The sequence below is a fragment of the Pecten maximus genome, chromosome 7 (genome assembly GCF_902652985.1).
Source record: "Pecten maximus chromosome 7, xPecMax1.1, whole genome shotgun sequence".
Classification (NCBI taxonomy): domain Eukaryota; kingdom Metazoa; phylum Mollusca; class Bivalvia; order Pectinida; family Pectinidae; genus Pecten; species Pecten maximus.
The window spans coordinates 20,272,099-20,333,046 of record NC_047021.1 but is presented as its reverse complement, the minus strand read 5'-3'; the positions used below and the strand labels follow the sequence as shown (position 1 = coordinate 20,333,046).

Below are 60,948 nucleotides of genomic sequence, written 5' to 3'. Positions count from 1 at the left end.
CTTGAATACTATCAACATTTGCTTTTTCTACGTTGCTATTTTCAGTGCTGGTTTTGTCCCCTTTAGTATCTGCTTTGTTCCTTTCTTCTGTCACTTGCTTATTTGGGTTTTTCCCTCCATTGGCTGAGAATATAGTAGGGTCGTTGGTTCCTTGATGAATTCCGGGTCGAGATATTTCGGAGGAAACAATACCAGGGGATATTAATTTTTTTTCAATTACTTCTTCACAGGCTGAATTGACACCGGAGTATTCCAATACCCTCTGATGTTTGCATAGTTAGCTCCCGAGATGACGATGCTGAGGTGTGGTTTGATATCAGATCATCCTCTTTTTTCAATTTTAGAGCTGATAAAGATGAACTTGAATTGTTATTTGTCCTGTTTAGGTCTGATGATGAAGTATTCTCTTCTTTCGTTCCCAACTGGTGTGTGTTGATAAAACCTTGGACTTCCTCACTCATCAATTTGGACTTGTCCAGCTCCACTGACACACAAATTTCTTCTTTCGCATTAGATTGATTATCAGTCTTCATACTAGATTGAATATCAGTCTTACTGTTGGTACCAACAGTTTCCTCTGTCACCACAGCCTGGTCCAGCTCCTTTGCCCATGGAATCTTTCTGCCTTTTGTTCCTGATAGATAAATGACTGGTACAAATTGTGAAGCATCAGCAAACTGATGGTCATTGCCAATCTCAGAGATACTCATGTCAGAGTTTTCAATGATAGTTTTATCTCCATGATTGGTTTCCAATCCACTTTCCTCATTTGTATAAGTGCGAGTTTGGGAACACAGAGAATCAGTGACATAAAAATCTGAGCACTTCTCGCTCTCTGTTGGCAAGTCCTTTTCCTTGATTCCATCTGTTGATGGTACCCGTGTTAGACTTTTAGACACAGCATCATCTGTGTCTTCCACAGCACTATTTGTAACAGACTCTTTGTTCTTTAAGTTTTGAAGTTGATCATCAGAATAGGATTCATTTTCCTTTGTCCCAGTCGGTGGTGTCTCGTAATGACTTTGTGGAAGACATACAGATACATTTCTTTTCACATTTTTATCATTTTCAGCACTGTTTGTGATAGGTTTTTCAGCAAAATTTCTGATAGTTTTGTTTTCAGGGTCATCAGGTTTGTTTTCAAGATCACCATCATCATGGGAAACAAGTTCCTTGAGCACTGATACTTCCTGACAGTGAAACTCATCCATCACAATCCAGTCACTCATATCTTCATCCGAGATGTTCCCATCTTTATTGTTTCTTGATTCTCCATCTGTAACGTTTTCTTCATATGTTTTCTGTCCAACTGCAACAGAAAATTAAATTTTGTTATTAAGTCACATGTATACCATTCACTAAATAACTGCAGGATAACCAATTGCAATCAATGAGTGTGAATTTCACTGGGGGTAAAGCCATCAAAACACTTACATTAAAACTTCATGAATTTATTCAGGCTATAAAACCTCAGTGCCAAATTAATACATTTTGCTGACATTAGCTCATGGTTACTCATACTTAGTTTGGTTACTCATAATTAGTTAACGAAAATCTGTGACGTCTTCTCTTGACATCCGATTTGGCCCAGTTAGCAACAAACAGATATTGCATGTCTGGGTGGCCTTTCAGATCACTTAACACCTATGAGGCACTAGAATTTGGTCCTATTATGATTATCATTGATTACCAATAGTCCAATATATTTACTATGTAGTTTGCATTATGGTCATGACCTTTTATCATGTACCGCAGAACATTGTCCACGATTCCAATATGACTACATAATCTAAGTTATGATCATTAAAGAATATGAATGTTGACCTTGACCTTTGATAATCTCTTGCAAAACTGGATAGACAGTGTATACGTAAACAAGTGCAATCAATGATTGCGAAAGCTCACCGGCGGCAGCAATCATACTATGCATTCATTTCTTATGTCTGTATAAGCATGTCATTTTGAAATTGTACGTCACATAATATCCCTCCTAGACCTCAAATCAGGGCTTTTTTTCACTACTTTGGGAATGGGGCCTATGGCTTTGGGATTGGGAAAAAATGTGCGGCAACATGTAAATTGGGAAAAATGGACATAATGGTAAAAATAACAAGTAGACACAAATATGGATCTATACTATATTTTATTTAGAGCATTATCTCCTTTTATCAGGCCAGAATAACCAATAAAACATAGACGGGACGGCACCATCTGGATTTTAAAAGACATAATTTTTTTATAGATCAATCGATTGGGAATTTTAACTGGTGGGATTGGGAAAAATATCAAATTTTGTAGTGGGGAATTGGGCCGAAATTCGGCCCCAAAAAAAGCCCTGCAAATAGATTTATAAACCAAATAAGAAGGGTGTGGACTTAAAAACTTTCCAAAACTTACCCCCAAAACTTTTAAAGTGGGTTTTGGTGCCAAAAAAATGTAGTCCACTAAATGGTAAAATGCCCAAACAAATCACAAATTTTTTTTCTGCATGATTTGCCATAACATCACTCCTGGACCTCTAATGAATGTATAAACCAAATCAGAAGGGTGGGAGGTGTATACTTTTGGACTTATAGAAGCTTTCCAAAAACTGATCCCAAAAACTTTAAAGTGGGGTGGGACGCCGAGGGTACAGCATTAGCTCATGGTCACTCGTAACCGGTGAGCTAAAAAGAAACATATTAGTGATAAACATTGACTGTGAACCCTAAATATTATGAATAGTTTTTATAGAAAACAATTAGTTTTACTAGTATCCCTCTTGATGATATGGCCATGGTGTTCCATGCTTGAAATTTCTTGAAAAGTAGCGATACATATACTCACAATACTAACCGGTAATCCTTTCATTGTTTGGACAGCCTATTTCATTGCTTCCTTGAGCAGGTTTTTCACTCCTGCTTTCCTTGACCAACACTAATGTCTCTGAACAACACAATCCATTTGAGGCTTTCACAGAATCAGATTCAAATTTGTTTTCCTTTTCTTTTTCCAGCTGTTGAATGTTGTCTTTCAAATCATCTTTTTCATTGCCGTCTGTGGGTTTGTGTGTGGGGATGGGTCGGAACATATGAGGGTTATTGCAATCATCAGATCTCACTAAACCTGGGGAAGATGAGGAAACCCTCTCAGTGTTATTGTCCAGTCTTTTTATCTTGAATTTCCTTTTCTGTGTTTCCCCTACTTTAGGGACACAGATATCAAATTGTGACATTTTACTAATGTCTACATCCTGTGTGAAATCTGTTGGTGTGTTTTCCCTACTACTCTCCCCTTCACCAGTTCCACAGAAAAACTCCGATGGCGAATACTCCCTGCTTCCCTGTCTCAGTAAAGACGAGTCAAATGGGGTACTTTCTCTACTGCTCTTTAGTGAAGACTTTCCACCTTTGACATCAGAGGGTGTACTGTCCTTACTCCTACATCCAGAGGAAGTGTCTTCCTCTATTGGTTGAGAATGTGAAGTTTCACCAAGCCCGGTATTATGGCGACTTCTGCTCTGTCGCCAATCTCTTTTACGACTAGGACTGCATGTCTGACTAATTCTCCGTTTTCTGTTATTATTTGAGGAGTCACTTTCTGACTGTATATTTCCCAACATTGTTTTGTCCTTACTAGACCCCTTGGACATGGTCTCCTTGTCTACAGAAGACTTGTCCTTAGCCTGTGCTGCTGGAGATGTCATTTTGGATATCCGTAAGAGTCTTTCATGTATCTTCTCCTTCTCTTCTCCTTTCCCTTTGTCATCACCAGGTTTAGGTTTGGGAGCCTGCAACAGAATATACATTACTAAAATATATCCAATATCGACTATCAATATGAAAATAATTGCACATTATTATTTTGTGTTAAGCGATGTCTGAACAAGTCAGAAAATTTCTGGCCGTTCTGTACCTTTGAAAAACTCTTTCTTATTACTTTTAAAAATAATGTCAGCACCAAAATATCTTTCCTCTGGTCATTTTGGACAGGTGAGATTTGGTGGGACTACCCTAGCCCACAGTAAAATTGCCCTGTCCAAATATAGCACCTTGGAATCTGGAACTGAATGGTCACTGTATCATAGATATTATTTGAAAAATATACTGTTTACTATAAATCCTCCTGGGATCATAATTTCATTCCTTCATTAGGCTTATTTCTTCTCAAATATAAAGCATACACAATGTTCTATTATTATATACTATAAATACTCTGCTCAGAAGTGTAATTGGTATATGGTCAGACAGAGGTACGGACAAAAGCCCCCCCGGACATTAGCCCCTAGGACAAAAGCCCCCCCGGACATTAGCCCCTTCACACTAATCAAAAAGTGGACAAAAGCCCCTTCATAAAAAAAAAATTATATTTATTTTTTTTTTATTTTTTATGTTTTTATTTATTCATTTTTTTTAAAATTACAATATATGTTTTAGCAGTGGTTATATTAAGTGCTACATTTATATGTAAGTGACTTCAGTCACCAGTGGCTTCTGCAATGTAAACAACCAGTTCGAAAAACAACTACTTGAACTGTTACATAAACAATAAGCTGTTTCACAGGTGTTTGGTAGGTTTTTCATTGATATTGTATTCTCCTGGAAAGAAATATACCATTAATGGCTTCATTGTTTCTTTGATTTTAATTACATTGTATTCCTAAAATTAAACGTATTACAACACAGAGCAAACATGTTTGGTTAGGTACATTATGTACTTATTATATTATAATTTGAGACACTGCAAATAGGGATCAAATGTTTATTGCTTTTGTAGACATTTCTTTGATTATCAATATTTGCAGTATATTAGGAAGTCAAAAATTATGTGTAATCAGTAACAATTTGTTCATCATGGAGAACTCTCCTGAAATTTTTAGCTTACTTAATAATATAAAGTTTGAAAAAATAAATTATGATGTTTAACCACAGACATATAATGCTACACTGACATTGAACCAAGGACCTTCATTTTCCACACAATTATTCTCCAAATTTCAGAGATAAAAACAACAATATATATATATATAGTTTCTGTTTTTCAAAAGTACAGATTTATATAAAGTATACCAGCTAAATTTACTACTCTGCTCAGAAGTGTAATTGGTATATGGTCAGACATACTGATGTTGCCCCAGGACTATAACTACTCTGATTGGTATATGGTCAGACATACTAATGTTGCCCCTTGACTATAACTACTCTGATTGGTATATTGTCAGACATACCGATGTTGCCCCAGGACTATAACTACTCTGATTGGTATATTGTCAGACATACCGATGTTGCCCCAGGACTATAACTACTCTGATTGGTATATGGTCAGACATACTGATGTTGCACCAGGACTATAACTACTCTGATTGGTATATGGTCAGACATACCGATGTTGCTCCAGGACTATAACTACTCTGATTGGTATATGGTCAGACATACCGATGTTGCCCCAGGACTATAACTACTCTGATTGGTATATGGTCAGACATACCGATGTTGCCCCAGGACTATAACTACTCTGATTGGTATATGGTCAGACATACCGATGTTGCCCCAGGACTATAACTACTCTGATTGGTATATGGTCAGACATACCGATGTTGCCCCAGGACTATAACTACTCTGATTGGTATATGGTCAGACATACCGATCCTGCCCCAGGACTATAACTACTCTGATTGGTATATGGTCAGACATACCGATGTTGCCCCAGGACTATAACTACTCTGATTGGTATATGGTCAGACATACCGATGTTGCCCCAGGACTATAACTACTCTGATTGGTATATGGTCAGACATACCGATCCTGCCCCAGGACTATAACTACTCTGATTGGTATATGGTCAGACATACCAATGTTGCCCCTGGACTATAACTACTCAGATTGGTATATGGTCAGACATACCAATGTTGCCCCTGGACTATAACTACTCAGATTGGTATATGGTCAGACATACCGATGTTGCACCAGGACTATAACTACTCTGATTGGTATATGGTCAGACATACCAATGTTGCCCCTGGACTATAACTACTCTGATTGGTATATGGTCAGACATACCAATGTTGCCCCTGGACTATAACTACTCTGATTGGTATATGGTCAGACATACCAATGTTGCCCCTGGACTATAACTACTCTGATTGGTATATGGTCAGACATACCGATGTTGCACCAGGACTATAACTACACTGCTCAGCAGTGTAATCCTCCTGGTCCTCTTTCTTAGTGGCCTGCATACATTCTAGTATATCTGCCTTCCTCTTCCTCTCCTCAAAGTCGGGTATGGCTTCCGCAGTGAATTCATCTGAGTCATCAGGACTACAATCAGAAATTTTTATAATTTTGTAAGCATTAAAATCAAATTTACATATGTTATGTGATATAGTAATGTAATAAGTGAAATTGATGAATATATTATCTGCCTGACCCTTGAATTTAACCCATGTGTTTACCTGGCCAAAGCGTATTGATTAACTTATGTAATAACCAGTCCTTTGGATCCGTGTGACCCTTGTGTTACCTAGCAAACGTATATTGATTGATTTACTTATGTACCGGTAGTTATCTATTGACCTTCCTATGTACCTTTAATCCGTTGGCCAGCTATTTCGTATAAGACAATGTAATAGTTATATGTAATAGTTAAAGTTCAAGAATTGTGAACAACTGGCCTATTATTGTGTATATAAGGAACACCTTATACCTGTTAACTGCGTCAGATTACCTTGGAGTCAGAGTAACAACATCTATGCTCTGTCTCCGAATAAACTCCATTCATCTATACGGGTGTCCAGACCTTTCATTTTCAACACTACATCATTCATCTATAGTTACAGAAAATTCTGGAAATATATCCATGTAGCCGAGTGTAAATTCATTGGAAATTCTGAACTGTATAAAGTTTAATAAATGATTGTACGCATTCAATATTACAAACACTTACCTATCAGGCAGACAATCAGGAATCGAGGAACGCTTGAATCTGTAGTTGCGGAATCGCGGAATATGACCTTTGGATTTCTGTGGTTTTGAAACATTCACATTCTTTTGTTTAAATGTGTCTGTGGTTAAATCTCTCATCAGTTCTTGGAGATTTCTGAAACAAAGGCAGGATTGATGTAAATCAGAAATCCAAAGAAAAGTTTCATTGGAAATGTTTGTACGAAAAGAGATCCCAGAGGGATCTTGGCGCCCACCATTGAATGATCTTTATAAGTTCCATGTCAGATTGATCTTCTCTCTATTTTTCTCTTCCTCTTACTAATCTGTGTAAATTGAGAAACATCCCTCCAGTATTTTTCAAAAAGGGGAACCTATATATGAAATCTGAAATTTAGCGATAATGATTGTCTGTTGGCCATGTTGTTTTCAGATTGGTCCCAAAATGCAATATGAGGGACCAAGGGGAACCTACATATGAAATTTCAGAAAGATCCCTTCAGTACCTTCTGTAAAATAGCGCTGACAAACATCAATTGCCAAAATCCAAGATGGCTGCCTGTCGGCCATGTAGTTTTCTGATCAGTCCAAAAATGCAATATGCATAACTTGGGACCAAGAGGAACCTACATATGAAATTTGAGAAAGATCCATTTAGTACTTTCTCAGAAATGGTGATAACAAACTTCAATTGTCAAAATCCAAGATGGCTGCCTGTCGGCCATGTTGTTTTCCGATCGGTCCCAAAATGCAATATGCATAACTACAGACCAAGGGGAACCTGCATATGAAGTTTGAGAAAGATCCCTTCAGTACTTTGTCAGAAATAGTGATAACAAGAATTGTTTACGGACGGACGGACGGACCACGGACCTGTGCAAGGCGATTTGAATAGACCACCATCTGATGATGGTAGGCTAAAAAAACAAAATAAAACATTAGCATTATGGTAGATGTTAATTACCGGTAAGGAATATCAAATGACCACGAGTCCCGGCGATGCCTCCGAGTGTAGGGATGTGTTTGGGCTTTCCTCTCCTTCCTGGAGGTCTGGTTGTCTGATCTAATGGCTCCAACCTGCACATATTGATGCTTACATATAATTCGCTTCAGGTTAAGCTACTGTAATCATACTTATTTTAGCTGGTTTAATTTTAGCGCTTTTCCCACTGTTTCTGCAGCGCTAATTTATGTACAATGCCGTTCCCATTTGTTGATAAGCTTTAATTCAAACACGTTACTATAAGACCATAATGATTGTTTTGTGTCCATTCAATGCTGGAGTTTGGATATTAATAGCAATTAGCAACGGAATGACTACAACTAACAAGTCATTTTAATGAAAACTGCACTAATTGCATATTTGAAGTTATGCATTAAAAAAAACATTGAACATTTGAAAGCTTAATATTTAGTTTTTAAATTTAGAACATCTCATTTGTAATCCTCAAAAATCATTAAGGGTCAGAAAGACTTGAACTTGTAAAGTGTAAATAGGAACATTTTCAAGAACTACAAAATTTCATTTTGACACTACAAATTTGTGTTATGCAAGAATTTGTGTCATGTGAGCTTAAAATGAGATCATTTCAACAGCTAAGTGATAATGGTAAGATATCACATAATATCAGTTTTGAAATTAAGTTAAAGGGATATTGACAACACAAGTTGGAAAACTTATGGCTAATCTGTACCTTTTAAGAACTACTGTAAATCACTTATATATATTTCGCGCGTGGGATTTATTTTCACGTTAATTTGCGAGGAGAGTCAAACGCGAATTCAAATCCCTCGCGAATATTTATATAAGAATGACAAGAATAAGTGGCATCCATTTAGAATATACTGTAATCTTTAGATGGTGAACAGACATCGCCGTTAAAGTAATCATAGAATGATAAATTATATACTTATATCAGAGTGTAATTCTATATCACAAAACACTATAAATGAATGGACGTGATAGCTTTATTTACATTGAAAACAACTCGCTTCACTGTCCACATGGAAATATCGCCGACCTGTTAACGTCATTCGCGAATTTTAAGTCATTTTGAGATCATTTTGCAAAATTATGTATTCGCGAATAAGTCGAATGAGGTGAGTGCGCGAAATATAAGTGATCACCGACTTTAAAAACTATTATCAGCATCAAAATATCTCTGCTGTGGTAGGTATTGATGGTAATACCTGGTACCCCTGTCTAAATATTAGACTGCCTAAATCAAAGTGCATTGCATGAGGAATCTGGAACTGAAGGGTCATGATCACTGGATCATAGATTTTATGCAAAATACTTATTGCTAGGCTCATTTCTTGTCAATTCTAAAATGTACACCAACAGTTTTCACTGTTTATAAAACATAAACCTGTTGCGACATAAATGTAATATTAGATCCTTTTCAGCAATTTCTTTAAAAAAGTATTATATGAAATTCCAACTTGAGTGCAATATCCCTTTTACAACATGAAGAGTAAAAACAAACCTGGCTAGTTTTGGCTGATTCTGGTACCAATGTCTTACTAACAGTTTCAACTTTATTCCCATCAGGTAAACGGATTGGAGAAAAGATGACTGGTCCTCCTCCAGATGCTGTTACTGATGACTGGGTTTTATTTTCTGAAATTTTTGTAGATGAGAGTGAAGACGCACTTTCTTCCAATCTGGTAGATGAGCTTACTGATGATGCAGTTTCCGATGATTTAGTAGAAGAGAAAGCTGATGACACAGTCTCAGTTGATCTGGTAGATGCTAGCAATGATGATGCAGTTTCTGTTGATTTGGTAGCTGATTGTGATGATGACAATGTTGTTGGTGATCTCACAGATGATGACGTTTCTGACAATTTGGTAGACGATAATGGTGATGCACTTTCTGATGTTTTGGAAAGTGATGATGTTCTAGATTCAGGTGGTGGAGTAGCTGACACTTTTGAAGTTGAATTTTCATCAACATATTTTTTAACTTTGTTGTAATCTGGAGCTTTGTTTAATTCACTGCTACCTGTTTCAGTAAGGGAATTCCTAGAAGTGGAAGGAGGGGTTTTACTCTTTTTCTGAACTTTGTCAGTCACATCACTTCCAACTGTCCTTGGTGAATCCTTCCTTGGAACAAAGTTAACTGTACGAACAGTTGAGGAATCTGAAACGTCACTAGAATATCCTGAGGACAGTGCAGCAGTGGACTGTGGCGACACATCCCTGGCAAGATCTGAAACATCAGCACTTATGGTCTTTGTCTTGTCCAGGAATGTTTTACTTACCAACGATCCTTTCTTAGGGACGAAAGCTGAAGCAGGAACATGCTTAAGATTTGAAGAAGATGATGATGTGCTTGGTGAGGCGGGTTTTATTTCACCAATCTTTTCTGTGGAACTGACTTGGGTTTTTTTCTCCGAACAGTTTTTATCTGCCATTGTAGATGTAAAATTGTCAGGTTCTCTGTTACTTCCCCAACTTTCGTAGGACACCAAATCACTCATATGATCTGCAGGTTCAGCATCCATATCTGGGTCATGCTTCCTGGTGAAGTCTGCTACACTAGGCGACAGATGTTTTCTGGCAAACTCCACCAAACTTGGTGAGAGATTTCTTGTGAGTTCGGCCATTGTAGGAGTATTAGAGCTTTTCTTGGTCAAAACATTTCCTACCTTCTGTCCATTCAAGTCCTCCACATGGCGCTGATCCTTGTTTTCATATAACTTCTTGTGTATCACTCTATTGATGGTGGTCATGAGGATATTTTCACTGGTCGTCAATCGACTGAACTGTCTGTGACTGTACGATAAAGAGGACAGAGGGCAAAATGAAATGTTACATTTGGATAAATAAATATAACATTTAGATAATGATAAGTAATATTTGGATAAAATGCAAAGTTCTGATTTCGATTAAAGATACATTTTGAGATTTCAATAACAGCTTAATTGTAGCTAAATTAAAAATAACATGTTGGTTAGTCCAATGTTACATTTCGATAAATGAAAAGTCACATTTGGACAGAAAATTAATTTAACAAATGATAGTTATATTTCCTACTACTGGTAATATACCAGAAAAAATTACTATGAGTAGTATAACAAAGCAACTGATTTTAGTTTGATTAGAGGTATACATCATTAGCTTCAATTCATTAATCTAATCCAAAGAAGATGTAGATTGTAGCAGTAAACTACTTACCCATGAAGAGTCTGTCTAATAGTCTGATCCAATGTGACCAGTTTGACAGTAGCATCTCCACACAGATTATTAGGAACACTAATTCTCAGCTTCAGTTCTCTTCCTGCTCGCTCAACTACTCTCGTTCTATTTACCACTAGCTCTCCATCATCAGCATCATTGTCCTGTGCAGTGTCTCTTGAACTTGTGATGGCATGTTTGTCATCTTTAGCAATGGCAGTCGCAGAGGAAGCATCTCCAGATGGTTTGATAGGAACAATCACTGTTGACAGTTCATCTGAAGATCCTGCTAACCAACGATTGCTTCCTTCTGGAATTAAGTTATCCGAAGTAGTGATACATAACTCCTTATGTGATACTCCAGTACTGTCAGTTTCTGTAGATGTTTCTTTTGATTTTCTTCCCGCTGTCTTTGATGATTTCTGTCACATTGACAATGTTTGAGTAGTTATCAGGTAAGGGGAGATCACCCAACCCAGGAATCACTATTTCTGGTGTAAGCGACCTTTCTCTCTTGGCAAGGGTTTGGTGTTGCCTTTCTAGCATATCCAGTGATGGTGTATAATTTAAGAGGATCAAACACAATGGTCGATGGCTTAGAATCCCCACAAAGGTCCTTCAAAGGGAGATCACCCAACCCAGGAATCACAATTTCTGGTGTGACTGACCTTTCTCTCTTAGCAGATTGAGATGTCTTCCCACTAGAATACCCAGCTGTTTCCTTCAGTCTTAGAGGATCAAACACAGTATTTGAACTTTTACATTCAGGATTAACTTCAGACAAGGGCAGATCACCCAACCCTGGAATTATGATGTCTGGTGTGATTGATCGCTTGGAATATTGTGATTTCAAATCTTTCCCAGTGGCTTCTCCAGTTTCTGTTGGTTCAAGCGTCTTTGAAATTGAATGACCAGATTCAGTGCCTGGGTCCACAGAATGGAGATAATCCAAAGTAAGTGTTAACTGTTTTGTTGAAATTGACTGTTTAGGAGACTGTTCTACCATCTGTGTATCTTTTCCAGTGATTTCCATTTCCATACACAATCTATCAGAATCAATTTCAGGAAGAAGAGTTGAGTGTTCAAAGTTGATTAGTCTGGAATGATCTTTGTCATATTTTTTCTGTAATCTTTTCTCCATATCCACATTGGTCTTCACTTTAAAGTTGGTAATTTCTGAATCCGAGCTTAAACCTGGACTCTTACTTTGTTCATTGTCACTCCAACTTTGAGGCCTGCTTCCAAGTTTAGCAGCAGCAGATTTTTTTATGGATTTCATGATACTGTCCAGTGGACTTTCTCCCTTAGCTCTTTTTCGAAGATATTTTCGCCTTTTGTCGACTCCAGTGTTAGAATCCCTCTCCACAGAGGAGTTCCTTGAGGAACAGCAAGAAGAACCACGTGAAGAGTTCTGAGAACTTTGGTCAGGGAAACTGAGTTTTGGTACTTGGTTAATCATTACATTCTGCTCTAGTGAGGACAGAATAGTTGGTATGTCTTTCAATTCTTCCATCTGGTTTTTGTATTGGTCACTTTCATAGGGTTCAACATCATCAGCATGTCTACTTTCATCTTTTGATTCAGTTTGTCGTGAAATAAGGTTGGTGGAAATTTCATCCTTTGAACAAATTTTTGTTGATCTTGTATCTGTATTTTCAGGTCCTTCAACCTTTGTTTCTGACAATTTTATGGCATAGTTGTCTGTATTATCTACATGTTTGTCTGTTTGGAGTACTGCACTATCCATCAGAGTTTCCTTCACATCAGTTGACAGCTGAGTAAGAGCTAACTTATTTGAAGCATTATGGACAGATTCTGAAGTGGCAGATGTTGAAATAAGGACATCAGTTGATTGTTGCTTAGATGAGATGACACCGGGTGTTTGAATGGCAGATGAGATTTTGACATCAGATGATTGTAGGCCAGATGAGAGGTCAAGATTAGATGCTTGTAGGCCAGATGAGAGGTCGGATTTAGATGGCGACTGTAAGGCAGGTGACATTTCTACATCAGATGAGTTGATGATGTCAGATATATTGACATCAGCAGAAGATTGTATTTTATGAGTACAAAACGGAGAAGCAGAATCAGTTTTTGAAGATTTTTGTCCTTTTTTCGGTATCTTTGATAACTTGGGAATCCTTCCCAACTTGCATTTATCTGAGCTATACAACCCAGGCAGGACATCTGAAATGAAAAATGATATAGAGATAGTCATTATTTATATTGTTTATATATACACTTTATTAAAACAAATAATCATTGCATTTATTTTGAATAAAACCCTGTGATTCAACTCCAGTTAAAGAACACTAACCTCAATTCTGATTCTATAGTTTGTAGTATCTCGGGGCTTATTTTTGTTGTTGATCTTTTCCATATTTTATGTACAACAATTACAAATTGTAGCCTAAAGTGATTAATGCTGTAAAAGGTGCTCAATATCTACAGAAAATATCACAGGACCTCATCTTGGCATTCATTATTGTATGATTTTTTTTTTTTCCTTCCAATGCAAGTTTGTTTTTTCATTTCATTTCATTTTCTCATTTTTTTGTCTTCTCTTCCCCCCAACAGTTTTGATAAATTTATGGAAATGAATCTGTTCTGATAACACCAAATTCAACATGCATAACTACAAGAGGACCCATGGGTATGAAAGAACCACTCTCCTTTTATAAAGCTCTTGAATAGAAAAATTTACTTAACAATTGACTTATAAAGTTGAATTGCGTCATGGGTTTCAATCTCAAATTCAAACTTCTTATGACCTTGAATGTACCTTAGTGACCTTGATCGAACTTGGATATCCCTCCATCCCAGCATGCTATTGGTTAAATATAACAACCCTGTGCCTCTTGGTAATTGGGAAGTCATTCTAAGATGTTAGCACATTTGACCCCTGTGACAACTAAAGTAAGTTAAGGGGCGCCATCCGATTGAACAAACTTAAGTTAAGGGGCGCCATCCGATTGAACAAACTTGTTGACAAATTTGACTCATTTTACCATGCATCGATATCCTAGTAATGTCTGTATGCAAATTTTGTTGGGCTTTATCCAAGCCCCTATCACTTAAATAATGTAAAATGAATCCAGGCCTTTCAGTTTTATCAACCAAATTACCATTGTATTCTTGAATATGGCCATGATCTGGTAATTTTTGTTTTTCTTTTTGTTTGTTACATTTGTTTGACTCCGAGGGTTTGATGTAGCAATCTAATATGGTAGGTCTTAGCTTAGTTATTGAGAATAAGATATTTAAAACGATAACTTGACAATAGACAGATGCCGGAAACTGCATCATGGCATAACCTTACTTTACTGGTATTATTATTATTATAGATTTTCCTATATTTGATGAAATTATTGTGTAACATATTCAGTATTAAAATAAAAGACTAAGAAACTATGTAAAATACATTTGAAATTTCTAAAACATCGCTAATTCAATCATTCTCGAAAAACTCTCTTATTTTATGTTAAATTTCCTTAAAACCGCCACAAAATTCACTTATTATCTTCATAAAAGTATCACATATATGTGATTGGCCCACAGGAACTAGATTTTCAGAGAGAATCTTACTTAACCTTTAACCTGTGAAGCTGAAAAGCAATCCTAATACAAGAGGCCAAGGTGCCTGTATCGCTCACCTGGTTTATTTGATCAAACATCAAAATAATGTTTATGTTCCATTTGCTAATAGCTTTATTTGTTGGTGTATCATATTGTCAGCCCCATTATTTATATAAATTTGAATCCCAGCCTCCTTGGGATGTTACCACAGAAAAATCAATGCCATACATTGCTTAGTTCCAGAAAAGAAGTCATTAATATCAATATTGCCAAATGGACCCCTTTTGGCCCCACCTCTTATAGGCATTCAGGGGGTCAGCCCCACCATTTGTACAATTTTGAACCACTACCCAATAAGGATGATACCAGTCAAATATGATAGATATTCATGCATCGCTTACTTCCAGACAACTAATTGTTTATAGCAATTTAGACCAACTGACCACTTTTCTACCCCTCAGGCCCCCAGGGGGAGTCCCACCATTTTTACAATTTTGAATCCCCACCCCATAACGATGTTACCAGACAAACATTAGCGATGTCCATTGCTCAGTTGCAGAGAAGAAGCTGTTTATATTAATTAAGCAAAATTGACACCTTTTGGCCCCGCCCCTCAGCCCCCGGGGGGTCTGCCCTCATTATTTCTACAACTTTGAATCCCTACCCCATAAGGATGCTACCAGTCAAATATGAGTGATATCCATTACTTAGTTTCAGAGAAGAGGCCTTCCATATCAATTTAGCCAAATTGTCCCCTTTTGGCCCTGCCCCTCAAGGCCCTAAAGGTTTAATCTCACCATTTGTACAATTTTGAATCTCTACCCCATAATATGCTACCAGTCAAATATGAGCGATATCCATTGTTAAGTTTCAGAGAAGAAGTCGTTTACATCAATATAGCCTAAATTGACCCCTTTTGGCCCTGCCCCTCAGCCCCTGGGGGGTCAGTCCCACCATTTGTACAATTTTGGATCCCTACCTCATAAGGATGCTATCAATCAAATATGAGTGATATCCATTGCTTAGTTTCAGAGAAGTTGTTTACTGTATATGACCTAATAAGGGCTCAGGGTGCGGGTAATTGACATTAAAATTCGTTATTCTGAAGTTTTATGAAACAGATTATACCTTATAGCAGAATACCAAAGGCTGTTGAAACGGTAAAATATTCAGTCATAAAAATATTCCAGATGAAGATATCTATTCATTATCATATATTAAGCTTAAATATCACTTCAATATTCCTGTAAACTTGTAAACCATGCCAGTTGTTCTTTAGACCAGAGAACGTGTGTTCCACCATTTATGTTCAAATGAAACTATTTTGTGTTCTATTTATAGACACAGGTGATTTCCCAGATCATATCAGACATCGTTTTCTTTGACCTAATAATTGATTTACAATGTCTTTTACTAGCTTTCTGTTCTGGACAACAGTTAGTTAACAACATGAATTAAGTCTTTTACTTTATCTTCAAATAAAGATGGTAAGTTATATTCATTATTTGTATGTGTGTTTAGTTTCGGGTACACTTTGCACTGACATCTGTAGGAATACTTCAGCAGACAAAATGTGGCGAAAACTTTTGTTCCAATGATTTAATTTGCTTAAGAAAATTGAACACATAAAGTAGCCAAACATTCCACATGAACTATTTCTTTTGAACACCATTTTGACACTCAGTCAAAGATTTTTTTTTGGGGGGGGGGGGAAGGTAGGGGCACCCTTTTTAGGTCATATACGGTATATCAATTTTGCTAAATTGACCCCTTGTGGCCCCTCCCCCCCGTCAGCCCCGAGGGTCAGCCCAACCATTTGTACTTGTACAATTTTGTATCCCTACCCCATAAGGATGCTACCAGTCAAATATGAGCGATCGATATCCATTGCTTAGTTTCAGAGAAGAAGTTGTTTATATCAATTTAGCCAAATTGACCCCTTTTGGCTGCGCCCCTCATGCCCCCATTGGGTCAGTCCCACCATTTGTACAATTTTGAATCCCTACCCTATAAGGATGCTTCTGACCAAATGTGGTCAAATTCTGTTGAGCGGTTGTGAAGAAGTAGTCGATTGTTGACAGACAGACGACAGATGGAAGACGGATGCCACATGCCACGGTATGGCATAAGCTCACCTTGGTCCTTTGGACCAGGTGAACTAATATGCAAGCACTGTTAACACTGTAGGATGTTTGAGTATGATATTCCCCAGGAAACTTAATGAACGGAAACTGCTTTTCTATTTATAATAACAGTGACCTTGACCTTTGAAGCTAAATCATTTCATGGGGCACAACTCGGTGTTGCACTGATCATTGTCACAAAATTTCAACAGATCTGGTGAAAACTAAGCGAATGCATTTTAGTTTCGCTTTCCCAATTGGGCATCTCATATTATTGATGTTACCTCAATGAATGGTAATGTCCATGTTGATATAATTTAATGAAATTTGAATTAAATGTAATGAAATTTTCATGATTGGAGAATCCCTCAGTCTACCCTACAAGGATGTGTCAACTGTTACTTTGACTCAGTGAATTCATCTAATTGTGGCAAATAGTATTACAATAATCCTGCCATATTTATCTGCAAATAAGACCCTGCCCACAAATAAGCCCCCTTCTCCATTGTAAAATTGAAGAATCACCAATAGTATGCTGAAAGTGGTTCACACTTAAGTCCTCTCCAAATTTCAATACTATTTTTTTACACCAGAATGTGAGCTTATTTGAGGATAAATAGTAATGTCAAAAATCAACATTTGTTAAAATAATACACACTGATTCTATACTAACCAGTAACCACATGCATAGATCTCTATTTAATAAAAAAGTTTGCTGTAAGCATAAAGTAGACCAAGCATGATAATCCAAACAGATTGTTAGTAAATAAATATCAAACAAATTGTTAGTAAATCAACGTTAAGTTATGAAAGTAATTAAAACATGTTCAAAACATGATTAGTAAAAACACAGGTAAGTATGAACTCATTGAACCTGGATGAGTATGAACTTGGATGAGTGTGAACAAGTAACCGAAAGATGCTCTTATGTCACCTTCTATTGAGCACTTTTCTCGATTTGTGCCAACCCATGATTTTATCTTTCGTTTTTCTTTGACTGCATCTGTTCTTTTTGCAGATGATGATGAGGCCGATGATGATGATGATGATGATGATTTTCCACACTTTAGACTTCTGAATGAGTGATGATTAAACGCATATTTATATTTGAACAAATCCAACAAGCAAGTTAGTGCACTGAATACCATCTAAAATGACTGTCAACTTTATTTTTTATTTTTTTTTTGGACAAAAGTATCCATTTGAAATGAAAATCATTCAAATTGTCAAAATCAAATGAAGAGGAAAGAAATGAAGTCTCATGACAATAAGTTTTGTACAGGTAATTAATAAACTCATATTTCCCTTTATTAAGTTATCAGCAAATTGTTCTAACATAGTCTGCAGGTCTACCAGGGAAAATATCAAGTTTTTATTTCTTGTTTACATATACCAGAAGGCATAAACAAGAAGTTAATTTCCTTTCTTTTAAAAAAGAATATACATGGTTATTAGATATCCAGACAAAACTTCAATAAAAGTTAGTATGGCTGTAACGAGTACATGTTTAATGCATTTATCACAAGTAAGCTTAGTGTTGATAGTAAATGTACACGTTTTTTTCTAAATAAGTAAAGCTTATACAACACTCCACTGTGTTATATTAGTTAGCGAGAAAAGCTGAAGTATATAATAAATACCTTTTGCCTCCCTTGTTGATACTAAGTGGATCTTTCTTCAGTAAAGATTTTGGTCCCTTGATCTTGAAGGACAGTTTCTTTTCATTGGTCTGTTGTTTCTCACCAACCACAGGAACAGTCTTTTTTGATGCACCTGAATTAACTTTATTCCATGAACTGGATTTTTCAATGCTGACGGTGGGGTCCAGTTTGGCTTTCTTTGGGGCACTGTTCAAATGTTCTTCACTAACTTTATGACTATTTTCTATTTCACTAGAACTGTAAGCACGAGCCCGTATCTTGTTGGATGAGTTTTTCACTTTTGATTGCAGATTTTGTTCTGGGTGGAATGATTTTGGAACTTGTGATTTGTCTGTTATCAGTGGTAAAGACATGTCCATCACTGTCACTGGAGTACCTTTAATACTCGATGTTGTTGTTGGTTTTGAAGTCTTTGAAGTCTTTTGGTCGTGATTTTGCAGTAGTTTGCAAGACTCATTATACTTTTCTGCAAAAGTTTTAAGTCTCTCAGCTTTTCCATCAATTGGCTCAGTCTTTTTTGAAGACTTCATTGCAGTAGTTTTTGTCACAGATTTTTTCTCTTTATTTGAACTGTGACCACTTTGTGAACTTATACTAGATGTCCTTGACCGATTTTTAGTAGATTTCTGTTCTTTTGTTTTCTCGAAGATCCTTCCATGACAAGTGCTTGTTGAAGAACTGGCTTCCTGCTGTGACTGGAAAGATTTTTTGTCAGAAGTTTTTGGGATGTTGATCTGTTTCTGGCTACCACTTGTTGTTTTACACTTGCTTTCTGTCACAGCTATTGACTTTCCAGACTGGATTAATTTGTGCTCTTCCTTCTTAGAGCTTCTTTGCTTTGTTGACTCACTGTGAGTATGACAGGGTTCTTTCGGTGTTTTGGAATTTACTTTATCTCTTTTTGAGGTTTTGATTTTGTCTGTAGATGTCTTTAAACCTTTTATCTCCGGATTCTTTTTATTAGGCAAAGGTTTCACTGAAAAAGTTGTTAGTTTCTGAGTACACTCTGCTCCAACCTTTCCTTTATGTTGCCGATTTTTATCACAAACTGCACTATTCAGTAACTGGAGCATCGCTTCAGCCTCCTGTTTCTTCGAATCTTTAATTTTCTCTGTCTTTTTTTCTGCTTGTTTGTCCAAACGTTTATTCAGAAGTTCTTTCATATCTGTAACCTCTTCAATGCAGCGGACTTCAGATAATGGTTTGCTAGGGCTACCCTTGGTACTGCCTTCTGTGTCCATAGATTCATCTGTTGGTATGCCGAGTCGCTTAACAATCCTATTCATCTCTGAATCGGACATCTCGGACTCGCTGTCAGAACTCATACTAAATAGACAATTTGATTGATTTGTTGGTGTTCGAGACTTGTTCCAATTTCGTTGTGCTATTGATTCTAGTGTTTTTGCTTGCTTTTTGAATTCAGACTTCATCTGATCGGAAATTAGCAGACTGGTTTTAGGTGGGTAACTGGAAAAATGCCTTGGAGATTCAAATTGTGGTCCTTGCAATTCTGAGGAAGATAAGAACATAAAAGAATAAATAGCATGTATAAAAAAAGTATAACTATCCCAATTTTAGCTCTTATCATAGGAACTCTAAATATAATAGTTTACCTGTACTCGTACCTATTAAGCATATTTGTGGTGTTTAAGAACTTTGCATCAAATTAATATCATTTTTGTACCTGGTAGAAGTATATTGTAGACATGTCAATTCATAATGGGCTATTTTATGTTTCAGGAGTAGTATTCTAACGAATTGTCTAATCTACCAAATAAGTCATCAATGTTTCTTTTTTCAAATTATAACATAATTGATATTGGTCATTGCTTCATAAGGAATAATACTGATTGAACATATTAACCCCCCACCCCCCAATATTGTAGTCAAATAGACAAGAATTCCACGGAAGTGGAGGTGTCGCCTGTGTATGCGAATAATTAAAGGGTCATAACTCTTTAAAATTAGGACTTGAATAAAAAAACAAGCAATACTAGCTCAGCATGAAGTTTTGAATTAATCCATTAAAATATAGAAACCGTTTTCGGAAAAAAATAAATGGCTATAACTCTTTTAAAAACTTGCGAAAGACTTCCCATGAAATTTTGAATTAATTCCAGTAATTAAAGGGCCATAACTCTTTAAAACTAGGACTTGAATAAAAAAAAACAATAACAAACTTGTCCACAGTATTATGGTAACGAACATTCTATTTTCGCAAAAAAATTAAAGGGCTATAACTCTTTTAAAAAGGTCCGAATAAATTTGGTTAACGAACTTGTCCACAGTATTATGGTAACGAACCTTCCCATGCAGTTTCAAATTAATCCAGTAATAATTATTCAAGTTATTGAGTGGAAACCACTTTCGCAAAAAATTAAAGGGCCATAACTCTTTTAAAATGGTGCGAATAAATTTGGTTAACGAACTTGTCCACAGTATTATGGTAACGAACCTTCCCATGAAGTTTCAAATTAATCCTGTAATAATTATTCAAGTTATTGAGTGGAAACCATTTTCGCAAAAAATTAAAGGGCTATTACTCTTTTAAAAAGGTGCGAATAATTTTGGTTATCGAACTTGTCCGAGCTATCATGGTAATGAACCTTCCCATGAAGTTTCGAATTAATCTGTTCTAAACTACTAAAGTTATCGCACGAAAACCATTTTCCGGACGACGCCGACACCGGCGACACAAAAAGCAATTACATATAAAATACTGTACTAGTAAAGATGGTTAATAGGAGCTTGATAATATACAATCACCATGTCTTGGAGAAGGAGGAGGAGTCTGAAGCTTTGGAGGAGGCTGGGAAGGATGATGTGGACTAGAGGTGAATGGACCTGATGATGTTGGGCTTTTCTCTCCACCTAAGGTAGGGTCACGGTGCACTGACACAGGGGACATGTAGCCTGACAGTGGATCCCTTGCATGCTCTCTGGGGCTCCTTGCGTAGTCTCTGCTATGTCTTGGATCTCTGGATTTTTCCCTTGGGTCTCTTGGATGGTCTCTTGGATCTTTGAGACCTCCACTTGAATGTGCTGGCCCAGTCATGGGTAGACAGTACTGCAAAGGCTGGGAAGGAGATAGTGAATGGGTCATGGGACTTGTAACTGGGCTTTTTATGGGACTGTATGTAGAAAGGACCATGTCCATGGGTTGTGCAAAATGAGGACTATCTGGAGTTAGATCCTGGGTTGGAGTCATTGGAGGTGGGGTAGGAGGGGGAGGAGGAGGAGGAGGTGGGGTAGGAGGGGGAGGAGGAGGAGGGATCAAAGCCCAATGATTAAGTGGTGATAAGGGAGCATGCACTGGCGATATTAGACCTTGGATCGGAGAGGTAGGTGCCATTACTGGAGGTGTCAGTGGTGGAGGAGGCTGGCTGGGGTCGAAAGCTGGGGGTGGAGAAGATACTTCCCATCTCTTTGGAGCTACCCCCACCACTGGAGAAACTCTTGTAGTTGACCTCAACCCTTTAGTCGGAGAGGGAGGTGGGGGCATCTGTCCACAGACAAGACCAGGGTAAGTGTTATTAGGACTGACTACAGTGGAATTTGTTATGCTGTCCGATAGATGTGGCACAGTTTGAGAGATTGAGAGACTGATGTGAAGAGGCTTCGTCTTTTCTCTAAGGTGGGGATCAGAGCCAAAACTGGACGGTAAGCAAGTTGGTGCTGAAGTCTGGACCAAAGGATCTGTTTGTACAGCTCCTGTGAAGAAAAAAATAATTGTACTTCAATGTGAATGAAAAGGAATCATACCAATCTGATCTAAATACTGTTATCAAGGGAATCCAAAGTTTAATGTCTTTAAACAGGACAGACATCCAAATGAACTGGACCATTTGGATGGATATGACAACACTCTAGTTGTTCAATAGTTAAAAGCTATAATTATCTCTCAGTTATGAATTTAATATATATATTTGCACAAAAAATGTAATTTTAAAAACATTTAAATTAATATTTTACATTTCATACCATGTTTCCTGGAAGTCCTGGAGAGAAATATGCTGTACAAAATCACAGGGTACTGATGAGGCTTTGTTAACCCTGAAAAATTAATGCTGAACATTTAATCTCTGTTTTGTTGATGTACAGTCAAACCAGCCTTAGTGACCACCTGAATTAAGTAACCCCCTTTTAAATGCGACCGTATTTTTTCCTCCCAAAGTTATTTACTATTATAATATTAGGGACCTGATTTAAGTGACCACCTGTGAGACAGACTAACGATCCTCATTTCTGTGTCCCAAATACTGATACTTTTTAATTTTTAAAACAAAGCAAAAGTCATAATCAAGAAGAAACAGGAAGAATCAATGTTACCGATCCACATTAAAAGATAAAAAAAATATTTTCATTCCATTTTTCTCTCTGATAACACCCAAAAAAGAATGAAACTTTATCTCTAGAAAATCGAGAGTGGATAAGGGAAAAAAGAGGTTCTAGCCATTCAGATGATTTTCAGAAAGTTTTGATTGATAAAAACATTAAATTTGCTTGAAAAATATGAAAAAAAAGCATAAATGGTCAACTTAATGTTAAACTAAAATTTATATTATTTTTGAGACATTAGGACAGATATTTGCCAGTGAAAGAATGTGTCCGTTATGAATATAGTATGACTACTAATCAGGACAGATGTCCAGACAAGGAATTCAGGAATGCAAAATTTTTTTTCTTCTTCAAAATGTGTCAGGCACTGAAAACAATCAAATTAGCCATTCAAACTTAATGATATTTCAAATTTTGAATTACATAATTGATTGCAATATGCTTTGCCATACTTCAAGCTTTAAAAAGATATAATAAAATGAATTACCATAAATATGGGCAGATAGTGTGCACTTTTATTCATCAAACTGATAAGTGAAACAAGAAATCAAAGAGGGATCTTGGCACCAACCACTGAATAATCGTTATTGGTTCTGTCAAACTGATCTTCTCTTTTTTTTTTCCTTCTGTCTTTTTTCCTCTTAATAATCTGATGACATGAACAAGTGGAACATATGAAGTTTGATTCATATCCCTCAAGTACTTTTCAAGAAATAGAGATAACAAACTTCTATTCTCAAAATCCAAGATGGCCACCTGTCCGCAATTTTGTTTTCCTGATCAAAACTCTATAAATTGTATTGTCACAACTAGGGACAAAGAGGAACTTACACATGACGTTTATGTAATATCCCTCCAGTATTTTCAAGAAATAGCGATAACAATCTTCAATTCAAAAAATCCAAGATGGCTGTCTGTCAGCCAGTTTGTTTTTCTGATCAAAAATCTAAATTCAATTGGCACAACAAGGGACCAAGGGGTAACTACACATGATGTTTGAGGAATATCCCTTCAGTGCTTTTCAAAAAAATAGCGATAACAAACTTCAATTTTCAAAATCCAAGATGACCGTCTGGCCGCCATTTTGTTTTTCTGATCAAATGTCTATATTGAATTGGCACAAAAAAGGACAAAGAAAAATCTATACATGAAGTATGAGGAATACCTCCAGTACTTTTAAAGAAATAGGGATAACAATATTTGTTTACGGGCGGACAATTTGAATAGCCTAGATGTTCAACTGCGCAGTATTTGCAGGAACAAGCCTTTGCTGATCAGATACATGGATGTCATGAATGTGAATTGAGATTTGTAATTGTCATTTCCTTTGACAGCAGGATTATAATTTTAATACTAAAATATATATTATTTTTTTAGATAAATATTGAACAAAAAATCAAAGAAATAAGTAGTTATTTTGATGGTTAATTCCTAAAATTGTATAGATCTATCTATTCATCAGCATTTACGTGGATTTATCTTTGCTGAGCCACACATGTTCCGCACACATATGATCTTACTTGAGCAATTGGTTTATTTTTGTTTAACGTCCTATTAACAGCTAGGGTCATTTAAGGACGTGCCAGGTTTTGGAGGTGGAGGAAAGCCGGATTTCCCCGGAGAAAAACCACCGGCCTACGGTCAGTACCTGGCAACTGCCCCACGTAGGTTTCGAACTCACAACCCAGAGGTGGAGGGCTAGTGATAAAGTGTCGGGACACTTTAACCACTCGGCCACCGTGGCCCCTTACTTGAGCAAGTTGCCATATTAAGGTGTAATATGATGTATAACGGCTTGATTAACATCAAACAAAATTTGAAATGATATATCAGTACTAAGTTAATTCATAACTTTAAATCAATCACCTTATAAATCCAGAGCTTTGCCAGAAACTGATAACGTTCAACTTGTTTACATTCCAAATTTTTGTTGCCATGTAACCATGGCAACCAAAATTGTGGAATTTAAACAGCTACATGCACATCTACACATGGTTCTCTCTATTTGTGTGAAGTGTCATTGGAATCAGCACACCGGTTTAGGAGGAGTTGTCCGGACAATATGTGTCGGAAGGATGGCTGGACAGACAACCTGATTCCAGTATACCCCCCCCCCCCCCCCTCAACTTCATTGCGGGGGTATAATCACATTTTTTTCTCTTCTGAACCTAGAAAAGGTATTTAAGAGATAAAGTAACTTACCCAGCTGGAATGTTAGCTCACTTGCTGTCAGTAGAAGCAACACTACATCCTTCTCAAGTTTTCTAATGGCAACCTACAGATAGACACATGACTAGGGTATTATAAACCATTATTATGAAAATGTACGACATTGAAAACAATTCAACAAGCATTGTATTTACTTTTACATTATGCCTGAAATTAAGATTACAATCATTAACTTGTAAATGCAAAACTATTTCTAATCAGAGTATATGGTTTCTCTTTCTGACCATATCAAATTCTTCAAAACTGAATTATTTTCATATCTCATCTTCATTTGATTTTTTTTCAGTCCAAGAATTAGGGTTAAGATTTTTTATTACACACAACAGAACAAAACAATTATCGTTGGGACCAAAGTGTAAGTACTTGAAAAAATTGTTCACCTCTGTGTATGAGACACTTACACAGTTGTGTTTTCCAAGGTAGTTCATAACCTTCTGGAAGTGTGATTTTCCCTCAGGTTTGACAGGGTGTAGCTCACACACATTTACATAGTAACCATTCCAGTATCCCTCACGTTGTCTGTCTAACGATGTTACTCTCTGGAGATATTTCTTCCTCGCCTGGGCTATCGGCATCTTATGTGTGACGTTGATTCCCTTACCACTGTTGAATGGGAGATACTCAGAATGACTAACATCAACATCAGACTTATAATAAAGTCAGTCACAGACCTAAACTGAATCTAGTGCAACTGCTTCTGATCATGCATGTACATATATTTAGCAATAATTCAGCAATAAGCAGTTAACCAAATATGTAATTGATTGACTACATTGCAAAGCTTTTCCAAATATAACTGATGATTATGAATTTGCATTTTGTTTCAGAACGACTGATTAAATTGATGTTTTAAGGCAATGGAATACTTACATTCTGGATGGCTTGGCAGGTCCAGCTTGAGAAATCATTTCTACTGAGCAGGCATATAAACCTTTGACTGTTAGATGACCACTCCAAACCACAAATTTCTGCTCCTCCCCCTTTAATTGTGGAGAGCTTTGCACCGGTTTCACTGACAGTGGCGACCGCATTGGAAACTTTGGACTGCATTTCAACAAATGTTAGGAATAATAATTGTACTTTTTTCTTATAAAGATTTACCATTTAAATTGAGGAGTTTTTAAAATGGATTTCACATCACAACAGCAAACCAGAAAATATTTATTTCCATCCAGAGTTAAATCTATAAGATTTTTATAGGAATTTTAAGAATCTTAGAGATTCAGGGCTTTTTTTCCACTACTTTGGGAGTGGGGCCTTACAGCTTTGATTTGGGGAAAGAAAAATCACAAAACAGGAAGATAACTGAATGTATTAATAATTAATTAGGTTTTACCTCTCTCCGGAATTCCAACTGTGATGAATTCATTTTGAATTAATCAATTAAAAACATTTCAACATGCATGTGTATGTTACCTATTCATCTAAACCACAAGTGATTGAATGCTGCATGTGCAAGATTTTGTCATTGTTTCTGTGAAATTCTAAACACATATAAGTATCGTTATAAAAAAAATTTGCAGGGCTAGAAAATATCCTTCATATAATTACTTGATATAAAAGGAACAAAAAGTGGTCACCAATGGAATCACATCGATAAAGAGGAGGCAATTCTTCCAATTCATTACAATTCTGTTAGGAATACTTTTATTATTTCAAGACTTTGACACAATCAATTAGTTACCTGCTCATTTCTGGAGACTTGATATCCTTATGACTTTCATTGTATGTAAACCTGACGACAGCCACCGGGCAGACATTCCGTGGTACATCTTGGACATTTTCATCTCCATACTCGTACAGGTACAACTAGAGAACATTCCTAACTAAATTAAACTTTTTTTTTCATCAACCACTTAAAAAAAGTGGTTTAAAATTGAACTGTCACATTGTTAATGTCACATTGCAATGTTAGCTAATTCTAATCTTAACATATAAATCATTAAAATTCAACCAATGTTTGAAAATGTATTTCTCAAATATTGGCATATGTATTTTCTCTTTCAATAATTTAAAATAATTCCTGCATTAAGATCACATATAATTGATACAAAGTTGACAAAATGTCCTTTTCCTTTCATCAATTTTCAAAATAATGGTTTTTTTTCAATACATATAACTGTTAAGTGTTAATAGCAAGGTTACAGATAACATACCTGAGTTGACTCGTACAAGTTTTGCTGGTTCATTGAGCTGAGGTCGTTCCCAGTAGTTGAAGATATGTGACAGTCATGGTTAGGTGTTGGCTCAAGGTTACTCCCACTTCTATTTTCCATAACCAATTTAATCTTTCCCTTATTATAAAAGATATATCTCTAATTACAATAATCAGATTAATGCCACAAAATATGTTGATAGATTGATAAACATTACAGATACAGCAACTGTTATTGACTTCCTTTCTTAAGTATGATTTTCAAATGCGATATATATTAATTTTCATATAAAAGCAACATACAAATCATTTATCTTACCTTGTGATATTTATCAACAAAATGATCTGAAGTATGATTTTCTATAGAATAGCAGATTTTTTAGTGTATAGAATAAATTATAGTTGGCAAGGTATTAACAGAGGTGTATTAGTTAGCATAAGGAACCCTAGGAAAGATTGGTAAAATGTGTACCTTTATAACCTTGAAGACAATGATATGCCCTGTATAGCCTGAACTTAGTCCAACTGGTTTCAAAATGTCTGCATGCTTACATAAATGAACACCTGCAATGATATATGAGGAAAATATTACTGAACAAGCTACAGATGCATTAAGGATGCTTTCAGTTTATCTCAATATATATCAACAAGAGGCCAATAGGCCTTAACTGTCATCTGACTAAATTATTGGTGATTGTGTACTTCATTGAATATCATAAAGAAAGATGCCTTATGGGCCTAAATGGCTGATTGGCATGGAGGTTTTGATTGAGAAGCTGTTTCAGGGGTGTAAAAATATTTTTCAAGCCACTTGCCCGAATGCAATTTCTACTTGCTCCAGTGTGTTTCATTAAAATATATAAAAAGTCCATTAAACCATATCAAAAATTTCATTTGATATTAAATAAATAAAAAATATTTACAATCTATAATTGAAAGAAAAGAATATGAATTTTAATCTAAATTGCAATTATTAATTATTGTCTCTTTTTCTTATTTTTTGTTAATTCCTGAATTCCGGTCCGGATTGCACTCCGAATACTAGTCACACAAATCCAACTTCCTGTTTTCATAAACAAAGATTGTTTTACAAATAAAAAAAAAATCTTTCCATTGTCTAGTAAGAACATTTGGTGGAGCATTACAGTAATTGTAATTACAGAGCATTATTTCATACTTCAGCTGCAGTTTTTTATTTTCATCAGTTTGAAAAGTCTTAAAATCATTTGTGAAGAGCAGGCTTCAGAGCGCCACCAGCGACCTACTTTACCCACCTCGAAAATTTGATTATTAACACGGAAAATAAACATAATTCAACTACTAATTGTTGATTTTAATATGTTTGAGCATACTTCTACACTACTGTAATTCTGATAAATTCTTTATCACACAGAATTCAGGAAATCGAACATAAAATCAATTGAGATAAAAAAACCTTACTTGTCCCGGGCAAGTGGATTTTTACACCCCTGTGTTTGAAGACTTGAGTCCTCTAATCTTAAAAGGAGGTCAAGGTTATTCACTTGAACAAACTTGGTAACCCTTCACCCGAGAATGCTACAGATCAAATATCAACTCCTTGGTACTCTTGGTTATTGAGAAGTCGTTAAAACATTTCAGCCTATTCAACCCCAATGACCTTGAATGTAGGTCAAGGCCATTCATTTTAACAAACTTGGTAACCCTTTGCCCCTGTATGCTACAGGCCCAATATAAGGTCTCTGGGCCTCTTGGTTTTTGAGAAGAAGTTGTTTAAAGCCTATTTGACCTCAGTTACCATGGAAGTAGGTCAAGGTCATTCATTTGAACAAACTTGGTAGCCTTCACCCCAGCATGCTACAGGCCTAATATCAAGTTTATGGGCCTCTTTGTTATTGAGAAGTTGTGTGTAGATTTTAGCCTATTTGACCCCTGTGACCTTGAAAGTATGTCAAGGTCATCAATTTGATCAAACCAAGGCGAACCTTCATATTAAATTTCAGAAATATCCCGTTAAGAAATGGCAATAACAAACTTCAATTGTCAAAATTCAAGATGGCTGCCTGTCAGCCATGTTTTCCGACTCGTCCCAAAATGCAGAAAGATCCCTTCAGTACTTTCTGAGAAATAGCGATAACAAACTTCAATTGTCGAAATCCAAGATGGCTGCCTGTTGGCCATGTTGTTTTCTGATTGGTCCCAAAATGCAATATGCATAACTACAGACCAAGGGCAAAAGGGACGGACCAAGGACGCAAGGCGATTTGAATAGCCCACCATCTGATGATGGTGGGCTAAAAACTAGGGATGTTGGAATTCAAAGTGGTGACATCGGAATTCACTCAAGACTTTCTGTTTCTGAAAAATAACATCTGATAAAAACCATGACTTTTTTTGTTTTTTTTTTGAAAATTCCTTTTTGAACTAAGTAAAGCTAGAGTTTTAGTTTGAGATGAATTTTCAAGACAACTGTTTTGATGAAATGTACCTGAATGACCAATACAATGCTTAAGCATTTAGTCAGGACCATGTATACCCTGGTAGTATAATACCAGAGATGGAATTAGCCACTGGTTTTTCTGTATTAGTAAGTTTTTAACAAGGTTCATTAGGTAAAAAAATCAGTCTATACAAGAAGCATCTAGCAAGCTTGAAAAGCTGAATTTTTGGCAGAAAATGTACCAGATTGCACCACATGTGCCACAGCTAAATTTCAAACAATCCCTGACACCCTAAACTGAGCTATAGCTATTGCTGGCGGATTGAGGCCTACAGCACTTGCATGATCATTCTGGACCCGTGGATTTCATTAGTTAGCAAGCATACTATAATCTCACCTTTCACTACAAGGCCAATGTATGTTCAATTTTCAAACAGTCTGATGAAAACAAATAGCCATGTCTCCTAGAAATTTAAGGGGCAATAATTTTTTTTTAGGGGGCAGAGGGGATGGGGAGGAAACTTTATACCATGACTATAATACAGTCCAAGTTATTAAGAAATTGGTTGAAAAAGGTAGATATCCAGAAACAAATCAAATACTGCAATAAACAAAGGGAAACAACTTTTGCAAAAATTATTGAATCAAGATTCTTTTCAGGAAAGCATTATTTCTTGTCATTATTATATGTATACCAAGTTTCTATGAGATCGTCGCACGAATAAAACTTTACGCCAGAAAGACGGCATCACGCTGTAATACTTCCATAAATTTGAAGGCGTATAAAAATAGACAATGAAAACAGTTTGACATGCTTAATATTTGTACCTGATGGTGCTGTTGTCACTACATCAGCTCTCATTTTTAGAATGTGATATGACTTATCGAGGATTACACAGGAACTGTAATCAATGAAGAAGCACAAGGTGTTAACCTTCCTTGTCTAATACTCAATCTATTTTCCTTCATAGTTTGCCCTCCTTTTATTAGTTGAGTTGGAAATAGTTTGGTTTAGACATCAGCTAGGGAGTTATTAAGTATGTGAGAACCTATCACTTTAATATTGCTGAATAATTCACTCATTGTATACTGAACCACTTTGTACCTACTCAGAAATTGCATGTTTGACTACAGGTACAAGTTAGATGTCTACTAGGAAATGGTTGGGCGTTTAAAGCAGAGGTCGGCCATTAGAGTCTACTTCTTTTTATGAAACATGTTTTCCCTGAGATTGTTTGACTCAGGTTTGGATAAACACCTGTAGAAAGGTTTCAATAAATATTCATATACCGTATTTTCTTTTTTATCCCTGCACACATACCCATTTTGGGGTGCCCCAAACAGGAATCTGCACTGTTTCCGATGTGAAGACCCTCTCTGCAGATTTTGTTTACAGTCTCATCCTCATTCTCCGAGTCCATACATAGAAAAGCAAAGCTATCTGATAGCTCCTTCTCTACATATCCACACCCACGCAGCTCTCTTCTTTTTTCCATATACTGAAAGCATACATGTACAATTTTTAGAATTATTGATTATTTACGATTGTATTACGTAACAGCAAAAATTATACATCTCATTATCTGATGCCTTGAATCCTCATGTAAATGCTGCTATTCGGTATCAAATAAAATGTCATGATTATTAATGTCACAAGTGTGTGTGATATATAGTCACAATAACGACCATATAGACCGAAGGCCTGGTTGCCGGTAGGTAACGTCGTTTCAATCACCGTATCATCAGCATACTTAGTGTCAATTAGCAGAGACTTATTTTGGCAGAAACTTTCCCAATTCACATTTTGAAAGACAAAAACATGTCCACAAATACTCACTTTCTTAAACTAAATACTGTCATGTTAAAACTTTGAATTTAAGTATCAGTCCCCACCTACAAAGCACTGAGTTGTAAGCCTATAGTGATTACAACTGCTGGTACAGCCCCCCCCCCCCCCCCCCCCCCCCCCCCCCCCCCCCCCCCCTTTTTTTTTTTTTTTCTTGTATTATTGTCTTTGTTGTAATCCAAAGGAAACATTTGAAATTTCATTCATGACATATTTGGTATTTTCTTTTGAAGTTTACTGATGGAGAGAAAGCTTGATAGAAAGTGATATCATTGTGATAATTTGCATTTAATTGACTGACATCTATGTAATTATCATAACATATCTAAGTAAATACTTTTATTTAGAGTGAACAGTGAGTTAAATAATTTCCAGAAATAATTAAAAATGATGTAATTTTGCAGCTATTTTTTTGTAACTTGTTGCTTATATAATTATCTTTCCAACTTGAATAAAAAAGATCATTGGCCAAGCTTGAAATAAATTTGTTCCCCCTTTTTTTCAGTGAGGGAAGGAAGCTTAAGTGATCATGCAAGGAATTTATTTTCCAATAGCAAATTATCTCCCCTTAGTTTTTGTTTGCTAAATGTGTCGCGCGTGAAATGTGTTTTCCGGTCAAAAATGTCGCTCACGCACTTTCTCCCCCATGAGAATTTTAAAAAGTTGGCAAGTATGATATAGTTGCAACAAAACAAAGTGTCAGGCTGCAGAATAATGCAATTTTTGTATCTCTATTTTATTACCACAGTCTATGTCATTTTAAAGAATTGAATTTACTTTAAAAAGGCTCTGGTTGTGTGTAAGTTGTGATGAACGCTGAAGAATTACATTTTTAAATCTCACTTGAATGGGCATACTATAATTAAATTAAATTCTTAGATTGATTAATCAGTGATATTCGTCATGTTTCTTGATAAACCACATCGTGATTCCCTATGTATAAGATTCCTGTGAAATACTCAATATCTTGGTTCTTAAGTTCTTTGAATTGTACTCAATTTACCGAGTTTTTTTTTCACTCTCTCTATCTGTGTATTGATTAGATATATCTGATAACTTTCGTGAAGAAATTCGTCTCTGAAATTTAATTCGTTCCTGATGAATGGGCCTACCTTATCTGTTGCGGTGATTTGTTGAATCACACATTCATGCTATACACTTTGTTCAAGCATTTCACTATCGACTGATTTAAATCATGCAACCTCTCTAATGCTATCATAATCTCAGATATGAAAACAAGGTAACATTAGGTTTTTGCCTCATAATCACTTCAAACAGCTCAAGCAGCAGGGCAAGGCCATTTTTGTAGGCCTACTTCTTGGAAATGACACAAGAACCAATCAGAAGTATTCTACTTTAATTTTAAGTATCAAATGTAGAAACAATTAGTAATTTCACTATCAATTGCAAAGAGCTTGAAGTTGAGGTGACTTTCCAATGTTGTATCAACTAGAGTCTGTAAGAGTTACCTCCCCTCGCACAAACCAGACAGGAAGCGCAATAATTTGCACAGAAAATAATTTGGAATACCCAAGGATAAAGCAGGTCATTTTTCCATAATCAATTTATTTTAAGCAGATATATTCAAACTTATAAAAGCATGAATCATAAATACTAAATTACAACCAAATACTTCGCAGAAGGAGATACTGTGTTACGGTATAAGTTTCTTTTTTTTTAGAAGAATAATTTCCGGTCCCATCTTGAACTCATTGGGATTTATCATAGAAATAAGCAATATTTTGATTCCCTCAAGAGTTTTGAATGAATTTGCTCTTGTCAAAGTCGGCTATTATAACTATAGGAGGCTGTGTTCCACAGCACCTAAAAACATGTTCCTTTTCTATGAAAGTAAATGATCGAGGATGATCATATTTACAAGCAACAGCTGAAGTGAACCCTGAAAATATGTACAAAACAGCAAAATTGACGGTATAGGTTCATATATCGCTTTATTATGGGTATATCAAATTCTTATAGGCCAACCTCTTCGTTCTGAGGGTTAAATTTAAGGTAACGCTTAAAGGAAGATTTTTTTTTTACATTTATTTTAAAACATGAACACCCAAATTTCAGCACTGACCCCAAATTTTTTGTCAAATTAATTATCTGTAAACTAAAGCTAATTCATTACTTATTGTCACAACAAAGGCAAACATTTCTTCAACAATTCCCATAAAAATATATAGCAATTTTTTACTTACAGCCTCTGTCAGGTATGTATTTTGCACCAACTTGACCTGGTCATAACTAAATCTGGAACTGGACTGTGGCTGGCGATAACTTTTGGTAATAGTGGGAAGTATCTCATGCTGGAAATCTCTTGAGCTCACTTTCACATCAAACAGAACATCTGAAGAAAATATTTATTAGTTATCACAAAGGAATTCATTATTAAGTTTATTTTCAGTAATTCAAACATGGAAGCGGTCACAAAATAATACAGAATGGATTAGACAATTCCACACATTGACAATATGGCACTTTATTAGGCCTATACGACATGACATTGCATGTAATGTCCGACATGAACGACCGGTCGTGTTGAACTTTGATAAGCATATTGATTGAAGATGAGTTGATAATCATTAGGGTAATACATGGATTGCATACGCTTATATGTTTATGCAACAATTTTAAATTACATACAAGACTGTCCACAAGGCAAATCAGTCGTGTGGGCTAAGTGGTATGTTACCAAAATTCTGGTGATACTGTTATGGGTTCGAATCCCATAGTGTATTTTTCTATTATCAAATTGCTTGTTTTTAGTGCATAGTTTGTTTGTATTTTCACATTGTTTGTTTTTAATTTTTTTTAATTATACATTCAATTAATATCATAATTCTGGCAACTATTCAACTTAACTACCATATCAGACAACGTTCAACAAGATACCCCAATGACTGTATAAGAGCATTCAATTTTACAAATTTTGATATTCAAAATACATAAATATCCATCTGATGAATGTAAAATTACCCATGCGCAGGTTCACAGGTAATGCATTGATTGGCAATAATGAAAAGATATCTAGTGGCAATTAAATCATCAAAATGCTTAGTTAACACTGTTGACAATACACGGATACTTTCTTAGTGTGCCATACAGCAGGAGTACTGATATCACATGTTATATAATTTTTAAACATTGTTGGGGCTTAAAGTTGCAATTAGCTGTCTTGTGGGAGGTGTATTTTTCAATGTAAAAAAATTCAACGCTGAATATGTGGCAAATATTATAATGTTTTTTCTGTCACAGATATACAGCAATGATCACACATACAATCCATTAACCTAAACGCGTCTGTTGATCAGTCTTTGTATTTTTACTGGGCCATTCGTTGTGAGCTTTCAACAGAGTTTGCCAAAAAAATCCTTCTTTTCGTTCTTCATTTGACAAGTTCAGACTATCCCAAATAGTGTCAGTTATAAACCAAAGTTCAAAGCTAGAAAATTGTTTTTATTGAAAAAAATATGTGTTCGAACCATCCGCCTATTCGAACCAACAGGTTTACCTAATCATCATCCTTTACAAACCCATATGTTTATATTGATATCGACTCTAACTTCGATTTATATGGGTCATTAGGTCTATCATACATTATGAAGCCCTTATATGCTCCTCTGCTCATGTACATTCAAGAAAAAAAATCCAAAAATTTGACTCGACAGCTGGTTACAAGACTATTAAATAAATCGAGTTAAAATAGTGATGCTATGCTTTACAATTTACTCAATGTAAAACTGATCTACCACAGAAGAAATTCGTTTAAAAATGAAAAGTAAATTCTTATTTTTGTTTGTGGAAGGAAATACACCAGTCAACATCAGCATCCAGAAATTGTTTCAACTTTCAGTTCTAAATTTACAGCGTTTAGCATTGACAGCCGGATGTTTGCTTTGGCTGCAACTCATACTTATCAATAATTACCAGTGGTGCGTCTCTTCTTCTTTGGAATGACGAAAGAAGACGGGCGCTCTTCCTTCGTTCCTGATGCTTTTTGCACTGACGTTTCCTTCCCGCCATCTTGCTTGTCAACGTTCACATCGGAATGTGCTTTCTCTCGTTCCGCAGGTTTTCCGTCGCTGACATCCTGAAATTTCAATGGATATCCATTCAAAACATCTCTATGTGATCGGACAGATTCGGTTGATGCATTTAATCTGTCAAACAAGTTATCCATAATCTTTGTTTTTTCGTTTCCGTGTCTTCATGTCTCCGTCTGTTTCGAGATTACACGTGAGCTCGAGGCACGCGAAATAGCCATTTCCCATTGGTTAAAAAATGACCAAAGGGGAACAACTCTATCATCTGTCAGGCCGTCTGATGGGATTACACGGTATCACAAATGGCTGGTGTACGCCCAAACCACAAAGAAGCAGAACTAAAAAATAAATTTATAGATATATATAAATACAGAATTATATTCATTTTCAGACCAATTCAGTGCATTTATTGATTATATTCACGAGTCATATGCACACATTAAACTTACAAAAAGCACAAAAAAACAAAAAAAAACTGGGACTAATTTAGATTACTCAGAGTTAGAATTACAATACATAACACTGGATCTTTTCATCTATAAGAGTCAGATAAGTGCAATTTATTAAGACTTTATTTGCGAAAACATTCGACAAGGTCAAACAAGCAATTCTGCTTGAAGAAGTTGAAATGATTGGTTTAAGAGTGGATACGTGACTTTGTCAGCGACATATGAAGTCGTCGTAAATAGTCAATACACCAAAAAGTGACCAGTGGAGTCCTACAAGGCGATATGATAGTATACGTTGTGTTTCTTACTTACATTAATTATAACCACCTACTTCTCAATAATGTAATCGAAATATTTGGACGCAAAACCCTACAGAACCAGAAATATATGTGTTATATATATGTTTGAACTTTCTGATAAAACTACACCATTCAATACACCATAAAATACACCATAAAATACATGAAAATGTTATATGATAACCGGTCTACGATATATCAGTAGTTAACTTTCTAAATAATCATAATAAGATAAACAACTTTATAAACAGGGACAATCGTGCTGCAAACAGGGGGAAATGTAAATTTATTCGGATAGCCAGAAGAAAATTTGCGTACAATTTATACGATGGAATGATACAGAGTGTGTATTATCTGATAGAACTAGGCACTTGAAACCTATGGAAACGTATGAAAATATATGCTGGCCAAGGAAAAGTAACACCAGATCGAGATTACCCAGCAAGGGAGAGACACCTAATTGGCCTAGCTGGCCCCGGTTTCATCAACGGGTTTCACTTTAGGAAAATCCACTACTTGAAATTTCCTATAGGAAATTAAAGCATTTTTGGATTTAAGAGGAAAATCATACCTAAGGAATTTTCTCAGATTCTGTTATGCATTACTACGGGAACATTTAAGTTAAGGGTTTTTCGTAAGTTAAGAAACATTTATATATGAACTGGGGTCTAGCAACAAAAGATAAATCGCATGGTGTAATAGATAAAAACAAACGGTGATGAAGTATAACAGTGTCCCAAACCAGTATATTTAGTCCTGGGACTGATCATCACACCTTCAGTTGTTGTAACAAGTAAGTGTTTCTTGCACTTTTTAAAGAAGGGAAGATCTCCGTATTGATCGCCATGACGAGACTGCCAGCAGTAGAATACGATACACTAACAGCTGGCATGGTTTTAAGATAACATAAAAGCGGTCATGTTTTTCACAAATTAATTTGGTCCCAAATTCACTTTTCCCGCTTTCACGGTCTTTTTCCACTTAATTTCTGTATTCATTTCTTTTTTCTTTTCTATTTTAAGGAAAAATAACCAAGCCAACTTCCACATTGATAAACATATATTTAAGGAGCATATGATGCAGAGCAAAACAAAAGCTATTTTCGTAAAATCACTATTTCTCAAATTTCACATTTGAAATATATCTTTAACCGCAAAAATCACGTTTCTTTTGAAGTGGGAAGAAAATAATCTTATACATTTCATAACTTGTTCCGATTTGATGTAAACCAAATCGTAAGTCATCTAGAGAAGCAATAAATATATATCAGACTCGAAGATATTTAAATAAAACCAATGCAAAGACAATGCAACTCAGATTTGGTAGGAATGACACTGATACTTTTTGTGAGGAATATATAAACCCCAAATGTTAATTCTCGACATCCTTATTTTCCAGTCAACGGACCACACATTCTGATGATTTTCTGTAAGTGAAGCGATTGTAGACGAGACCTAGGGACATTTAAATGATCATACATGTAAATCGTTTTAGATGTACGCTGTGAAAGTTTAAGTACACAAAATTTAACCAGTGAAGTGTATAAGCCATTAATGAATATACAAATAATACATAATATAAAAAATTTAATTAAAAAAATACTATATTAGGGTACATCCCACAGGGGCTTGGCACGATTTTCCAAATGATAGTCCATATATATATGTATACAGTATCATATATAGACTATCATTTGGAAAATCGTGCCAAGCCCCTGTGGTACATCCTACAATGCGACCAATGTTGATAAAACTAACTAGAATACTGACACGCCAGAAAGGACCTGTGTTGGCCAGACGGGTCATACTCAGGAGAAGCTATTTTTTTATCTGACAATTAATTATTTGTTTGTGACGTAGGTCCGCGCCTACCCCCTGTGGCTCTTCATGGTAAATGTTATAATGATAGTGTTAAATTGATGTGAACCCGTTATATGTTACATAAAAACATTTTTTGTTAATCAATGTCTAAATGTCAACATTAATTGGGCCACTACATGATGCTACTTCATACAACATACAATTTGCAGAGTAATTAAAATGTTTTAGATATTTTGTATCTAGACCGAATGAATTACAGATTTGGCCACTTGACACCTAGCTTGTTTGTTTTCCTTCATAATATCATAACAAAATAGGAAATTTAAAATCTGACCTTGATCTTTGGTGCAGTTGATATATCTTATTTGAGTGGAACCAACTTAAATTTGCTCCATAAGGTAGATGCAAACTCTGATATCTTTATCTTTGATCTGATGGCATTATTTACCCTAGATCAGCTGACTACTTGTTGTGTTGTGACCAAGTTTGCTTTATAATGTCATAACAAAATGTTTACCAGCTAATAAAATAATGTTACATGTCAAGATGGCGGATTGGTAGCCATTTTGATCTCGGATAGATGGAAAATCAGCATTAACTTCCATCAATATTGTACAAATTATAAAATCGGACAGTTAGACAGACATATGAATTGCATTTTGTCCGATGACTTGTGAAGGTGCAACGCAGGTTTTTTTATACGGATTTTACTTTTATTTCGGTTCTTTCCGTCGATTTACGAATTCGCACTACAAGTGTACAGGTCAACCCACATCTTTCGCTGCGGGGCCCTAATCAAAATCAATCCATCCACCAGAAGTCTCTACATTCACGAATGAAACCAGTTGAATGCGTACAAAATCGAAGTTGATAAAACAATACCTGAAACTTTCGCTCTAGACAAGTTGTTTGGAATCAATAATATACACCTACATTCGTGTCGTTCATATTGAAGAAATGATTGTTACCAGATTGAGATGGGATTTAACTATTTAAAGGTATTTAGAAAATATGAAAATTCAGCTCCTCAACTGTATTAAATGACTTTTGACGTAGTCTCTTAGCTTGTGGCCCACCACACACACAATTCATTTCAAACAGAGAAATAAATAACAATGATATTTTCATAAAAGCGATTATATATTAAAGGAAGAGATATTAATATACATGACTTTCAAGACCAATCGAGTGATAGAATGGAATTAATTCCTTTGTAATTTAAAATGTAATTCATATTGTTAAAACACACTTATAAAAGAAGACCTTACACATAATCATCACAAACACATAATTAAACAAACGGAAGCATTATAGTGCATGAAAGTATTCAATCGTATGATAGAATAGCTAATTTGTATTAAATCTAATGTAGCAACTTTCATCTTACTCTTAGATCTCTAGATCTGTCTGTCTTCCTGTCATTTTTCTTTGCTGTTCTTTTTTTGTAATCATTATAAGTATACTGTGTTGCTATCACAATCTTTGTAATATATATTTGTGGAGAGGGCTTTTGTAAGTTGTTAAACACTTAAAAAGTTGTGCCCAATCCGATTGTGTCTAAAAATACGTTCAAATAAATGAATAAATAAAATAAATCAGGGACGTACATACATGCATCTTTGTATGCCCCTGAATAAATAAATAAATAAGTAAATTCCGATACTCACCATGGATCTCTGTCAGCAATCACTAGTGTTTTAGACAACACTATAGTTCTACGACTCAGGTAGTTCGGGTAAACTGATAGAGGTTATAGGTCACAGCGTGACCTCTGTTATATGGAGGGTGTGTGCTCTGACATCACAGAAACACGTGACTGTGTTAATACCTCAGGGGATAGATACGCATACACTTACCGCGCAGCTGTCAAAATATATATTGGTTGATAATTGATGATACAGTTTACTGTCCCGACCCTCCCCCAGCGCGTCTTTCATCTTCATCTCAAGGCCGAAATGTCAGCAGGCATGCCAGTACCCGCTATCGGTCATTATAAATAATTGTTTATATCACCTACTGTACAGGTATCAGTATATGACAGTAACATGTGTACTCCACATATATGGCGTGTCAAAACAATAGTTGTAAATGTATAGATGCAATATCTTATATCTGTATGCAATAAGTGTGTACAGATATGCAATATGTTTGTATTAAATAATTGTAAATATATAATTGGCAAGAAAATTGTCGCATTTTCAAGGCAATCCACCCCTTTATTAAGAGTCAAGACACAGTTAAATTACAAACAATCACACACAAAGAACATGGAACAGTTACACAAGTTTAGTAAACAATTACGATCGTTAGGTTTGTGTTAATGATCCTTCTGTCGAAAATAAATTAGCCAAAGGTCTATTGTAATCAATTAGAACACATCTTAGGTGGTGTACAGGTGGTATTAATAAATAGTCAAATAAAATGCTTAAAAAGTAACAGCGCAAGTTGAAACAATGTGATGAAAGCGCGTGCTATGTATAGCAATTTAAGTGTTTTTGTTTTAGTTCCGCAGTTGGCTCATTTCGTCCCACAAAACTCGGTAAAAACTGTGGGTTGAGAATATAGATATACGATGAAGTATAGAATGCTATTCAATAACATACTATTATCTGTCCAAAAAATGTGCACGTTTGCAATACAAACATGTATGGAATAAAAAAAATATATTTGTCGAATAAAAATATAATTTATTATTTGTGTAGTAATAAAAATAAAAATGTACAGGAAATCGAACCCCGCTTGCCTAGGTAACAGCCGAATGCGTTACCACGGCGCCATCCGACCATCCAAGATTACTTACCCTTTTTCTTTTCCACGTTCATCTATCATATCTAACTTTCATTTCATATCTCATTTAATATATGAGATATCTTATAAAGTATATAAGATATCTTATAAAGTATGTAAGAAATATTATAAAGTTTATAAGATATCTTATATAATAACGACAACTTGGCTTGCCATATAAAACGTAAGTTCTTCATTTGTTCAAGTCGGACTGCGACACACGTCACTGCATGATTTCTTTGGGAGTTGTCTTTCTTCTACCCGATTTTTCGCTGATGATTTTCATTTGTAGGATAACTATGGATTGGATGTACGATTACCATCAGAAGTCATCCATAGCTTCTTTTATGGTATATCGCTAGACATTCATGTATCATACCCTGATAAGATGTACATAGAGGATATCTAACAGTGTCTTCAGTCAAATACCAAATATCTTTTACGAGTGGGACTAATATTTTGATATTCACGAGTGAAAATTAATAGAATATTAGTCACACGAGTGAAATATATTTGGTATCACTAAAGATACAGTTAGATATTCTGTTTATTGCATTTTATAACAAAATATATCGTATCAGCTTTTAATTTCCCCCCATTGTCGTTTTTAAGCAGTGGTTTGATTGGTCAAATAAGAAAATTATAGAATGAATAATTTTCTATATTTTCATTAATAGAATTGTAACAAAACACTATATACCCCATCAGCCTTAACATTATTTTCATGAAAATAGCCATCGTCACAGTTAGATCCATGCTATCAAATAATTTAAGTGATTGAAGTCACACTTTTGGATCACAGGGTCGTGAGATTTATTTCAGTCTAGATAGTTCGGGTTTGGTTTGGTTTTTATATTTCTTAATGTCCTATCAACAACTATGGTCATTTTTGCATGTGTGTTTTAGGAGGCTGCAGTATGTTCGTGGTGTTTGTCCCCTTGTGATTAAGCCTAGCACTGTGTCATGTTGGCGGAAATACAAACCCTCTGTATAAAGTTGCCGTTTGACGTTTGTATCGAATGTTGGCGCATCAGATAAATTCCAATGCAACTAGAAAGTGGCACTCAGTCCCTGTGATTTGAGTTCCTTTTCTGTTCCATAAAACACAACCATATGGTAAACCAAAACTTCCCTCAACGTTATGGACTTAATACTGTAGATATATGGTAGCTGATTTAAAAGTTTGAGTTCGTGTACACATGATAAAAATGTACGGCCTTATGTCGCTTGCCTATCGTAATTGTGTGGGTTCAGTCTTGTGTACAGCGACAAGGCCATTCCGGCCGGCCGGTCGATACACAGATTCATTTTGAATTATTGCTGATTCAGCAGACTTGATTTGTGTGATTACAACTCCGATAGATCAGATACATGAGGGTATCCGGGTCTTAAGGAGCTTAGTGTATAATGCATATCGTACGTCAGTATGTTTTATTTAACTTCCATGTTTGGTAATGGCTAGGTCCCACTGGGGGGAAAATCATCGGCCACATAGTAATAGACTCACGGATGGCTCCCGATGTTTGTTGAAAAAAAACACTCAAAAACAAAAAAACGGAGCAGTCTCATAAGAAATGGCACTTATAATGTCCGATGTTGTTCAGGAAGCTTCGGGGTACTTTCTCCGATAAATGGCCAAGGTGCCTGGGATCCATCCCAGAGGCTCAGCATTATTCTCTCTGGTAGTTTAAGGGTACACATCGACTATACTAAATATCGGCTACATATTGTTATGGAGTTATCAAAATACAAGAACAGCACGAGGGACACTTTATTTGCTGTAGAATAGAATTACAAATGAGACATCACTAGTTAAAACCACCAAGGATAAACAATATATTCATAGAGGGTCCATGTAACACTTAAGAATTCAAAATTCTAAAATGTTTTTAGAATTTTAGATTTTTTTAGATTTTTGACCAAAAACCTAAAATATCAAATTTCTAAACAAAATTGAGTTTTTAAACATTTAGATTTTTGACCAAAGTTTCAACTTTCAAAACTGTTATGAGTTTTTAGATTTTTAGGTTTTTGACTAAAAACCTAAAATATCAAGTATCCAAAATATGCGATTTTGAGTTTTAGCGAATATTCGGGGATGCACTCACCGGGCGCGGGAGCTTCGGAGGAATCCCCGAAGATGCTTCCCTGTGGTACAGGGAAGCTCCAGGGATGCCATTTTTTTCGCAGTTCTCCCGAGGTTTCCACAGGCCTAATCGACGCTGATGAATCTGCCCCGGACACAGGAGAACCTGTTCCCGACGCCTCCCGAGGCTGTTTAATTTCCATTGGCAGTACATCCCCGTGAAAAAGAAAAGGTCAAGTGGGGACTGATCCATGAACATTCACAGGCTCTAAGGTATGGCGTCCGTTTGACTTGTTAATCAAGAATACGAAGGTAAACCAGAAACCGTTGTATTTATGTCGTCGATGAAGCAAAAGACGCTTACTCTTCCGGAGCACGGTCCAATTCTCCGTGTAGTTTTTCAGGATTCGCCATTTCATCGTTTAATGGATTTTGAGCTAAAATTTACCTGTCCTGATATTTGTTTACACCGGACGTTACATGCGTGTCTAGACCGGACGACACACGCGTGTCTAGACCGGACAATACAGTGCGTGTCTAGAACGGACGATACAGTGCGTGTCTAGAACGGACGATACAGTGCGTGTCTAGAACGGACGATACACGCGTGTCTAGACCGGACAATACACGCGTGTCTATACCGGACAATACACGCGTGTCTAGACCGGACGATACAGTGCGTGTCTAGACCGGACGATACAGTGCGTGTCTAGACCGGACAATACAGTGCGTGTCTAGACCGGACAATACAGTGCGTGTCTAGACCGGACGATACAGTGCGTGTCTAGACCGGACGATACACGCGTGTCTAGACCGGACAACACAGTGCATGACTAGACCGGACAATACAGTGCGTGTCTAGACCGGACGTGTATTTTGAGTGGAATTTTAAAATTGATTGAAAAATCATATCGCATGTACGTCAACGATTCATACATAATTCAGAACTGCAAATATCATTTCCTCCCGCTAAGTCATTTAACGACCAAGCTGACATGTTTATGTTTTACATGTAATCACAATTCTGTAGTATGTTCTGAGAAAAACAGGTGATTATTCATGAAGAGTTCATCTCGACTTTCCAATCTACACAGTCTATCTTCCCTCCTCCAAACTAACCCAATTTATTCTGTAATCAATAGTTTTGCGTGACGTCACGACTCGCTATTGCTGCTGTCTCCTTTGACAACTTTCGAGAAGGTTTTAGGCCAAGCTGACTCGTACATATGATCTATAGACGACATTAGCGGCGCAACATACCTCCTTAATCAAAAGACGGCCACATTGATCCTACATTTGGGAGAGAGTGAAGTTCTAGGGATGTATCATACCTCCTTAACCAAAAGACCGATACAGCTGATCCTACATTTGGGAGAGAGTCAAGACCTAGGGCAGATTCATAATTTACTCTCCTGGTACGTAATAGGGTATGGTGTGATGACGAGATCGATTCGGTGCTCAAGTGGGAAAACATATTTTATTAGAAATTAAATCAATCAATCAATAAAAAAATAAATAAAAAGAACTTTTTCCTGCGACGCCATATATATTTCATATCCATCCTAATCAATGTATAATGCACATACTTATTGCTAGCCACCACAGAGTATATGTGAATATATGTCTAGATTAGAATAATATAGGTATAAAGACAATTCTGACAGTACGGTATTACACTGTGTCTGAGTGGTAGTACCTTTAGACAGTTACGGTATTACACTGTGTCTGAGTGGTAGTACCTTTAGACAGTTACGGTATTACGCTGTGTCTGAGTGGTAGTACCTTTAGACAGTTACGGTATTACGTTGTGTCTGAGTGGTAGTACCTTTAGACAGTTACGGTATTACGCTGTGTCTGAGTGGTAGTACCTTTAGACAGTTACGGTATTACACTGTGTCTGAGTGGTAGTACCTTTAGACAGTTACGGTATTACACTGTGTCTGAGTGTAGTACTTTTAGACAGTTGCGGTACAACCCTTCCTTCATTGATCCCGACCACGTAAGGTAATTACACTGATGCGGTTTGTACACGTGATTAATCGACTTTTTGGAATACATACAGCCGGCTGGCTGTCCGATCTTATTCATTTCTAATGACATCATGTCAAGCCAACGCTTGTAATTTCCGGGCTAATGTGGCGGAAGTGACGTACTGAGGGTGTATGTTTGGGAGTTGTTGCTTGGTTTAGACTTGATTTTCTCAGACCACATAACATACCGCTTCGCTTAAGAACATGGATCATTGAGTGCAACCTGGCTTGTAAAAACGGTACGCTGCTAGGTGATGGGATAAAAATTTCCCATAGTACATTGCCAATCGGAACACCCCTCACCTTCCTTTGCCAGAGAAAATTTAAAAAAATTCGGAGAAAATGATGAGGGGTTCCGATTGAGTATATTGCGGTGTCTCATGCAAAAGTTCCACTTGCAGAAGGAATCCCGGGAAATCTAGCGACAGTCTCGGTGCTGGGGTAAGACGTAGAGTGGGGGTAACATTTGACCTAAAATGGCGTGAGTCACATTTATAGTTGTTTTTTCAGCACACTTTTTGAGATCAATATTGCAACTGTAGGCCTAAGTAAAGAAATTAATGGCAAATGTGATATTTAGCGAAGGAGAAAAATGCGTAATAAAAGGACAGTAAAACTTTCTAATGGTCAACGGGGCTTATATCTGGCAGGGTTTAATCGATTTTAAAATGTGTAACTTCTTCATATGGACATAGCAGTTCGGAGGACATATAACAAGTTTTTAACTATTGACTAGATGAACGTCAGGACATGGTGCATGCCGTCGACTATCTGTATTACATCTCACAGTGACTACAACGTCAGGACATGGTGCATGCCGTCGACTATCTGTATTACATCTCACAGTGACTACAACGTCAGGACATGGTACATGCCGTCGACTATCTGTATTACATCTCACAGTGACTACATGTCAGGTCTAATGGTGCATGCCGTCGACTATCTGTATTACATCTCACAGTGACTACAACGTCATGACATGGTGCATGCCGTCGACTATCTGTATTACATCCCACAGTGACTACAACGTCAGGACATGGTGCATACCGTCGACTATCTGTATTACATCCCACAGTGACTACAACGTCAGGACATGGTGCATGCCGTCGACTATCTGTATTACATCCCACGACTACAACGTCAGGACTAATGGTGCATGCCGTCGACTATCTGTATTACATCCCACGACTACAACGTCAGGACATGGTGCATGCCGTCGACTATCTGTATTACATCCCACAGTGACTACAACGTCAGGACATGGTGCATGCCGTCGACTATCTGTATTACATCTCACAGTGACTAAAACGTCAGGACTAATGGTGCATACCGTCGACTATCTGTATTACATCTCACAGTGACTACAACGTCAGGACTAATGGTGCATACCGTCGACTATCTGTATTACATCTCACAGTGACTAAAACGTCAGGACATGGTACATGCCGTCGACTATCTGTATTACATCCCACAGTGACTACAACGTCAGGACTAATGGTGCATACCGTCGACTATCTGTATTACATCTCACAGTGACTACAACGTCAGGACATGGTACATGCCGTCGACTATCTGTATTACATCCCACAGTGACTACAACGTCAGGACATGGTACATGCCGTCGACTATCTGTATTACATCTCACAGTGACTACAACGTCAGGACTAATGGTGCATACCGTCGACTATCTGTATTACATCTCACAGTGACTAAAACGTCAGGACATGGTACATGCCGTCGACTATCTGTATTACATCTCACAGTGACTACAACCTCAGGACTAATGGTGCATGACGTCGGCTGTCTGTATTACATCTCACAGTGACTACAACGTCAGGACTAATGGTGCATGCCGTCGACTGTCTGTATTACATCTCACAGTGACTACAACGTCAGGACATGGTGCATGCCGTCGACTATCTGTATTACATCCCACAGTGACTACAACGTCAGGACATGGTGCATGCCGTCGACTATCTGTATTACATCCCACAGTGACTACAACGTCAGGACATGGTGCATGCCGTCGACTATCTGTATTACATCTCACAGTGACTACAACATCAGGACTAATGGTGGATGTCGTCGACTATCTGTATTACATCTCACAGTTACTACAACGTCAGGACATGGTGCATGCCGTCGACTATCTGTATTACATCTCACAGTGACTTCATCGTCAGGACATGGTGCATGCCGTCGACTATCTGTATTACATCCCACGACTACAACCTCAGGACATGGTGCATGCCGTCGACTATCTGTATTACATCCCACAGTGACTACAACGTCAGGACATGGTGCATGCCGTCGACTATCTGTATTATATCTCACAGTGACTACAACGTCAGGACTAATGGTGCATGCCGTCGACTGTCTGTATTACATCTCACAGTGACTACAACGTCAGGACATGGTGCATGCCGTCGACTATCTGTATTACATCTCACAGTGACTTCATCGTCAGGACATGGTGCATGCCGTCGACTATCTGTATTACATCCCACGACTACAACCTCAGGACATGGTGCATGCCGTCGACTATCTGTATTACATCCCACAGTGACTACAACGTCAGGACATGGTGCATGCCGTCGACTATCTGTATTACATCTCACAGTGACTACAACGTCAGGACTAATGGTGCATGCCGTCGACTATCTGTATTACATCTCACAGTGACTACAACGTCACGACATGGTGCATGCCGTCGACTATCTGTATTACATCTCACAGTGACTACAACGTCAGGACTAATGGTGCATGCCGTCGACTATCTGTATTACATCCCACAGTGACTACAACGTCACGACATGGTGCAAGCCGTCGACTATCTGTATTACATCTCACAGTGACTACAACATCAGGACTAATGGTACATGCCGTCGACTATCTGTATTACATCCCACAGTGACTACAACCTCAGGCCATGGTGCATGCCGTCGACTATCTGTATTACATCTCACAGTGACTACAACGTCACGACATGGTGCATGCCGTCGACTATCTGTATTACATCTCACAGTGACTACAACGTCAGGACATGGTGCATGCCGTCGACTATCTGTATTACATCTCACAGTGACTACAACGTCAGGACTAATGGTGCATGCCGTCGACTATCTGTATTACATCCCACAGTGACTACAACGTCAGGACATGGTGCATGCCGTCGACTATCTGTATTACATCTCACAGTGACTAAAACGTCAGGACTAATGGTGCATACCGTCGACTATCTGTATTACATCTCACAGTGACTACAACGTCAGGACTAATGGTGCATACCGTCGACTATCTGTATTACATCTCACAGTGACTAAAACGTCAGGACATGGTACATGCCGTCGACTATCTGTATTACATCCCACAGTGACTACAACGTCAGGACTAATGGTGCATACCGTCGACTATCTGTATTACATCCCACAGTGACTACATAGTCAGGACATGGTACATGCCGTCGACTATCTGTATTACATCCCACAGTGACTACAACGTCAGGACATGGTACATGCCGTCGACTATCTGTATTACATCTCACAGTGACTACAACGTCAGGACTAATGGTGCATACCGTCGACTATCTGTATTACATCTCACAGTGACTAAAACGTCAGGACATGGTACATGCCGTCGACTATCTGTATTACATCTCACAGTGACTACAACCTCAGGACTAATGGTGCATGACGTCGGCTGTCTGTATTACATCTCACAGTGACTACAACGTCAGGACTAATGGTGCATGCCGTCGACTGTCTGTATTACATCTCACAATGACTACAACGTCAGGACATGGTGCATGCCGTCGACTATCTGTATTACATCCCACTGTTACTACAACGTCAGGACATGGTGCATGCCGTCGACTATCTGTATTACATCCCACAGTGACTACAACGTCAGGACATGGTGCATGCCGTCGACTATCTGTATTACATCTCACAGTGACTACAACATCAGGACTAATGGTGGATGTCGTCGACTATCTGTATTACATCTCACAGTTACTACAACGTCAGGACATGGTGCATGCCGTCGACTATCTGTATTACATCTCACAGTGACTACAACGTCAGGACATGGTGCATGCCGTCGACTATCTGTATTACATCTCACAGTGACTACAACGTCAGGACTAATGGTGCATGCCGTCGACTATCTGTATTACATCCCACAGTGACTACAACGTCAGGACTAATGGTGCATGCCGTCGACTATCTGTATTACATCTCACAGTGACTACAACGTCAGGACTAATGGTGCATGCCGTCGACTATCTGTATTACATCTCACAGTGACTACAACGTCAGGACTAATGGTGCATGCTGTCGACTATCTGTATTACATCTCACAGTGACTACAACGTCAGGACATGGTGCATGTCGTCGGCTATCTCTATTACATCTCACAGTGACTACATTGTCAAGACTAATGGTGCATGCCGTCGACTATCTGTATTACATCCTACAGTGACTACAACGTCAGGACTAATGGTGCATGCCGTCGACTATCTGTATTACATCTCACAGTGACTACAACGTCAGGACATGGTGCATGCCGTCGACTATCTGTATTACATCTCACAGTGACTACAACGTCAGGACATGGTGCATGCTGTCGACTATCTGTATTATATCCCACTGTGACTACAACGTCAGGACATGGTGCATGCCGTCGACTATCTGTATTACATCTCACAGTGACTACAACGTCATGACATGGTGCATGCCGTCGACTATCTGTATTACATCTCACAGTGACTACAACGTCAGGACATGGTGCATGCCGTCGACTATCTGTATTACATCTCACAGTGACTACATAGTCAGGACTAATGGTGCATGCCGTCGACTATCTGTATTACATCTCACAGTGACTACAACGTCAGGACATGGTGCATGCCGTCGACTATCTGTATTACATCTCACAGTGACTACAGCGTCAGGACATGGTGCATGCCGTCGACTATCTGTATTACATCCCACAGTGACTACATGTCAGGACTAATGGTGCATGCCGTCGACTATCTGTATTACATCTCACAGTGACTACATAGTCAGGACTAATGGTGCATGCCGTCGACTATCTGTATTACATCCCACAGTGACTACAACGTCAGGACATGGTGCATGCCGTCGATTATCTGTATTACATCCCACAGTGACTACATAGTCAGGACATGGTGCATGCCGTCGACTATCTGTATTATATCCCACTGTGACTACAACGTCAGGACATGGTGCATGCCGTCGACTATCTGTATTACATCTCACAGTGACTACAACGTCATGACATGGTGCATGCCGTCGACTATCTGTATTACATCTCACAGTGACTACAACGTCAGGACTAATGGTGCATGCCGTCGACTATCTGTATTACATCTCACAGTGACTACATGTCAGGTCTAATGGTGCATGCCGTCGACTATCTGTATTACATCTCACAGTGACTACAACGTCAGGACATGGTGCATGCCGTCGACTATCTGTATTACATCTCACAGTGACTACAACGTCAAGACATGGTGCATGCCGTTGACTATCTGTATTACATCCCACAGTAACTACATGTCAGGTCTAATGGTGCATGCCGTCGACTATCTGTATTACATCTCACAGTGACTACAACGTCAGGACATGGTGCATGCCGTCGACTATCTGTATTACATCTCACAGTGACTACAACGTCAGGACATGGTGCATGCCGTCGACTATCTGTATTACATCTCACAGTGACTACAACGTCAGGTCTAATGGTGCATGCCGTCGACTATCTGTATTACATCTCACAGTGACTACAACGTCAGGACATGGTACATGCCGTCGACTATCTGTATTACATCCCACAGTGACTACATGTCAGGTCTAATGGTGCATGCCGTTGACTATCTGTATTACATCCCACAGTGACTACATGTCAGGACTAATGGTGCATGCCGTCGACTATCTGTATTACATCTCACAGTGACTACAACGTCAGGACATGGTGCATGCCGTCGACTATCTGTATTACATCCCACAATGACTACAACGTCATGACATGGTGCATGCCGTCGACTATCTGTATTACATCCCACAGTGACTACAACGTCATGACATGGTGCATGCCGTCGACTATCTGTATTACATCCAACAGTGACTACAACGTCAGGACATGGTGCATGCCGTCGACTATCTGTATTACATCTCACAGTGACTACATAGTCAGGACTAATGGTGCATGCCGTCGACTATCTGTATTACATCTCACAGTGACTACAACGTCAGGACATGGTGCATGCCGTCGACTATCTGTATTACATCTCACAGTGACTACAACGTCAGGACATGGTGCATGCCGTCGACTATCTGTATTACATCTCACAGTGACTACATGTCAGGTCTAATGGTGCATGCCGTCGACTATCTGTATTACATCTCACAGTGACTACAACCTCAGGACTAATGGTGCATGCCGTCGACTATCTGTATTACATCTCACAGTGACTACAACGTCAGGACATGGTGCATGCCGTCGACTATCTGTATTACATCTCACAGTGACTACAACGTCAGGACTAATGGTGCATGCCGTCGACTATCTGTATTACATCTCACAGTGACTACAACGTCAGGACATGGTGCATGCCGTCGACTATCTGTATTACATCCCACAGTGACTACAACGTCAGGACATGGTACATGCCGTCGACTATCTGTATTACATCTCACAGTGACTACACAGTCAGGACATGGTGCATGCCGTCGACTATCTGTATTACATCTCACAGTGACTACAACGTCTGGACTAATGGTGCATGCCGTCGACTATCTGTATTACATCTCACAGTGACTACAACGTCAGGACTAATGGTGCATGCCGTCGACTATCTGTATTACATCTCACAGTGACTATATGTCAAGGACAGGGCTGCTCTCTAAAGACAGGACTCGAAATGGAGAACAGACTTAATTACAAAATGTCAGTAGATTCAATGGCTTAATGTGTCACTAATGTCAAAAAGGGTAAATCAGAGTGTTCCGGCTATCTACCACACTCGGCACGTACCGTGTAAATATATATGATAATCCATCAGCGATGACTGGCATTCATGATGCTATACCCAATGATTGACAGTGCTCAATGTATCATTTACAAGTAGTTTGCTTTCAGAAATGCTTATTAAAAAAACAAATATTGTCAATGAGATACGTAAAGATAATTTTTTTGACTGTTCTTTGCCCTTTTTTATTTCTATTCTTGAGGAGAAAGTGTCCGAAGCAAAGTCGATGAATGGATATGAACTACAAATAGGCCGGTGTCATGAGGTGGTGTATCAGTTCACTGTTGTAGAGGCGGGGATCGATTGGGTTGAGATGAAGTATTACACTGGTACTTTAAATTGACACCAGTTCTCACATCATCAATCTGGTACAGATGTACTCTAATGAACAATGATGGAGGAACCACCGAAACACTCCCATCGAGAAACAGCGAACATAAATCTCAAAAATTAGTAGGAAAATGATTTTAAGTCAACAACCTTAAAACTAAGTTAGTTACCTTAAAGAAAAACAAATTGTCATCATTTGACATGGTGCAATTAAGGATCTGTCCTAGCATACTCGAAGTGTTAACAGAAATTGAATATGGTTATTGGATGGATGAGACTAAAATAATCTGAAGCTGTTGAATGTTTTTGAAATGTGTATGTCCATGTACCCTATTTGATTTAATCAAGTTTGAAATATACCAACGGTGGGGAAAGATTTTGCAATTAAAAGCGTGGTAGATGATTGGACTAACTTTAAAACATGTACATTTTTTGGGAGAAAGATATTGGCTGCACAGCAATTTTTCATCCCCATATAACTTTCAGCAAAATATCAAATGGTGAACTCTGGGATAATTCTGAGTAACTTTAAATGTGGATGGACATACGAACACAGAAGATCGGTGACATACCTTATGGTGACCACTACTCTTGTTACTATGTAAGTGGCGTGTCGGAGTGATGGTGAATACAATCTGTCCTGCACGGGGGCATGAAATCTCTCGTATCTTGTAAAGTTTCGTTTTATAAAGTTTAAATCATTTTGACACCTCTGCTGTGACGGTGATACACAGTCACATTAGGAATTAATAATGCAATTCACAAACATTACAGATGCTTTATTCGTATTGGAGTACGTTTTATATAAAACATGGCCAAGTTAGTATGAGCTGGACCATGTACAATTCGATATTTTCCTGTGACAGGATTCGCTTTCTTTACTCAAAATATCATGTAGCTGCAATGTTGACGAGAGCCGTTGGTAAAATTTGGTCGAATTATTGATATTTCTGATTATTGTATGTGTTATCAACATCATGCACACGGGCATCGTGCTCAGTATAAATTCCTGACGTAGAGAACCCCACACGTCTATGTACTGGTAACACACATGTACCTAGTATGTATTTGATCCTTGACATTTGGCAATTTCAAAGTCAAACTACGTTTCACCTGAGATCAGGAGGGTCAATGATACAGTATAACTTGTCCATACTGGGTGTCATAGGGACGAAAAATCACCGGTTTAAACAGGTGCCCCTTTTTACCCTTTGTGTCAAAGAGTCAAAACTCATTTTGGATGATTTCCCGAAAGCCCTGAATTTGTACTGATTTTTAATCAACAAGTGCCCGTACTGTAAGCCTGGATAAACCAGGAAGTACGTAACGTCTCACCACGCATAAAAGATGACGTCATCAATATGTATCCGCTAGATGCACGTTTGTGAGCATTGCATGTCTGCTCAAGATGGGTTAAATATGAAATAGTTTATACTTATTTACATACTTTTATTGAATGATATAATCTTTACATCGTAAAGTGGTAGATGTAAGTTGGTAGCGAAGTTCTTTCATTAGCACAAACAATCCACCATTTTGTTTATCAACATTGTGCCTTCAAAATTGGATATCAAAGTTTCTAAAAAGGGTTTGAGTGATAATGACTTAGGGAGAAACTTTCAGACACAGCAAATATAATTCATTTGGTGAATTTATAAAGGTCAGACGGGCTGATAACTGTTTAGAGGGAGATCGATCTCTTATAATTCCAAAACCTCTCCGACCGTGAACCATTAAACCGATCGTGCAGTCATATGTGTCTCTGGCCCTGGCTTTGAACTTCCAGAATGTTTGAAGCGACACGTAATCGATTGCAGTATGGCTGATTCTGCTGTTGTCAATCAAGATAAGTATTCTCAAAGCGCCGAATGAACATTCCAACATTCGTGTTTCATGGTCTGCTATTGCAAAGGCTACAGTTCTGCTCCAGAGCAATTCAACCTGTTGGTCTAACAGCGCGTACGATGTTCTCTGTTATTGTAACATTGATAGTTTTGTATAGCAAACCTAACTGGAACCCTGGGAATTCTTCAGTGGAGTTTGTTACTATTGAGGTGATCGCGATATAGAAAGTAATACCTTTACACCTGCTCATTGACCTATTTCCATATTGTGCCGTTGTACAACAATGCGCCCCTCTCTTTGAGTCTTAGATATAGTCTTCTGTTGATATTTTCAGAATGTCAATTACTAGCAGAAGACAATAGAAATTTCTCCATTTCTCCAAGTGAGTCCAGTCCAACGAGCGTTTCATGTTATACGGTATTCTGTATGTAGTGTACAACTGATAAAATGTGTGAGGCTTTCGTGATATACAGAATACATTTTAAAATAGTTTCGGTAAAATACATAAGTACCTTATAGCTGTTTGACAAATCCGTGAAATGATGGTCCCTCGTTAATTTTTAAGGGAAAAAAACGTTGTAGAATCACAACCGTTAGCATTAAGGAGTTGCGGACGATTACAGCCCTACAAAAACCTCTACATTTGCTAAATAAGAAATACCATCAATATAAATCGTTATTTTGACCTTCACCACACACGTCACAAGCGATCACTTTAGCTACTCTTTAACTCCCATCTGTTAGGCAGAATTCGAACCTGCACGACCACATCAAAGACTATTTCGGCAGAAAAAATGTTATAATTATGTTATCTCGGCCATAGTGATACACTTCTCTGTCCCAACTGAATTCTCCTATTAATACGTGTCAGTTTGATCAGAATCACCACCGGAGTCGACCCGTACTCACCCCTATACAATGTCTACTTGTCCAATACGTCCATGACCTCACGTTTAATCACATTTTATATCAATTTGCTTCCTGAAGCTTTCCAAGATAGAGGTCTTTGCGCTCTAACCCAAAGGCAATTTTCCAGACAAATCTATTTAGAAATATAAATGTTATTTCTATACAATGGGGTTCGTCGGGGATATTGATCATGCCTATTATATAACCGTTGTGATACCCAACTTTACAGCTCTAACGTAGACCAGTCTAGTCATCTCAGCGCTTATTATATCCTTTCCGGTTCCGGTAGTTTGTTTTAACAAACAGAGTAATCTTCAAACCCTTTCCGCAAGCAAGCAAGCACACAAGCAAGCAAGCAAACAAGCAAGCAAGCAAACAAGCAAGCAAACAAGCAAGCAAACAAGCAAATAAGCGTGCAAGCGAGCGAGCGAGTGAGCAAGAAAACAAACCAACAAACAAACACTTTAAGATTACAAGCCCCCCCCCCCCCCCCCCCCCCCCCCCCCTCCCCCTTGAAGGAGGCACGACTAATGTGGACAACCCTAATTTAATTGAATTCAAATCTCTCATTGTAATGAGATATTTTAATTAGTTTCGTGGAAACCCTGCAGAATTAGGTACTCGATTTGGTGACCAAAACCTATCTGCAGCAGCCATTGCATCATATGGAATGACTGCGTTAATTGGTAAGTTGATACAAATGTGTGGTCCTGTCCCAGTACTCAACTATCAAAAGTTAACGAACCTTGTATCTGGTGCCTTACATTCAGATAAATAACGGTAAAGATTGGTTAGACCTTATCAACATTGGTATGGGGTATACTGGGTTGAGTGGTATACTGGGTTGAGTGGTGTACTGGGTTGAGTGGTGTACTGGGTTGAGTGGTATACTGGGTTGAGTGGTATACTGGGTTGAGTGGTATACTGGGTTGAGTGGTATACTGTGGTATACTGGGTTGAGTGGTATATACTGGATTGAGTGGTGTACTGGGTTGAGTGGTATACTGGGTTGAGTGGTGTACTGGATTGAGTGGTATACTGGGTTGAGTGGTGTACTTGGTTGAGTGGTATACTGGGTTGAGTGGTATACTGTGGTATACTGGGTTGAGTGGTATATACTGGATTGAGTGGTATACTGGGTAGAGTGGTATACTGGGTTGAGTGGTATACTGGATTGAGTGGTATACTGGGTTGAGTGGTGTACTTGGTTGAGTGGTATACTTGGTAGAGTGGTATACTGGGTAGAGTGGTATACTGGGTTGAGTGGTATACTGGGTAGAGTGGTATACTGGGGCGAGTGGTATACTGGGTTGAGTGGTGTATTGGGTTGAGTGGTGTATTGGGTTGAGTGGTGTACTGGGTTGAGTGGTGTACTGGGTTGAGTGGTATACTGTGGTATACTGGGTTGAGTGGTGTACTGGGTTGAGTGGTGTACCGGGTTGAGTGGTATACTGGGTAGAGTGGTATACTGGGTTGAGTGGTATATTGGGTTGAGTGGTGTACTGGGTTGAGTGGTATACTTGGTTGAGTGGTATACTGGGTTGAGTATCGTACTAGCCTTATTATGATATCCCAGTCTGATGGCTGTGATAGAAGTACCATCTATTGTGGGGTATATTGGGTTGAGTGGTATATTGGGTTGAGTGGTATATTGGGTTGAGTGGTATATTGGGTTGAGTATCATATTAGTGTAGTGGGTATCAAGTAGTACTAAAATCCAGGTTATTTATTCCCATAAAATCATGAAGATTTACATCTGAACAAGTTAATCCCTATATATTGAGGAAATAGGTCCAAATTTAGATGTTGTCCAATTGCAATGAAATTTGGTATGTATGTACATCATGGGACATCGGTTACTTTCGTAACCTCACTTTAACTTTTTTTAAACAAAGCGGCCACCATTTCCTGACTTTTGATTGTTCCTAATTAAGATATTGTCCTATTTTAATGACACTTGATTTGTATGTACATCATGGGAAACCAGTCACTTTCGTAGCCTGATTTTCACATTTTAACAAAATGGTCGCCATTTTCTGGCCTCTGATTGGTCCAAATTAAGATAGTGTCCGATTTTAATGACATTTGGTTTGTAGGTCCATCACGGGACACCGGCAACTCTTGTCACCTCACTTTCACATTATAACAAAATGGCCGCCAATTACTGGCCTCTGATTGGTCCAAATTAAAGTATTGTCAGATTGTAATGAAATTCGATATCTAGGTACATCATGGACACAGGTCCCTCTCATAACCTCAATTTCACGTTTTAACAAAATGGCCACCATGCATCAACTGAGCTCTGATTGGTTCAAATTTAGATATTGTCCGATCTTGATGAAATTAGATATGTAGGTACATGATGGGACACCAGTCACTCTTGTAACCCCACTTTCACGTTTACACAAAATGGCCGCCATTTCCTGACATCCGATTGGTCCGAATTTAGACATCGTCCGAATTTGATGAAATTTGATATGTAAGTACATCAAGGGACACTGGTTCCTGTCGTAGCCTCACTTTCACGCTTTAAACAAAATGGCCGCCAATTTCTTGCCTCTGATTGGTGGAAATTTAGATATAGTTTGATTTCCATTTGATTTGGTAAAAGGAGACATTAGGGGACTGCAAGTTCAACTGTATGTTTTTTTTGTCTTATGAACCACACAGTCTTTTTATTGGTCGAAACTCAGATATTGAGCGGTTTTGATGAAAACTGCTGAAACAGAATTATCGCCCCTAACTACGCTTCATTCTTTCTATGACATCCTTCAGGTGTCACCTCACTAGTGCAAAGTTAAATAATAGTTATTCACACCACCTTGCATTCATACAATATCCCAGTACTCACACAATCTGACATTCTTTCAACCTCAGCCTGACCAGGACACACTCAAATCCACATCTGCCACAGTAGCCTGATTATTATATTCCAGTCTGATGGCTGTGGTAGATGTATCGTCTATTGTGGGGCATATTGGCCTGGTTGTAATGTTCCAGTCTGATGGCTGTGATTATAGATGTACCGTCTATTGTGGGGTATACTTGGTTGAGTATCATACTAGTCTGATTATTATATTTCAGATATAATAGTTGTACCATCCGTTTCTATCATCCGTGGAATGTTACCAGACATAGTCCTTCCAAAGACGTTAAACGTCAGGCACTAATAAAAGATATCCTGCATCTCGGTGTAATAATTCTAAGGATTAAAATAAAAACTTCAGATTTTACAGCCTTATATAGAACCCTTGACATTTAGTGCTACCATAATCTAGCCCTGTAAATTGCACGTCTTTTAATGCCAAACGATAGCGACCTGTACGTTGTTTACATCTATATATCTCGGGGAAAACACAAGCCTTTTTTTTACAAACTTGTAATCAGATTTTGTCCTGTCCAGGGAGTGATCAACAAAAACCAATTGGTACCAGTTCCATCACCGGAAACGCAATTTTAGTCTTTTTTACGAGTTGGTCGCAGTCACTTCCCGTATTATAGATTCTCCCTGTATATTCGTCGCTGGCGAGATTAAATACACGATATCACGTAGACAGGGGATTAACGGTGTCTTTTGTGTCGTTGCCCCTAGCCGATAGATGGCGTGCATACACGCTTTGTTAGATTGCAGGACGGTTTTATGACGTGCTAAGTGGTATTCCGGCTATTGATGCTCACAGGAGAAATCATGTTCTGTTCGATTCAAATGTCTACAGTTAAAATGACCTTAGTTTTGTCAGCATTTTCACTTTTTTGCCGTGTTTCACTCGTGTTATGGGAAATTGTTTCGATAATGAGCCTATAAATTGCCCATGGGTCCGGAGAGCTGTATTTTCCGTCTTTAAAATGAGATGCGCATTTTCTGTCACTAGTTTATTTATTTTCCTTAAATATCACTATAATAAAATTGACACGTTGCTCGTGTAGTGTTAATCACGCGCATCAGATATACACATAAATCATGATGATACATCGGCAGTTTAATTCAATAATAATGGGTAAATGTCGGACAATCTGGCGAAAATTTTGAATTATTGATGGGCAAATAACGAGAAAAAATGATTGATATTTGACGCAATTTTGGAGAAATGACAACAGCAAGGGAGACAATCTAACTATCAGTCATTGACAAATGGAAGTTAGGATGGGAGTTCCAACTCACTGTTTGACCAATACCAATAACAACAGAGGGGGATTTGACTATCAATCTACGAAAAATGACAGTTAGAATGGGAATTTCAACCTACTGTTGGACCAATACCGATATCAAAAGAGGGTAATTTGACTATCAGTCTTCGATAATTGACGGTTAGGATAGGAATTTCAACTTACTGTTTGACCATGCAATATCGCTAACAAATGAGGGGGGATTTAAATTGAAACAGAAGAAATCTTGACAACAAGGTTTCACTCGATGTTAGACATTAAATAGATGACATGCGTATCACGACTGAAGATTTAACTATAAATATGATTATTTGAAACACTACAAAGTTTGTACCTAATGTTTAATCACTGAGAAGCAAGGATGGACACATTTGTGTATTAGCACGGAGCTTTTGTTAAGGTCCTAGTAACCTTAAAAATCCACAGATGTATTGACCAGACAGCTAACGACCGAGAGGCAGTCGATTCTACAACCAGTGGTCAAACAATGGTCATCTGATCATCTGCGGAGAGATGACCAGTGCTGAAGGAGAACTTTTAATCTATCCGATCCTATAATTATTTCCCACGTGACAATACAATGACCCCTGTACGGCTAATATGTTGCTACAATAACACAGCCCCTGTAGACTCTGCGGCAGCTATATTTGTCTAAGGTTTCAATAATGATGAAAACGGGATGGAAAAACCTCCGGCTCACCGACCTAAACGTTGGATCAGGACAGCTGATCATGAGCAAGGTCGTACAGAAATTACCATATCTAATTTCAACATATTTAATCAAATTTCTCCGTGCTCTCTAAACCATAGCGTTCGTTCATTAATCATTATCAGTGGTTTCGCGTATTGAAGTAATACTATGACAGCTATGGAAACGGTCAGCACTGATGCGTCTTCCAAATGAGATCGCCACCAATACTGGTATCATCGCAAATGCATATATATATATATATATATTTGGCAATAATCTTTTGTTTTGTTTAATGATGATTTATTTAACTATTGCCCTTTGTCTAGTACGTGTACACGTATATGTTACACCGTTCCCTTGGCGGGTAGTTAGATCCCACAATTGAAGACATGTACGAAACCTTTGTTAGTATACATAATTGTCTCTAGATGCCACTTTATCCGACCTGAAATGTTGTCATGACAATCTCCTTAACTCCTGATATTGCTTAATCACAATTCTCTTTTAGTCCCACAGTTCTGTTAAATGTTAAAATGCTAATATCATCTGTTACATCGCAGACAGTTTGATATTAACGCATGAACTTCCCGAAACTCTTTAATCAGTCTACATTTTTTATATTTTATGCTTCAAACATTTTATCTGCGAGAGTTTTTAATTAACAAAAGTAATAAATAAAAGATAGGAATATGCTGTTTGAACGTGTCACAATAAATCATTGAAATATATATAAAAAAAAAATTCCACATTTTGAATTTGTGATCGTCCGTCATTGAACATTACTTCTTCCAAAAACATGAACAATCTACAGTAAAAGCGAAAATATCGTTTTGTTTTTTTTGTTTTTTTGTTTTTAAATAAATCGGTTTGCAATTTTGACGCAACAGACATCACAATGCCATCTATTCGGTTTCTAGAAATATGAATATAGCCACAACTAATGCATTTTTAATGATATACGGATTTTATCGTGTGGTAAATTTGAATGA

The 60,948-nt window shown here is 37.5% G+C and overlaps 2 protein-coding genes across 2 annotated transcripts; both read right to left on the bottom strand.

Annotated features, from left to right (window-relative positions):
• Positions 1-201: 201 nt before the first annotated feature.
• Positions 202-11,182, bottom strand: LOC117331853. The gene is made up of 7 exons (XM_033890802.1): positions 11,100-11,182; positions 9,407-10,697; positions 7,885-7,997; positions 6,925-7,077; positions 6,143-6,299; positions 2,836-3,769; positions 202-1,309 (listed from the first exon to the last, which is right to left on the bottom strand). The coding sequence occupies exons 2-7, from the start codon at positions 10,652-10,654 to the stop codon at positions 225-227; spliced, it is 3,690 nt and encodes a 1,229-aa protein (XP_033746693.1). The 5' UTR covers positions 10,655-10,697; positions 11,100-11,182; the 3' UTR covers positions 202-224.
• A 1,995-nt stretch (positions 11,183-13,177) lies between these two features.
• LOC117331117 lies at positions 13,178-35,664 on the bottom strand. Its single transcript, XM_033889712.1, has 13 exons — positions 35,380-35,664; positions 33,651-33,799; positions 30,922-31,099; positions 27,654-27,745; positions 27,183-27,320; positions 26,711-26,835; positions 25,897-26,070; positions 25,428-25,629; positions 25,000-25,072; positions 22,441-22,512; positions 21,226-22,170; positions 18,439-19,969; positions 13,178-13,286 (listed from the first exon to the last, which is right to left on the bottom strand). Exons 1-13 carry the CDS (start codon positions 35,630-35,632, stop codon positions 13,265-13,267), a joined length of 3,954 nt encoding a protein of 1,317 aa, XP_033745603.1. The 5' UTR covers positions 35,633-35,664; the 3' UTR covers positions 13,178-13,264.
• Between the last annotated feature and the right edge of the window lie 25,284 nt (positions 35,665-60,948).

Excerpts from the sequence above, each read along its gene's own strand:
- LOC117331853 (XM_033890802.1), bottom strand. The coding sequence starts at position 10,654 with ATGACCACCATCAATAGAGTGATACACAAGAAGTTATATGAAAACAAG. Across the intron at positions 7,998-9,406 it reads AATCAGCCAAAACTAGCCAG|GTTGGAGCCATTAGATCAGA; the intron begins GTTTGTTTTTAC and ends CAATATGTGCAG. Across the intron at positions 1,310-2,835 it reads AAACAATGAAAGGATTACCG|TTGGACAGAAAACATATGAA; the intron begins GTTAGTATTGTG and ends TTTCTGTTGCAG.
- LOC117331117 (XM_033889712.1), bottom strand. The coding sequence starts at position 35,632 with ATGGATAACTTGTTTGACAGATTAAATGCATCAACCGAATCTGTCCGA. Across the intron at positions 33,800-35,379 it reads GAAGAAGAGACGCACCACTG|ATGTTCTGTTTGATGTGAAA; the intron begins GTAATTATTGAT and ends TATTTTCTTCAG. Across the intron at positions 22,171-22,440 it reads CAGGACTTCCAGGAAACATG|GAGCTGTACAAACAGATCCT; the intron begins GTATGAAATGTA and ends TTTTCTTCACAG.